The sequence below is a fragment of the Saimiri boliviensis genome, chromosome 1 (genome assembly GCF_048565385.1).
Source record: "Saimiri boliviensis isolate mSaiBol1 chromosome 1, mSaiBol1.pri, whole genome shotgun sequence".
In the NCBI taxonomy this organism is placed as follows: domain Eukaryota; kingdom Metazoa; phylum Chordata; class Mammalia; order Primates; family Cebidae; genus Saimiri; species Saimiri boliviensis.
The window spans coordinates 107,020,592-107,092,680 of NC_133449.1; the positions used below are offsets into that span (position 1 = coordinate 107,020,592).

The following is a 72,089-nucleotide window of genomic DNA, read 5'->3' on the forward strand; positions in this document are numbered from 1 at the left end:
AACAATTGCCCAATATTTCTGTTTTCCTTTTCAGCAGAACTTCTTGATGTCTTCACTTCTCCCTTTTCCATTCTCTCTTGCACCAATTCCAATTAGACTTTCAATCTGATCTCTACACTGAAACTACTCTCCCAGTTACCTCTGTGACCAAATACAATGGTCGCTTATTCTCATTGCAGATATTATTACATCCTCAGCAATTGCCATAAACTTCCTTCGTCTTTATATATTTGGCTTCGGGGACCACACTCAGTTTTCTTCCTACCTCACTGGTCATTGCTTTGCATTTTCCTTCTCTGGTTTCTCCTCATCCTCCCCAGGTAAAAATAGTGACATGCCCAGGACTAATGCTTGGACCTTCTATCAACTATGTTTAATCCTTAGGTTATCTCACTCAGCCCTCTGAATGTGGAACTCATATGCTTATCTACTTATTCGACTAAACATCTCACAGTTAATCCATCCCAAGCCGAACTCTGGATTTCTTCTCATCCCACCCCCATACAGGTTTCTTCTACATACTTCCCTTAGTAAATGGCACTTCATCATCAGTTTCTCAGCACACAATCTTGGGAATCATGATTGAGTTTTCTTTTCTTCTCATATGCTATATCTAATTCATAAGCAAATCCTTTCAGATTCATTTGTGATACATTAAATATCCAAACATCTCTCATTATTTTGCTGTTTTTTCTATCTAAGCTACTGATATTTCTTACTTGTTTCTGATTTGCCTACCTTGTTCCCAATCTCTTTCCCCCAGCATCCAGAATGGCATTTGTAAAACAGACCATGCCACACCTTGACTCAGAATCCTCTAATAGTTTGTATCTCTTTCAGTAAAAAAGCTAGAGTCCTGGAAATTGCCTTCAAGTCTCACATAATTGCCCCACCACCAACCACTACTTCTCTCACCCCTTCTCCCACGAACTTCTCCTTCCTCCCTTCGTTCAAGCCACACTTGCTTTTGTTGTTCCTTGAAGCGTCCAAGCACCCAGAGCCTTTGCATCTAGCTCCTCTCTGCCTGAATGCTTGTCCACACGTACCTGCCTGGCCAGCTTCCCCACTTTCTTCAGGCCTCTCTTCAAATATCCTCCTTTCAGAGAAGACTTCTTTGACCAACGTATACAAAATAACCCCTCCTCTGTGGCACTACATTCCCTTATCCTATTTAGTTTTCCCCAAAGGAGTTTAAACCAAGTAACATGTTTATTTGTTTCTCTACATCCTCTCTCATTATATTACAAGCAGCACAAGATAGTAGTTTGCTTGGTTTTATTCACTGCCACATTTAGAACTGCATCTACCATGTCATAGCCTCTCCATAAATATCTACGACATACATAAACAATGAATGTAATAATCATCTAATCATCTGTAGTTCTACAGACTATAACCACTAACGCCACATATGGTAGATTTCATATTCATGTCTATTTCCTTATCTTTTCCTACATAAACAGATATATTGTTTGATTTTCTGTTCATTTGTCCTACGGAGTGGAGACCTTATAATATATTCCATTTCATATTCTAATTGTTTAACTGAACATGAAAGCCAAACCATCTTCACACATTGTTTTGAACTATTCACAAATGAGTATTTTAACAGTGGGATAGCCTTTCTTCAAACAGATGAGTCAGACTTTCCTCGCCCATTTGCCCATTTTTTCAATAGTCTCTTTCCATTTTTAACTCACTCTTTTCATTAACAGCATGAAGAGCATGTGTGCCAAATAATGTCTTACTATTTCAAATAATATTTGGAAGATAGGGTAAAACAATGGGGCTGAGGGTGGCAGTGAGTTCTCTGAGTGGGAGTTTTAAAATTGTTTATATACCTTCTAGAAAAATTAAACCTACTTGTATTTCAACACTGGTTTCTTAGCCAGCCTTTGCCTTTGATATGTATGCCTTGCCTTGGTAAACTCTTTTCTTGTATTATTCATGAACTTATTTTTATTAATTCTTCACTTTTAGCCATTTCTAGAAATACATGCTTTCATCCTATTTGGGATGCTCCAGAAATAGTGAATTTAAAAAAAGTTTTTCTTGAAGGAGTTTTATAACCTATATTTGACAGTCAGTGAGACTCATGTGATTTTTTAATGTGGAAAATGCATGAGGCGGGGTCAACATCCTAGCCTTTCCAGCCCATTCTGTTTCAGAAGAATATAACGATTGCTATCGATCTTCAGTGCTGTGGTTGTTATCTAGCTAATCAATTAACATGGACATCCATATCGAGTTTCACCATTGAAAAAAATGGGTTGCATAATAGATGATTTAGGGCTCATTTTGTCCTCGGGTGATTGTAAGGGTCACCATGTTGTCCTGGGAAGAACATGAGCTCTGAGATAGCTGAGCATTAATTTAAACACCAGCTTTAACATAGTAAGTGATGGTTAATATTAAGTGTCAACTTGATTGGATTGAAGAACACAAAGTATTGTTCCTGGCATGTGTCTGTGAGGATCTTGCCAAAGGAGGTTAATATTTGAGTTAGTGGACTGGGAGAAGCGGACCCACCGTAAGTCTGGGTGGGCTCCATCTAATCAGCTGCCAGCATAAAAGCAGACATGGAAAGAGCAGACTGGCTGAGTCTTCTGGCTTCCATCTGTCTCCCATGCTGGACGCTTCCTGCCCTCAAACATCGTATTCCAAATTCTTCAGCTTTTGGAATCTCAGGCTTAAACCAATGATTTGCCAGGGGCTCTTGGGCCCTTGGCCACAAACTGAAGGCTGCACTATCAGCTTCCCTAGTTTTGAGGTTTTGAGATTTGGACTGGCTTCTTTGCTCCTCAGTTTGCAGACAGCATATTGTGGGATTTCACCTTATCATCATGTGAGTCAATTCTCCTAATAAACTCCCCGTCATATATTCATCTATCCTGTTAGTTCTGTCCCTCTAGGGAACCCTGACCAATACACTGCATCACCTTGAACTTACCTTTTTCATCCCTAAAAAAAAAAAAAATAGGAAGAAGAATAGTGAATTTTATAGGTTGTGATCAAGACTAAGGGACAACTGACTAAAAACAGTATATAATGTTTCTGAAAATTATGGCGATAGTAGCTCTCTTTTTCTTCTTCAACCACCAAGGAGTCCTCTTTGCTAATTATTCCAGCTCATTTTTATTATTGTTTCAGAGAACCTCCCTGAAAGAAGATTATACAGATACACCTTGCTGAATTCGAGGGGCCATTTCATTCACCAATGAAATGTGGGCCAAGTGGTGTGTCACTTCTGAGCAGAGGAAGCCTGGTTCATCACACATCCTTGTACTCTTGATCATGACAACCAGAGGACAGGAACTCTGTTCCAATGAGTCCCAGAGTGAAGATGTCAGAACACATTGCTATAGCTGTGCAGCAGGCATGCAACACGAGAGAGCAATCACACTCAATTTTTTCAGTCACTAGGATTTGCAGGATGTTTATTATCACTGCTTAATCCAGCCTAGCCTGACTAATATTCACCATCCGCTCCTCTCCCACCACCAGCAAAACAGTTTCCAGTGTCTCCCAGAGAAAGAAAACATTAAAAAAAAATTCTTACTTAGAACTAATTATGGCCAAGTATCTTTGTGGGTTGTTAAAATTATTTATGGGTGCTATCTGCCCTTAAAGGATTATCATACTTATTATTTCAGCATATGTTGAAATATATGATCTCTGTTCCACTCATACAAGATATTCTCTGACCCAGAAACATGAAGGAGATGTCACAAAATGTCCTTCTGCGAAACGGGTGTGGAGAGAAGAGAGAATTTTCTCATTGCAACCACATCATATTCTACATATGTCCCAAAGTGATGGGCTTGCTGCAGCATCTGTTATTGCAGAAGGACAAAAAGCAATTCCACAAGCTATTTTAGTTTTCCTAATGGAAAAACTAGATTCTACAGATGAAAGAGTTATTAGAAAAATAATCTTAGCTTTTCTATAAAAGCATCCAAAATGTGCTGCACGTCTTGGCCAGCCCGTCAGGACTGCGAAGCTGTACATTAACAGACAGGATTTTTAATCAAAATACATCTTATATTTAAAGATCTTTCCCCCTAGAAAGTCTCCAAAGGAGAAGCAGAAAAGCCAGAAAAAGACACCTGTAGTTGAGTGAACGTGTTTCAGCCTCCTTTTCAATGCAGCCTGTTCCAAGGACAGGTAGAAGCCCTGAGACCACACATCAGAGTTCTCCCAGGTTACTCCCCCAACCTGTGTTTTCCCTCCTCCCTTTCCTGGCCTTCTGCTTCCTTGGTATCTCTCTCCAATTCTGCTTTCGATGATTAGCATCTCTGTCCCTGACTCTTGCCATTTCTTCTTTTTCTCAAAATTTTAATTAAAAAAAAATCGTAATAAAATACACGTAACAGAACATTCACCACCTTAACCACTGTTAAGTGTATATATCAATAGTATTTAGTATATTTATATTGTTGTGAAATATCTCCAGGAAATTTTCATCTGGCCAAACTGAAACTCTACACCCTTTAAACAGTAAGTTGTCCCCTTCCCCCTTCCTCCAGTCCCTGGCAACTAGTATTCTTATTTGTCATTTCTATGAGTTTCATTATGCTTGATACTTCATGTAAGTGAAATCATACAGTATTTATCTTTTTAGTGACTGGCTCAATTCATTTTTCACAATGTCCTCAATGTTCATCCATGTTGTAGCACGTGCCACAATTGCCTTTCTTTTTAAGTCTGAATAGCATGTCTTTGTGTGTATACACCACGTTGTGCATATCCATTCATCTATGGATACATATTTGGGTTACTCCTGTCTTTTAACTATTGTGAATAGTGCTGCTACGATCATGGTTGTCCCATTTCCTCCCAATATTATGCTGACTTTGTGCAGAACTCAGCCCTAGATAAAATGAGTTTGCTCTTCCATCTTATTACGTTTGGGCAGGGATCAAGTAGAAAATCTGGAACTGGAGGGAGGTGATTAGGTGCTCACTCAGCCATAAAATTGAAGGGGCCCCCAAACACTCAGAAATCAAAGCAAGTAATATTTCAATGCACCATTTTAAATATCAAAACCTAATGCAAAAATTCTTGATGAGCAAAATATAAAGATATTAAAATAATGGAACAGTGACAATATTGTATAGAACCATAAAAAAGAATCAGCAATAGTCATACTGGCATTTTTATTTTTAAAATAGATTTATTTTGCTTATTTTTAAATATTGTATAAAGATATTATTTATCTTGTTTACTGAGCTTTTTGATGCCTCCTTAGTGCGACGCCTGCACGTGCTTCACTCTGCTCTCCTCAGTCCCAGTCCTGCCAAATTAGAGTTTTGTGCTTATGGTGGCCATTGGCTTTATAAAATCAGACCAGACCAAGATATCCCTCCTTTATTATTATCTTTCTAAACCTAGGATGCAGAGAGACTTCCATAGCTTAAGCTGTCTCATCAATTCTGCACATGATTCTGTCAAATGTATAATTCTTTGGAACATCTTTTCTTGTGAAAATAAGTTTTTCATGGCCAAATTAGTTTTGTAGGTAACCAGTAGAATGGAGTTAAACAGACATTACTTTAGCATGTCTGGAAACATATGCTGGATGTGCTAATGTATACTTATGTGCCAATGTATACTGTCAGTGTCTAAGATAGGTAGAATCTGAAGTATTTTCATATTTGAGAAAGACAGTATCTTTTCAAGGGCAATATGCCTTAAATGATTATGCCAGACTAGCATTCCATGCAAGACATCCAGAGAATCTCCTAGACAGTGTTGGAAAAGAGATCTCAATAAATGTTCTTGGAGAGGATGCACACAGCTTGTAAAGAGGTAAATTAATAATAGGCATGCTGACACAACCTTAAAAAATGGTGTCACAACAGAAAGTTGAAAATAGCTCACTTGCCACTCTGGGAGAAGAAAGTTTATGTTTCATGATTTAACATCCTCCTGTTGTTAGATAACACAAAGCTTCATGTAGCATAGAGTAGGAGAGATGTGAGTTACTGTTCACCAGTCTTTTAAAGCTTCTGTACTTACATTGACAGAAAGATGCATTTTGCTAATTTCACTTTGACTTCCATAAAATCATCATTTAGAGTTGAAAGATAGGGTCAAATCTGGCTTTGCAAAGAGGTGGGGAAATGAATTGAAACTGATTGATTTGAAGGTGTAGAAAAGCTCTTCTCTATCAGCATATAATGGTGAAATTCATTACTCTGGGCAAGATGAGGCAGAGCTTCTTTTTACTAGTTATTGGCCGATCAGCAGTCTTAAAGACATCCCTTTGTAAAAAGTAGACAAAGTTTATTGGTTGCTCTCCACATGCAAGACCCTGTGGTAAGCACTTAATGTAGGTTATCATTTTTAATACTTACGACAGTCCCATGAGGAAGAAGATATAATTACTCCCATTTTGCTCAAAAGGAGATTAGTTCAGAGAGGTCAAGTCACTTACTAAACTCACATACCTAGTAAATGACAAAGCTTGGATCTAAAGCCAAGCTGTCTGACTCCATAGTCTACTCATAACCACTAGAGACTAGAAGCTTAAAATATTTGCCTTCTCATGTACCAGCAAACATTACATTGGCACCCAATTGACAGCAAATTGGGGTGGAAATGGAAAGCATTCTGGCTAGGACTAACTTACAGTCTGCTAACTCAAGGGAATTAAGGAACAACCAAGGGAAGGGGTGACAGGACCATCAGATCCACATCGATAAAATAGCTTCGCAGTTTTCATGCAAATATTACATCATGCTAGTAAAAGAGAAAACAAAGGAAAGCATTTCATGGCGAGTTGGAGTTGTCACTGTGGTATTACTTCTTACAAAACCAGGAAGTGTGAATCTATCTGTGCCACGTGTGATCCACAAACATCCGGAGAAAGAAAGAAACTTAGAGGTAAACGATTCAAGGATTCTCAAAACCTGACTGTGGCACTCTTCTCCAAATGCCTGTGTTCTCCTCCATATTTCTCAGCCCCTTTGAAGAGGCAGGGCCACAGGATGAATTCTGACCAATGGATTTGGCTGAGATTTAAGAGCCAGTGCACAGTCCTTCAGCTAACTCTTCTCTCTGCCTGCTGCAAGGACATAAACATTTCAATGGCACAAAGATAGAGTATCTTGCATTGCTACTGCAAAGAATACATTTTTTACTGGAGAGTCACCCAAGCAGTGGATTTGTGAATAAATAAATTTTGTGTTAAGTTTCTGATATTTTGTGGTCAATTTGTGACCATAGCACTACATAGCCTATTCTGATAAATATGTGGTGACTATTAGAATCACTAGGGAGAAGCATATAAACATAATTCAGATTGTTAAGTCAAAACTTCAGTCTACTAGATTCATATTTTAAGCAAGGAGAGGAAATCTCTATTCTTAAAAAGCTAGGATAGTTTAGTAATTAGCAATTATGAAAAACACTGTTAGATGTCAGCTAGTTCCACTTCACTTTTCAATCTGTTTTCTTTCCAAACTCTACTTTTATACATATAAAAATCAAAAGAAAGTCAATAGATGTGGAAGTTAAGCCTTGGGAATCCTAATATAGTATGATGAGGATTGTGAGTTTGATGATCAGCTATGCTATTTATTACTGCTGTAATAAATTATTACATTTGGGCAAATTATTTAACCCTTCTGAGTCCATTGTTATTTATTAGAAAATTAGAGCTATAAATAGTGTTTACTTCTAGGTGATGGGACTGTTCTCTATCTTGATTAGGTATCTGATACAAAAATGTATACATTTGCAGAGATTTATGAAATTATATAGATACAATATGTGTATCTCACTGAATATAAGTTTAACTCAATAATGATTATAATAATAACTAATAATAAAATAGTACCTACTTTGCAGATGTCTTGTAATGGTTGAATTAGTAATGGAGAACATTTATAATGATGTCTGACACAAAGAAAATCTTTAGAAAATAGTAGCTATTATTATATTTATATTATGTGCTTAGCATTTTTTTATTACATATAGTTATCAGAATATCTTCCAAGGTTACACATAAGTAAATCCATAGCATATTTGGGAAGCTAGGAAGAGAACTCAGATTATTTTAGATTGTGAGTTGTGTCTTCAAGATGTGTTTCTTTATGTTTGGAGTGCATAAATTCTCTTTACTGAAAGTACTTCAAAGAACAAATTTCATAATCTGAGTTTCTTACAGGATGTTGTGGATTCATACCTCAGCTTGTCCATGATTCATAATTTTACAAAATGTTACATGCTCTAACACACAGTGTATATTTTGTTATGCTTTTGCTATAATTAATCAAGCAAAAAATGAGTATTATATTTTCTAATGACAACTTCGTGCCTGCAAAGAAAAATCTTGCCAAACTGTTAATATATCTATACGGTCGCCTGCATCCCAATGCACAATGCTTAATTCTAATTTCAAGCTTTAATTGCTATAAGCCATAGTAATAAAGAATTTTGGTTTTCTAAAAAAGACACTTTCAGTAAGTTTTCTCTGTAAGAAATGCAACATAGTGTAATGATATATGATACACAAAGCACAACTGAATAAAGAATACCAAGCATTACAAATGTGTTTAGAGAGAGACAGATTAAGTTGCTACAAATTTTAATTCACTGGAACCCAAGAAGAGGCACGTAACAATAATAGACTTTAAGAATCAGGCAAAAGCTTTTGTCATTAAAAAATAAAAAATGTGTGAAGTGTTCATATAGATTCTTTCATCAAAAGGACCCCAGGAAATAGTCAAGTGTTTATTGATCTTCTGTTTTGTGCCTTGTTTTGTGACTGAAATTCTGGAAATGCAAACAATGGAAAACCAAGATTTTTTTTTTTCTAGTAAATTTATACTTTCTGTTGGCTATGTTGTCTGTAACTGGGATTTTAATAAGTTGCTGGCCTCCTGACTCCAGAACTCAGAGTAACAACAATAACAAGAAGAAGCTCTGAGATTAAAAACCACAAAATAAAGTAATTGATAAATACGTAAAATCATCTAAAAGAGATAAATGACTTCTTGGCAACAGCAAGATTTAGCTAGAGCAATGTTGCTTGCATTAATATATTTGAGGATAAGTGTGGCTATCAAAAGAAAGAGGCAGGTGATGAGAGAAACAGATTTACAGGTGTCCTAGCAAGGTATGGGGGGAAAGAGAGGTGAGATGTGCTCATATGGCCCTCTGTCCTGTGACAGGCCTTGACCTATTGCAGGAATAATACAGTGGCCATCAGGCTTAGAGCCTTGACCACCTGAATTACTGCTGCACTCTCCTTCTTTGTGAGATTTCCCCAAATTTGCCATTGTAACTGCTCTTTTCACGCAATTCCCAAAACACACACACACACACACACACACACACACACACACACACCCCTCATTGTTACCAACCTCATGAACTTGTTTAGTTTCTTACGAGTAGCCCATATCACTTACTTCCTGTAAGAAGATACTAAACACATGGAGCTTCTACAATTTCCATATAATTTATAATTTCCTTTTGTTTAATTATCTTAAGAACCCCCCAAATTAGACATTAGTATCTCATAATCATATGCAACCCGAATGTTCTCTCTTCTTTCAGTTGGTAAGCTTCAGGAAAAGTACTTGGTTTCACCTATGGTAACTCAGATTCATAGCTCAACCCCGCCCCCCCCTTTTTTTTTTTAACATTCTACCCACCAAAATCAATCCAGTGTCACAAAAGGATTATCAAACATGATGAAATTACTGAAAGTGCATGCCAGAAAAATAGAGATCTTATATTGCATCATATGTGTAGATATAATTAGACATTCTCCTTTTCCATAATTGTTTCCTGGCTTTAAGGCCAGTGATGCCACCTGGAGTTGTGCACTGTAACCGCCTAATATAATTTTACTCTACCTTGACTCTGACTTCCAATTTTCCATCTTCTGGCTCAGCAAAGTACTCGGTCAAAGCAAAACATTCTCCTGGAGCTATGGTTTTCTTGAGAAGGAAATCTGGCAGCCATCTTTGTCCACTGAAGTTTTTTCTTGATGGTCACCATCCATTCTGCATAGTATTTATTTCTTCAAAACACTCTCAGGGTTCCTCTTAGGAGGAATTCTATCGAGCGATTGCCCTCATTGCCTGGTAAGTAGATGGAGCAGAAAGCTTCTGTTTTGTCCAGACTGTCTCCACTTAACAGTGAGGCAACTCAAACGTTAGGAAAACATAATCAATGCTCAAGTCAATCATCATTTCTAGGACTCAGACAGTGAATTATTGGTCTTGCAAAGATGAAGATTAGATATTGGAATTCACTATGCTCATAAAAGTTACCTTAGTCTGTAATAGCCTTGGGAATTTTCAGTTGGCATTTCCCTGGATACTGCAACCCATGTGCATTTCTGTCCACCTGCACAAGAAAGAAAAGCAGGCACAGAAAAACAAAAAATTCAATAGTACAAGATAGTACATGATTCAGGATCTAACTTTGTGGTGCAGAGGATAGCTTCTATAGAACCTTGAGAGGAAACCTCAGGAAGCAGAATTGAGTAAAGACTTCATAGCGGTGGTCTGGAAGAAAGAAAGATGGAGAACATATGTTGTGTAAAAAAAGCACCATATATGTGTGTGTGTGTGTATATATATATATATATATATATAAAACTAGGCGCATCCTATATAAAAAAAAAACTATGCTTTCCATACATTTTTATTTTCTACTGAGGCTGGCATGATTATCTAAATCATCTCATCCAACTTGGATTTTGAAATCTCTTGGGAGAAAAGAGACTATATCTATCAAAATTGCTTAGAATCATTTGCTTTCAGATATATGTTTAATTTCATTGTTCTTGATATCCTGATGATATCCCAAAATCACATCACCATTTTTGATTTTTTGATTTTCCAATTCCTTTTTATGTTCTTCAACTTACCATACCTAAGTCCCTCTTGATTTCTCCTGTTGAGAAGTTGTGTATGAGCCATACATATAAATTGATCTGTTTTCATGCAATTGTGAAGTAGTAGCTCTTCCTATGAAGGATGAAATGACCTCAGGATGAATGGGTTCATCAGGGAAAGAATCAAACTAATAAATCTATCATCAATAATTGCAACCTATATAATCAGTAATCTATAGCTTGTTATATAAAATGTTAGAATATTTCAGTAACCAAGCCTCATATTTTCCCAAAACAAATCTGGCTTAAGACTAAGATTATCTATTATATGTTGTGGTCTCCTCTCCTCCCCTCCCCTCCCTTCCCCTCCCCTCCCCTTCTCCTCTCCTCTCGTCTCCTCTCCTCTCCCCTCCCCTCCTCCTCTCTTCTCCTCTCCTCTCCTCTCCTTTCCTCTCCTCTCCTCTCCTCTCCTTTCCTCTCCTCTCCAATCCTTTCCTATCCTCTCCTGTCCTCTCCTCTCTCCTGGAACTCTAAAACAGAAAGAGAACTGATTTTGGATCTGAGTGTTACTATCTGGCTAACCATGAATAGATGATTTCACTTCCCAGAACCTTAGTTCTCTGAAACTGCAAAAACAGATTGATAATATCAATGTCTCAGGATTGCTGTGCAGGTTAAATGACATGGTATATGCAAAATGCAAAATATCTAGTAGAGGGATTATATACCTAGTATAGAGTAGCTGCCCTGCAAACATTATCTATCATATGGCCAATAATAGTAATTGTAGTAGCAGTGGCAGTGGTAGTCATAGTAGTTTTAACGTTAGTAGAAATAAACTTTTTTCCAATGCATATGTCACTTTAACTAGACTTGTTACAGTTTCCACTAAAATGTAAAAGAGATCATGGTGGTCCTGTAATACCCTCTCTTACCCACAGCAGAAGTATCTTGTGAAATATGACACTACCTGTTAAATGGACATATAGCCTGAGTTCTCATTCTGGAAGGGAATCAAAGCTCTCTATTCCCAGGAGCAGAAGATCTAGCAGCATAGACTTTTCTTGCAGAAATCCCTCCTTGGAGTGGGCCACATTCTTCCTCCCTAAAACTCCCATCTATTAGTCTGTTTTGCACCTCCTGGGCCAAGCAAAATAAATCTAATCACTCTTGTTCATGACAGCTGTTTAGATATTTGAACAAAGGTTATTCTCTTCTGCAAACTGTCCATCCTCAAATCGTTTCATCATGTGGCTCACATTCCAGGACCTTCAATGTCTTGAATGTCAATGTGACACCAGGACTAAAAACTCACGCAGACCATGACAGGGCACAGAGGGCATAAAGCCACCTATGATCTGCATTGTATGTTTATCAATGCAGCTAAATAAGTTTCCAATTTATTTGTGTTGAATGTTCTCAAGTATATGAGTCAATAAAGTACCTAGATCTATGATGTGTATTTTTGTTTGTACACATAAGTTGTACATGTGTTTGTGTAGATATTTCTCTATCCTTTCCTCTGCAAGAAATGATCCTTGTCAATAGTTTCATTTATTTATTTTTATTTATTTATTTTGAGATGAAGTCTCTCTCTGTCATCCAGGCTGGAGAACAATGGTGTGATCTTGGCTCACTGCAACCTCCCCCTCCAGGGTTCAAGTGATTCTTCTGCCTCAGCCACCTGAGTAGCTGAGATTACAAGCACCTGACATCATGCCCAGCTAATTTTTGTATTTTTGTGGAGACAGGGTTTCACTATGTTGGCCAGGCTGGTCTTGAACTGACCTCAGGCAATCCACCTGCCTTGGCCTCCCAAAGTGCTGGAATTACAGGCATGAGCCCCTGTGCCAGGCCAATAGTTCTGTCCAACATGTATGTTATGAGAATTAAATAAATCTACATGTAAACTGCTTAGAATGATGCCTGTCCCATGTAGGCACTAAATAAATGTTAGAAATCATTCTTATTTTATTCTCACATACACTGACAGTCTATTTGCCAAGGTATGTGATAATGTATTAGGGTTCTCTAATAGGTTGAAGTATATATGAAAGGGAGTTTATTAAGGAGTATTGACTCACACGATCACAAGATGAAGTCCTACGAAAGTCCATCTGCAACTGAAGAGTGAGGAAGTCCCAAAACTGCAAAAGTAGGGAAACTGATAGTACAGCCTTTAGTCTGTGGACAAAGGAAATCACTGGTGTTAAGTCCAAGGGTGTAAAAGCTGAAGAACTTGTAATCTGATGTTTAAGGGCAAGAAGCATCCAGCAATGGAGAAAGATGGAGGCCAGAAGACTTAGCCAGTCTAGTCTTTCCTCATTCTTCTCCCTGCTGTTATTCTGGCTGCACTGGCAGCTGATTAGACGGTGCCCACCCAGATTGAGGGTGGGTCTGCCTTTCCCAGTTCATTGACTCAGACTTGAATCTCCTTTGGCAACACCCTCATAGACACACCCCGGATGAAGATTTTGCATCTTTCAGTTCAGTCAATTTGATGCTCAATATTAACTATCACAGATAGGTTCTGGGGATTTCATGATGCATAACATATGGCCTCCACCCTTAAAGAAATAGGATCCTTTGAGAAAAAAAAAGAAAATGATGGATCAAGTATGCTATCAGAATTAGGCACAGAGTGCACAGAACACAGACCAAGAATATTAATTCCATATTGGTGATGAGGGGAGGGAGAAACAAGGAGTGCTAGGAAAATATGTCTGTAGGATAGGACACATTAGCATGGAGTTTTTGAAGCATAAACTGGAAATAGAACATGAAAGAGGAAGCTTGTTTTAAGCAGGGAGAAGAGTATATGTGAAAATAGTGGTGCTCCAGCACGTGGACATTTGGACACAGGTGGTTTGACAGATTTTCATACAACTGGCTTCAGAAAACACATAAATTGTAAGACAGTAAACATCTATTTTATAGGAAGTCCTCATTTCATCAGACTGGGTGCTTGTCAGTTTACATTTGGAAAACACCAGAGCACACTGGAATGAGAAAGCTCCATGGGGACATCTGAGCTCCGTGATGTCTAAGACGTGTGAATGTGGTCATACAGCTTCTCGGCTAGCATAGGAATTTCTCCACATGCAGAATGGGTGTAATGATACTCACCATCACATGTTGGGAGGCATCTCCCTTCTAGTAAATGTTCAACAAGCTGCTACTTCTACTGCTAAGGATGTTTCCTATTTATGGCATATTTAAAGCAGACATTGGCCAAAGACAATATTCAAGTGTTCTAGAGGCCACATTGTTAATAAAAGAAAAATTAAAGGTGTTTATCATGAAAAATCAGTTACTGGGTTCTGAGCATGAGGATGAGGAAGAAGGTTAGGAGTTAAGGAATGAAGAGAACTGGCTGCTATTTTCAGCTGCCTTTCTGCTTTGAAACTACACCTTCTTTTAAGCGATGTTTTGGCTAAATTTTTCTATTCTACCAGAATCTTTTGTAAATATGCAAACTTTTAGCTTAAAACATAGTCTCACTTTATTTTATACATCTGCTACATCCAAAACAGTTTTATCTGATGATTGATTATTTTGTAGCACATCTTCCAATGTTTGCTTCTGTGACTCATCTGACGTAAAGAAATTAGACTGTCTGGGTGCATTTTCCCCCTTTCATTGATGTAAGCAAAGCTAGAGGAGCCGAGCCGTTCAAACTGTAAATACACATGGTAAATTTTGCTTCTTTTGCTAAACACTTCTTAGTCAATCAAGAATTGCTTATACTAGAGACCGAATGATGGCTATGTATCCCATAGCAGAGAACTAGTAATGCAATTTAGGCCACTTAATGGTTTTTTCTTTGGCTCTATTTTTCCTTTTCATTCTAAAATAAAATCTCTTTTGAGGAGCTTGCATGACATATGTGATTTTTTTTTTCTTCTGTTGCCTCTGTCTTCCTTACCTCTTCCAGCATTCCTCCTTTCAACATGCCCTTTGGCAGTAAAGGTTAGCTGACACTTATTGAATACCTATTGTATGCCATTTGCTTGAGATACATCAATGAAGTGTTGATAATGATTGGCCTCTAAAGGTCTCTTGCAGAGACAGGGTGAGACCGACAGTATAGGGAACGATACTCTGAGGCAAGATAAAATTACAGACATGATTCTCTGTGGGAAGGGACAGGGGTAGGAGATATTTTTCTGACATGTACGATCCCTTAGCTCAGTTTTGAAAGATGAAGGATAACAAGGGGTGGCAGGGAGAACACGGAGAGGAGGAGAAAAGAATTCGTTGAGTATTTACTATCTTCTGGGCACTGTGAATTATCATCTTCCTGACCTACAACAATTATTTGAGGCAGGTACCGATACAGTGACCGTTCTGCAGATGTGGAAACTGGAAGCTCACAGAGAGAAATGAGTTGCTTACAGCAAGTAAAGAATATCAGCAGGACTCAACTTCACAAAGCTAAATTTTTAAGCCCATGGTCTCTGCCATGAAATTCTGCTCCCTTCTCTAATAGGACCAGAAAAGGAGAAGTTGGAGAAGAGTGATGGTAGACAGTTTAGATGGAAAGGAGAGTGGGTGATAATCCCGGGATGCGGGAACAGCAATCAATCACTGACACATGGCCCCGAGTGGCAACATTAGGGGACCGAGCTGACCTCTGCCCCGAGCTCTGGGTAACCTGAGGGACCCTGTTTGTCTGCTGGTCATTATCACTGGCCCACATCCTGCTTCACCTATGTCTCAGGACGAGACTCCAACGGACACAGAATCAATATAAATGTAACCTTTGGACATAGTTTTGAAAAACTGTCCCTGCTGTGGTCATAATCAGTAACCACAGGTTTTTAGAGGGAAATTGGCACATGAAAGTGTTTCGGACAAACTCCTCACTTTGGACAAGACGAAATGGCTCAGAGAAAAATAAAGAAAAGCCCAAAGTCTGAGTCCAGATCCCAAGTTTCCTGACTAAAACATGAGTGCTTTCTCTTTCTACCTAACTAAATATCAGGTGACACTGTGTCTCTGACCCTGGGACATGTCTATGAGTGTAGGGAAGCAGAGCACCCAAGGGTCCCAAATGGTTTGAAAAAGCTTCAGGTTTGGGAAGCTTACGCCCCTTACTCTCCCATACTCATGCATCTGGTCAACCTCCAGATTTCTCTGAGTCAATAACAAGCACCTGTATCTGCCAAATTGCTTGAGCAAGTCACATGAGGATTATCCTTGACATCCTTCTCTCTCTTAACTGCCACAACATAAAGTCCTGATTTAATTTCAAACCACATACAGGACTTGCCTCTTCTTTGTTGTCACTGCTTCTGCCCATCTGTGGACCCTCTCTCCTGGTAAAGTGCAACAGTTTCCAGGAATCCATTTCAGCTGCCAATCAGCTTCAACCATAGTGCTTTTGGTCAACCAATGCGATCTGATGATTCCTACTTAAAACAATAACAACAACAACAACAACAATAATAACAACAAGACAATAGCAATAACAGCAACAACAACAAAATCTCACTCAGTAACAACCCATTGCATTTGGGATGCAATCTGAGTTTTTCTGATGTGTGTGTTCCACGAAGGTCTGAATTGTCTGTCTCTGAATACTTTACCCAAACTGATTAAATACTAGCTCTGGCCAGGCACGGTGGCTCACGCCTGTAATCCCAGCACTTTGGGAGGCCAAGTCGGGTGGATCATGAGGTCAAGAGATCGAGACCATCCTGGCCAACATAGTGAAACCCCATCTCTACTAAAAAAATACAAAAATTAGCTGGGCATGGTGGCCCGTGCCCGTAGTCCCAGCTACTCAGGAGGCTGAGGCAGGAGAATTGCTTGAACCTGGCAGACAGAGTTTGCAGTGAGCAGAGACTGTGCCACTGCACTCCAGCCTGGCACCTGGCAACAGAGTGAGACTCTATCTCAAAAAAAATACACACACACACACACACACACACACACACACACACACAAAAACAAAAACAAACAAACAAACAAAAAAAAAACAAAACACTAGCTCTACAGATTCTGTTTCAGGTTCTCAAGCTCTCCAGAGCCAATCTTGCCTCAAAGCCCTTACACAGCCCTATTTCTCTTATGTGAAATGTTCTATCACTTAAGTTATCCTAACACCTCTGCATACTTCTCTTAACCATCTCCTCTACATATATTAGGATCCCAGTTATATTCCCTTATAAACTCTGGGCAATAAAATGACATGTATTTATTGGCAAACTGTTTGACTTTAAATATTATGCTCAATTCTCTGAGCTCTTCCATCCTCACCTATAAAATGGGCATAATAGTGCTCTGTAGAATAGTTGTAAGAATTTCAGTGAAAGACCTTAGTAGGTATTCAGTGAATAACTATTAAAAATATATTATTCTTTAATTCTATCCACAACCCAGAATAATATTCTGTACAATGGGGAAGCAATCACGAATAAGACCCAGAACTAAAATGACTGTTGATCAGAACACAATGGCTTTTCTGGACTACCATTTCCAAGAAGAAAGCTCTTTAGCCTCCTGTGTGTAGAATACACTGGGTTTGACTTATCTTGTGTTGTGGAGAAACTGACACAGTTCTTAGCCATGAAAGGGGCGAGTGAATAGAAATTCCATTTGACCCAGCAATCCCATTACTGGGTATATATCCAAAGGATTATAAATCATTCTACTATAAGGACACGTGCACACAAATGTTCATTGCAGCACTGTTTACAATAGCAAAGACCTGGAACCAACCCAAATGCCCATCGATGATGGACTGGACAGGAAATATGTGGCACATATACACCATGGAATACTATGCAGCCATCAAAAACGATGAGTTTGTGTCCTTTGTAGGGACATGGATGAACCTGGAAACCATCATTCTCAGCAAACTGACATAGGAGCAGAAAATCAAACACCGCATGTTCTCACTCATAGGCGGGTGTTGAACAATGAGAACACATGGACACAGGGAGGGGAGCACTACATACTGGGGTCTGTTGGGGGAAAATAGGGGAGGGACAGTGGGGGGTGGGGAGTTGGGGAGAGATAGCATGGGGAAAATGCCAGATATAGGTGATGAGGAAGAAGGCAGGAAATCACACTGCCACGTGTGTACCTATGCAACAATCTTGCATGTTCTTCACATGTACCCCCAAACTTAAAATGCAATATAAAAAAAGAAAAGGGCAAGTGAATAAGGAGAGGGAAACATATACAACAACTAGGTAAAGCACTGAAATACCAACAGCCTATGCTGGGCAAATCGACTATCATAAGCTGGGGACATTGAAGAAGGAAAAAAAATTTTTTAAATGGCTTCTCCATTGAGTAGAAATGATTTCTGCCTTCCCCTTCTCAGTACTGACAGTTAATGGACATGAAAACTGGAACACAGAGCTGGAGCTTTCTTAAATCCTGTTGTCCAAATTGTAGACTATCTGCAAAGTAAGCCAGTATGAATCATGAATACATTTCCAGTGGTTCTCCTGGAGAGCAAACACATTTAAGTGCACCTATCCACAAGTTTATAAAAGAATGTAAATGTCCACACATAAGAACATTGGAATAGCCTTCTGTGAGGGGTTTTAATAAGCAAGTCTCTTAGTTCATACAGCAAACAAACTGGAATCAGAAATCAGAAGCAGAATTGTCATTACGCATACCTGAATACTTTATTTTAGGAAATTCATATATTCTAGAAAAGTTGTCCATATACCATTATTTTGTAAACTGAATTGTATTTTTTTAGAGCATTAAAGGAACAAGTTATTTTAACTAGCTTCCTAGTGAAATCTTTGGTAAACTGAAGAATTATTTTTGTAATGCACATAACTGGCATCACTAAGTTCACTTTGTAAACAGGGACACTTGCATCGTGTTTAGATTCAAGCAGATGATCCATCTGCTGTTGGTTTCTGGAGTCATGTATTCATTTAGCATTATTAATGCATTTATTCTTCATGTACTCAATCTGCAAATATTTACTGAGTGCCCACTGTATGCCTGGCACTGTGTTAGATGCTCGAGATCCAGGAAGGAATGAGAGACATCATGTACTTTGCTCTCCTGAGACTTGCATCCTACTGGGGTGAGGCAACCAAAAATAAGTAAATAAAATACACAATACAGTTTCAAGTATGTGTGTTATTAACAAGAATAACATAGTTTACGTGGATAGACAGTGATGATCTGGAGGGGACTGGAGTATTCATGAGACACTCAGGAATAGCCTCATTAAATAGGGAAAGGGAAAGGGAAGAAGAAAGCCGTAGGAATGAACAGGGGAAGGGGGTTCCAGACATTAGAAACAGCAAGTACAAAGGTCTCGAATCTGGAAACTTGTCTGAACAGCAAGAAAGTGAGTGAAGTTTGAGGGATGGGGGGCAAAACTTGCCTACGTTTTATGATTTATTATAAAGGATATTACTAAAGATACAGATGAAGAGATGGATAAGGAGAGGTTATGGGTAATGTCACAGAGCTTCTATGCCCCTTCTGGGTGCCCCACCCTCCAGGGACCTCCACAAGTTCAGCCATCTGGAAGCTCCCCAAATTCTGTCCTCTTGGACCTCTTATTGGGACTTCATTGGATACACATGATTGACAACCATACAGAAATGTGACTGGATAGAAAGAATACGATCTGAACCCAGTAAGGCCTGTCCAGATTCTTCTTGGCCTTTCTAGGCAGTAATCTTTTATCCAGGGTGTGGGTCAGGACCCCCTCTGGTATGAGGGTCTTAGGACCCATCGTCAGATTCGAGTCCAGGCCTGGGCAAGTGAAAGGAGACAAGAGAAGGTGAGAAGGAGAGATGGTGTTTTCTGAGGCCTGCTTCTTAGGTCTAAAAACTCCCAACATTATAACAAGGGTTATGCAAGTTACGGGCCAGGAACTGTAGCTAAAACCTTATGCATACTATATTTAGGTTTTATGTAGTATATATAGGAGCATATATAGTTCATATAAGTTTTTAGCCATAGTTCCTTGGATATACATGATTGACAACCATATAGAAATGTGATTGGGCAGAAAGGACATGACCCACACCCGGTAAAGCCTGTCCAAATTCTTCTTGTCCTTTCTGTGCAGTATTCCTCTTTCCAGGGTGTGGGTCAGGGCCCCCTCTGGTACGAGGGTCTTATGACCCATCGTCAGATTAGAGTCCAGCCTTGGGCAGGTGAAAGGAGAAAGAAGAAGGTGAGAGGAAGAGATTGTGTTTTCTGAGGCCTGCTTCTTAGGTCTAAAAAGCCCCATCATTATGAAGACAACAATGTGAGTTATGGGACAGGAACTGTGGCTAAAAGCCTACATACTATATAGGTTTCTATATGTTATATAGAAACTATATGTATATGTTATATAGAAACTATATATATATATATATATGTTATGAAGTCACTATATATACAAAATAATATATAATTATTTTATATATCTTACAGATTCCTCTCTATATGACATATTTATATATTATATCTGTCTATATACAGAGAGTGCGTGTGTATGTGTGTATGTGTGTAGTCACAAGGACTATGGGATATAACCTAGGAGACATGAAGATCCAAGATGATCTAGAATGAATGATGATGAAAATCTGTTTCTGCCTGTGTGAGACTGCATTAGTGGCTCAACACTTCACTCTTTCCTGTATCCTCACTCTTTGTCAGGCAACTAGTTTCTCCACCTATAAAAGCTGATCTTATTTCCCCACCCCTTAACTTTCTATCTGACCATGCTGCTTTGGCCAACAGATAAATCTAGAAGAAATATCTTCCAGTCCTGAACCTAGGCCTCAAGGGGTCATGCATATTTCTGCTTCAACTCTTGTGCAGTTTTCATCACCATGAGGATATGTCCAAGAGAGTCCCAGGAGAAGGATGAGAAATGCAGAAAACCAAGATGAGTCGCCCCAGCCCAGCCTAGTTTAGACCAGGCAACCCCAGCTAACTCACAGATCTATGAGAGTAAATGAGTGCTCTTCTAAGCCAGGAGTACCAGAATCATTTGCAACATAGTATTATTATGATAATATTTGATCAATATTTTGGTTTTCATTCACTCAAATATATTAATTCATTAAATGCATATTGTATGTCTCTGATGTCCTGTTAGGCACCATGCTGGATGTTAGGGATGCATACATAACAAACAGAAAAGCATCACCCCCACCCTTGGGGAACTTTAAGTGAGGGAGAAAGACGTATGTTCTTGATAAAGTTGAAAAGGGTATGTTTGAGAGACAGGGTCTGCCTGGAGTCAGGCCTTAGCCTGAGATGATTGGCTGATTTCTCCTAGTGTTGGAAAGGGGAATGGCATCTGTGAAATGTTCTGACTTTTAAAAATCAATACACAGTAATCGTACATATTTATAGGGTACAATGTGATATCTCAGTACATGTAATGAAGAGTAGGACTTAAAATGTCCAGGATTTAAGCTCTGGAACAATCTTTTTCTTAGCTCATCTCGGGTAAACTCTCATTTGCAGTTGGGAAACTGAGGCTCAGAGAAAGGAAATGACTTTCCCAGGGTGAGTCAATGAATTTGTGGCAGATAAAGGACATGTACCCAGAGCCTCAGCCCCCAAGGGTGGCACATCTCATTCTACATGACCCAAAACAAGTCTTATTTAGACAATTTACAGTGTCAGAAATTTTGAACTGACATAATATTCTTGGCCAGTTGAAACCAGTTCCATTTAAGAAAAAATTAATCTCTATAATTATTATAATTCACAATTGCAACATGACTCTTCTTGCCCAGGTCATTTAAAATGTGATAATAATCAGACCTCATAATTAATAATAGTAATTGTTAACTTTCACTTATTGAGCCTATGATCCAAGCTTAGTGCTTTTTGCTGTAGGTGTATGCGGGCATGTTGAATCCCCACAACAATCTAGGCACAGATAGTAACACCCATTTTATAGATATGGAAAGCACATCTCAAGGAGATAAAGTCTTTAGCCAAAGTCCTGGTGCTAATGAGTGGTAGAGCCAGGAATGAGACACAGATCAAAGGCCTGTGGTCCTCCCATGTTGCTCTACAGATCCAACTGTGAGAGTATTCTCCTGAAGTGTCTGATTCAGAAATGGAATTCCCATTCCATCTTTCTCAGCTTCCTCCCTCCTCCTGGGGAAAGGGTGGTTGGAGCCCACTGCAATGTCATGAAACTCCACTGCAATGTGATGAAATTCACACCGTACTTGGATCTTGTATCACTCTTTACACCATTTACCAAAGGATGCCTCTAGAGCAGGAAGCTTTGAGAAGACCTGGGGAGCCTGGAACTTCTAAGTCCAAACAAGGAACTGACTCAGCAGGGTCTGGCTATCTTAGAGTCTGAGGAAAGGCGCATCAAAGGAACGACAACCTGGTACTTTTGATGAGGGAACAGACAGGAAATTAACAGCCTTATGCAGCAAGGACAAAGGAGAAAAGGCCCAATTGGGCCTCACATCTGTCTGGATGGGAACCTACAGGAAGCAGAAGGGGCTGTTTAATCCTGACTCCAGAGCAACCGTTGAAGAAGAACAAGGTGAAGGAAAGGTGAGGTAAGTTAATATAAACACCCAAACTTTTGGCTGGCTGGCTAAACTTAATGTTTCAATTTAAACTGTCAGTGGGTTCTTCTTTTTCTTTTCTTTTCTTTTTTAAAATCTAAACTGTAATCACACAATACTCCACCCAAGTGCTTGATAAGGATTTCTAAGACAAATCCTAACATAGTCATAAAAAAAAAAAAAAAATCCCTTCCAAAATGTGCACTTTGTACTGTGTCTATGAGTAGGTGTGTTTAAAATGTCACGAACTGGAATGCCTACCTCTAGTTCCCAGGAATTAATCATTTAGAAGAGTGAAAGGGGGGAATTAACTTTCTTTAAAACTTAGAAGTTTCTCCAAAGCAGCAGCCGAAATAGAACTTGCTGAATAGAAATATGGTTATCTTTCCGTAAGAATTAGGAATCTTTTTTTTTTTTTTTTCCCCTCTGAAACTGCTTTGCCAAGTTTCCCCTTGTGGATTAGCTGCAGGTCACAGATATTCTGGGAATAAAGGTATGAAAGAATTTTTTTTTTTTCCTTTCTTGGTTACAATTCAATGATTTTAGTAAATTTGTAGATTTGTGGACCATCCCAACTATGTAGTTTTAGAGCATTTTGATCATCCAACATAATTCCCTGGTGCCCTATTTGCAATCTTTACATCCTCAGCCCCAGACAACCACTGATCCTCTTTCCATTTCTATAAATTTGCCTTTTCTGGACATTTCACATAAATGAAAATCATACAATATGTTGTTTTGCGTTTGGCTTTTAGCATATGTTTTTGAAGTTCATTCATGATGTCACAAGCATCAGCATTTCTTCCCTTTTTCTTGCTAAACCATATTCCATGGTATGGATACACCCTGCTTTGTTTACTCACCAGTTGATGGGTATTTGAATTGTTTCCAGATTTTGACTATTTCGAATAACGCTGCTATGAACATTCTGGTATGTGTTTTTGTGTGGACGTATGCTTACCGTTCTCTTGAGTAGAATCCTAGGCATAGACTTGCTGGACTGCTGCTATACACCAGGTTCCATCTGAGTCAGGTGCACAGTGTCAGTGGAAACTTATCGAGCAATTTTTTAACTTACTTGTTAAAATCGGCTGATGCACCCATCACAAAAGGGATGGTCTATAAAAACAACTGCTGTGATTTGATAAATGCTGAAGGGAGAGGCGAGGTCAAAGTCCAGCTAATGTCAGCTGACACGTGGCCAGGCTTATCTTTGGCCACGCCTCCAAAAGGGAATTTATGAAACTTGCTTCGTGGATCAAGAGACGTCCTAATAATCACAGATCCTGGGCATTTTTGTGTAATATATGTACAATCAGACTGACCCTGTCTTCACACTCCCTCTAGGACCACGTGGAAGGGTTGAGAAAATCCAGAATAGTTTGTAGCCAAACAAGACCAAAACTCGAATATCTCTGAGGAAAAGTCGGACCCCTTTTCCCTCCTCTCCTGTGTAAGTAACTTCATTTATCAGCGGGAATGGCACCACCAGAGCACCCCATTACTATTAAAGTGAGGGCTTTCGGCGGTGGCTTGGAAAGTACCCACAGTTTTAGAGATTACAGCAGAGGCCAACAAAGCACAGAGAAAGCAGGGTAGAGCTCTGAAAACGTTCAGGGCCAGGTACCCACAGGAGGAAGTCGAATGGGTAGGCACTGCGATCTGCTCACTGACGCTCTGCAGGAAAGCCCTCGGCGTCAATGGCCTCGCGCGTCCCTTGGGCAGAGCGTGTGTTGCGAGGGTGGGGGGTTATTGGGGGCCCAAAGAGCTACCACCTTGGACACCCATGGTAGGGGGAAGGCTGAGGAGTGAGAAAACTGGGCAGCGAAACTTACAGCTCTTTCCCCGCAGAGGAGGAATGAGCAGTTTAAAGGCCACGTCCACACAGGGGCTGATAGAGGCATCCTCTCCGCGCAGGGCGCAGGACTAGGGGCAGGCACCCAGCGTCACCCGGATCCTGGTGTCTCCGAGAAGAACGCGGGCGGGCGGGCTGAGAAGGGTAGGTCCCGGGGCAGCCTGGCCAGCCGCCGCCCCCGCAGGAGTCTTCCGGAGCCGCGTGGACACTCGGGAGGCTGCGGGCGCTCGGGGACCCGCTGGCTGGTGGCCAGGACCTGGAGAGCGGGGTTCGGCCGCCCCTGTTTTCTCCACGCACTGGGGTTCCTTCCCCACGCGCTAACGGTCCCAGGCTTTCTCTTCCGTTTTCGGCCTCTTTTTTCCGTTAACTGCTGGGTTCGTCTCCTCCCCTCTGGCCCTTTCTGACTGCTTGGCTGTGGCGCTCAGCTTTCTCTCTGCAGCCTCCTTCCTCTTTTTCGCAGGTCCATCTCTCCTTTCCCAGCCTCCTCTCCGTCCCCACAGGCGGTTCCTTCGCCCACTGGCGTCTCCACCTTCCTCTGCCTCCTCTCCTGCCTCCACTTCCCACCCTGGAAACTTGTTCAAGCCAGGGGTCCCCACGCAGGCATGATTGTTCCCCGCTGGGTATGCGGGTCCCCACGCCGTTCGTTCCCGGTACCACGAGTGCCCCGCCCAGTCCCTGGCTTGATGCCTAAGCCCCGGCCCCGCCAGCCTGTTTTCCCGGCGACTCAGGGAGGGAGGGCAGGAAGCAGGCCCGGGGCTCCCTCCCGGTAGCGAGTCCTCGGTGAGGGAAACAGGGCAGGAAGGAGAGAGGACCCGGGCGCTGCGCCCCATTAGGCCCTCACTCCAGCAGAAGCGCACATTCCACTGGGTCCTGGCGGGTCTGCATCGAGGGGGTGGCAACAAGTGACAATACCGGCGGGGGCCACTGATACGCGGCTCGCGCAGGGGCCAAGGTACCCTCCCAAGGGGTGGTGCGAGGCCGACCCCAGCGAAGCGCTCCCCGCGCACCTCTCTCCGAGGCGTTGCGTGGGGGGCACTGTAGGAGAGGAGAGCTGAAAGACAACGGAGACTGGGCTCTTCCCAAGTCAGTGTCCCTCCCCGCCCGACTTCAACACCAGAGCCACCAGAAGAGTTTGCGAAGGATGAGAGATTGAGGGGGTGGGGGCTGGGCAGGAGCCGCCAACGTAGAGGGATTTTTGGAAGGTGGGGTGGTGGAGTGAGAAAGAATAGAACGCACTCCCGAATTCTCGATTGCTTCCCTCACTTGGGCGATACCTTCCCCCATCCACCATCCCGGCCCGCCAGGCAAGGGCCCAGCCTGGCCAGCTGGAGCGGATTTGGGGGAAGGAGGAAAATGGGGGCTCCCAAACCCTCTCCAGCTTCCCTCCGCCGTCCTCCCTGATTGGCTGTGCGTCCCTGGAGCCCAACTTCAGTCGCTCCAGACTCCATCTGAGCCCCGAGGGAGTCGGAGCGCAGCGCCTCCGGGCGGGAGGGGCGGCCACGAATCCCAGGGTTGGCAACGCTGAGCCCCTGGGGGGAGGGGCGCGGACCAGGTCTGCCCCCGCAGCCTTTGCGAGGCCCATCTCGCTGCGTCTCGCAGCCTCGGCTCCTCTCAGCCCCCTCCCTTTCCTCCCCTCCCAGCGGCGGCCTCCCTCCTCCCTCCCCCCCCAACCCGCCCGCCACCTCCCCCCGGTTTCTCATTCCTGCCACTAGCGCGCTCGGCGGCTCATTCCGCGGCCGCCGCCAGCCGAGGGGAACGTCGCGGGCCGAGGAGCAGATGCCGCGGGGGCCGCTAGCAGCCGCCGCTGACTTGTGAATGGGACCAGGACTGGGGCCGGGGCTAACACCGCAGCGCTCGCCCTGCGCCAGGGACAGGCGGCCCGGAGGTTGCGTCCACCCGCAAGGGCCCCAGGTGAGGCGCGCCGCCAGTCCCTTCCTCTCGCCTGGCTGGGGCTTCTTGGAGTAAGGGGCAGGATTTTCTCAGGAAGAGAATGTCTTGGCGGGGGTGGGGTGTGGTGGTGGTATCTGAGTCGAGAAGTCTTCACTAACGCGGAGCAAAAGGGAGGGAGAGATTTGTTTAAAAATCAGAAAGGGAGAAGGGGGCCAGCTGTGGGCGCGGGCAGCGCAGGGGACCGAGGCTCCAGATGTGCGCTCTTCGACTCTCCCCGGCTCCGGCCTCCTCTGGGGTCTGCGCCGAAGCCGCGGTAGACGGGAGTTTGCACCTGGCGTGGGCAAGAGGCTGCAGAGCAGAGCTCCGGACACGCCGACTGCTCCCGTCCTGTCTCTCTGGGGAAAGTCGCCCTCCGCGCGGTGCCCGCCCGCCCTGCGCCGCTTCCCAAAAGCCGCGACCTGCCCGCGCACTGCGGGGTTCTTACTCCATCCTCCCGAATCCCCGCTGAAAGCTCCCCAGGGCTCAGTCCCTCCAGTCAAGACTGCCGGGGAAGCCCGGGGAAACGGAAGGACCCCAGCTCCAGAAGGCGATTGCCCGCACTTTAATCGCGTGGGTTTGGGGCTGCTGGGCAGACGGCTGTTCCGGGGCAGCCGGCTGCGGTGCGCTCCAGCCCTCCAGCCCGAGTCTCCGCGGGAGCTCCCACCAGCGCAGGGGTAGGTCCACGAGCGGCCCAGACTCGGGCTCGCCTCTGCCTAGGGACTAGCGAAAGCTGCCAGGGTCAATGTTAACTTTGCGAAGCAAACCTTCCCGAAACCTGCGCCGCCTCTTGGAGCGCGCCAAGCGTCTCCAGCTCCCGGCACGCACGGCCTCCCTCCCTGCGCTCTGCCCCTGAACGCGAGCCGGGAGGTTGGAAGCGCGGAGGGGCCGGCCGGGTTGGGAGGGCGGCGAGGAGAGCTCCCCTTTCCACACACTCCAACCCGGACCGCGCTGTGAAGGCAGAGTCCCCAGAGAAAGTGGGGTCAGGGGAGGCCTGCGTATCCTGCTTCCGTGTCCCTTTTTTGCCAAGGCCCTGCTTTCGCCTGGGGCTCCACGCGCCTGCCTCTCCCGGGTGAAAGGTTTTCTAGGTGCTAGAAGAAGCCCTGTTGCTTTTGCTAATAATGCAGTAGGAATTTCATGGGCCATCACACTGCTATTAAGAAATTGCGTCTTTTAATTATTTAATAGCAGCCCTGCATGACGACGGGTCATCCCTAAGGAGTGGGAGTGGGGGATTGTTCTTGAAACCCTGCTGCATGAGGGTATGTATTTCACTAAAGTCTTCACCTTCGTCTCCCCCTAAAGAAATCTTGTTACGATCACTCTGAAATCTTTTCTTGTTTTCTTCTTTTAATCATGGCTATCGGTTTAATATGAGGCAGTAAGTTTTTGTTTTAATCACAGGGAAGCTACCATAATTAATCTGGCGAGAAGACGGATCAATTTCCTTATCACTTGGGCTTGCAGCAGACATCGATGGTTTTGCGGGGTGTCTGGATTTCCTGGGGATGGGGATGCAGATGTGTTCTCAGGAGCGAGGATCCTTTAGCATCGCATCAGCACATTTGCCAGTCTGGGCTCTGAGCGCTAGAGCCTAATACGTTTGGAAAGGAGAAGAGAAGGGACTGACCTTCTTTTCGTTAATCCTGGAATTGTTTTTCCTACAAATACGTAGGTGCAGACACCAGAACACAGAAATATTAAGTGCCCAACCCTAGCTGCAGGGAGCCTGGTCTTCTTCCAAAAGGACAAAGGAATAAAAGTTACAAAACAAAGGGACAAAGTAGTGGCCAATACTAGAGACACTCTGAGGCTCCTCCAGCCACTGAAGTTCTTTAAATGTAATCTCTGATTCCAAGTTTTAGAGTTGATCAGTGGGCTCTGGAATTCGAACCTCTGTGCAAAACTGAAATCCAGCCTAGTACAAAAGAAATGGGAGTGCTTTTCAATAGCGACCTGGGAAAGGCATCTGAGAGGCCAAGAAACTTTGCTGGAGTAAGAATTATCTTTACATCTTACTTTTGAGACATTGCAAATTAAGACATTAAAATGTCTTGCAGGCATGTACTGTTATTAATAATAATTATTACTATCATTTTAGTTGTTACTTCAGAGTCTGCATAAACTGGGCATTTTATGACATTGTTTGAAGAAAACCACCCTTCTCACCCTTGGGATTGAGACTGGATAATCTGGCGAGGCCCAGACATGTAGATTTATTCAAATTGATGCTTATTGCTTACTAGGAAAATAAGCTTTTAAAATAGTTCTCACTGAAGCAGTGGACCATCTTGATAGCACTTCAGAACTTTCATTATGTTCAGCATTCTTATCAGAACACCAGACAGTAAAATTACTAGAATCCTAAATTCTATTTTCAATTAAGATGCAATCTTTTGTTAATTTGAAATTTTTTTAAAAAATTAGTTATGGCTCAATTTTTTTTATGTCCCAGAACTCAAATTTCTTCTGTACAGTGGTGGCTGTGGATGTGCATGTTTGATTGTTTATTTGTGGGAGGAGGGGGCAGGGGACAGACTTGGAGAGCCACACCATGATTTGGAGGAATACAGATCGATTTCATGCTCTTTTAATGCACTTGTCTTCATAATTCATGGTTTTTCTTCCACGTTGAATAGAATTACATGGCTGCTTTGTAAAGATTCTGGTTTGGGAACCCTCATATGGGAAACGCCATGACATTGACCTCGTGGTCTGATTTACAATGCCAGTGCTGCACTCCCAGGAGCATAGCGTTTCTTGGAATCTTGCCTGTGAATGCATGTGACTTATGAAGTGGTAACTTACAAAGTTGGTAAACTTTGATCTGTTATATTTAAATCCGTTTTTCAGAACCATGTAAACAAGATCTGCAGATCTGATTTTAGTCTTTTTTCATTCTCAATACATTCTTGTAGGTAGATGTTCAAGAAACAACAATTTTGTTGGAGTTTATTTTCAATATTAGTGTTTTCACTTTGATCACAGGCATACTTAATTATTCAATAATAATAAAACTAGAATATATAGAGTTTGAATGTAGGTAGCAAACATTTTTCTTGAATTGTCAAATTTGAAGAATGACTATGAACTTCCAGGTTTTTTTCTTCCTAGAAAATTTGAGCACTGTAGAAATTCACTAGCCAATGGTTTAAGGGATTGAAATGTGTTTGGGATAACTTTCTCTCTTATGGAATTGGCTGCTGTTTCATAAAAAGTTACCTTATTTGTCAAGAATCCCTATTCTGCTTTTACCAAGAATATCAGTTGTCAGCCTTTTCAATTTAAAGTTACTACCTCTGAAATATACAAAAATCTTTGGTCTATATAAATTTGTGATTTAATTGATTAGGGGGAAAACATCAACAGGTCCGTTAAAGAAAAAGAAAGCTGGAGAAAATTGGACACATCCTAATGCACCAGTAGGAGTTAAGAATGAGGTGTTCCATCGGGATTCCTGTGATAGCCATCCGCGACCTCCCCTATGAGCAGGAAGAACTAAAGAAAACACACGAGGACCATAATTAGACATCTTTCCGCTATAATTTTATCCTGGCATTGAGAGCCTTGTACAACTCTGGAAATGGACTCCCTCGCGGAAGATTGCACTTCTGGCCACTAGAGGGCAATGACACTCTTCTCCAGCTTTCTGCATGGAGCCCATCTGCTTTTGAGGGCATCATGAAAAGGCGTTTTGTTACTTATCAGCCTTGTCTGGCCCTCTCAGGAGAGACCGAATTCAATCTAGCTGTGGTTCAAGCTACTGCCCGAGCAGTTTGTCAGGATTAGCATCTTTCTAGTGGCCGGATCCTGTTACCTTGAGCCTCTTCTTCCCACCTTGGAATTTACTAGAAAGTTGGGCAATCTTGTAACTTGACATTGAGCAGCAGCCGGGGTGGGGGCTGGGCTGCAGGATAAACAAGGTCAGCTCTCACTGAGACAGTGATCTGGGAGGATTTTCTGGATTTTTTTTCTGCAAAAAAGAGCATCATTCCTGACTCCAGGCGGAAGGGAATGGATAAAGAAGAAAAATATGAGTGAGACTACTGTGATATCATTTCCCGTTCTTTCATGAGGTTCTGAAGATGTCTGCAAGACATTTCTAATTTGCAAAAAAGAATAGCAGTTTGATCTTCGGTAAACACTTTGGGGCCTGGAGTTTTTATATAACAGTAATGTTTTACTATTTCCTTCAAACCATTCTTGATATTGCTGTGAAAAATCTAACTTTAGCAGAGAGTAAAATCTAATTCAAGATTGTTCCTCATGCACTGGAGTATAATCATTTGATTTTTTTTTCTCAGTGATATGAAAATTATGGCTTATGATTAAATTGCATACTTCAGGCTACACAAATTTATATTTGCTCCTGTTTGATAGTGTCATAAAAGTTCAGAAGGAGAATGCAAAAAGAAACTAATGCTATATTAAAATTAAGAGGCAAACTCTGTTAAAAAATAAGTGCTGTTTTAAGTGGATACTTATTTGTATTTTTTGTCTTAACTGAGTACAGTTGCCTCCCTGGTGATTCAGCATCGGAGTTCTTTGCACCTCTGTGCTGTGTTGGAATGTGTAGACAGTTGATGAAGAAGGAATCGATGCAAATGGATTATGGGAGGGAGTATTAAGTAACTCAGTGGAAAGTAAGACAGTGTTTTGTAAACTGATGCTCACTTATCACTGGACAGTTTATTTAACTTAAAACGGGGCAATTTAAAATTCTAAGCACTTGTGAATAATGCACATTGTTAGAACTGGAGGCAAAATTTCATTGTTATTTGGTTTAATTAGTTATGAGACAGTTGCTGAGTTCAGGGATTCTTATTGAGATAAAGCATTGCTCAAACAGTCTGTAGAGTCAAGGTTTCTGCTCAAGCAGAAAATCTGGTACGTCGGGGTGTTAGGTGAGACAGGAATGTGAGAGAGAAGAGAGGGAAACGAGGAAGAAGCTCAAGAGTGAGAGAGACTAATGATGCTATTTCTCATGGAGGCCAATTACTGGTCTTTCTCTCTCTCTCTCTATTCCCACCCCCATTTAAGCCACCTGAAAAGCTGAATCTAGGAAGTTGATATAAACAGCTTTAAAGACTACAGTAAACAGTAGCCAAGGTCTTATTCTATGTTTTCTGGCACCAAGTGCCCCTCAAACAGTATTTGTGAATGAGCAGGGGTTTATTCTCAAAATTTCCTGGTTGCTGCAGGTGAAAAAAAGCCTTTACTTCCTAAACTCCACACCACTTCTCTGCCAGAAATCCTTCTGACATGGTCCTCTGCACTGGAATGATTTTCACAAATTAAAGTTAGCTCTCCACGTTCAGCCTTCTTGAAGAAAATGGCCTGGAGCCCAGCTTTGTCCTCACTACAACGATCACCTCACATGGCAACCAGCATGGTAGGGGAGGCTCCTCCCTGGTCTTAGTTTAAGACACGTAGAGATCTCATTTCAGCCTTCATTAGTTTCCATCGTTGAGAGCAATCAGTGAGAATTTAGGGTAGAGTCCTTGCTATCAACGAATCTTTATCCTTCTCCATAAGAGCACGGGTGGAGGAAGTAAGGTTAGGCATAGCAGGTCAAATTGCTGCATACCCACCCTGCCTCAGATCTCTGGCAATATTTAACCCATAAACCGATTCTGGAAAGTTCAGTTTTCATCATCCTAGAAGCTTGGACCAGTTATTCAAACTTGGAAGCAATAGTGTTCAGTAGCAGGGCCAGGATGAGGGTGAAGAGAATAAGGCCAAGGCATGTATGTACATGGCCGGATTCTGTCTTGATTGAAAAGACTGATTTTTGTTCATCATAGTTTTTTTTTTCCCCCACTAATCTTTGTTATGTATTTTTTTTTTTTTTTTTTTAGAGACGGGGTCTCACTCTGGAGTGCAGGGCTGTGATCAAAGCTCATGGCTGGTATCAAAGTCCTGGCCCCAAGCAATCTTCCTGCCTTGGCCTCCCAAAGTGCTGGAATTACAGGTGTAAGCCACTGTACTCGGCCAACTAATCTTGATTTTTAAAATACCACATTAAAGTATTACTTATCTTAATTACTGAGTTTTTTTGGTGTAGCCCTATATTTTGTGAGTAAGGATTCTTGGCTCCATTACCTGCAAAGTATGTGACCAAGAAGAAACTATATAATCTCCAAAGACTCAGGTGTCTTCTTGGTAATGGATGCAGACCTCATAATAATATCTATAGACGAGGATTCTTGTAAAGATAAAATAAGAAATTAGTGCAAGCCCTAGCTCATGATGAGCCTTCAATATGTCCTGGGGTTGCTTGCCCTCTCTGAAATAGACTTGAGACTCAGTTTTATGGACTAATGAGAACAAGTAGCAGTTCTTTCTTATAATTATGAGGCCAGAAATCATGCATTGAACATATGTTTTAGATTGAGGCCTCTTCCAATTAGCTATGAATTGTTTATTAGTACCTGCCTTTTTTGAATGATTTCGTAAATTTAAGTGATCTAACCTTCTTCCACTTAAAATATTCAAGAGGCAGTTTGGGATTTGAGATTTTAGAGATAATTACTGCTTTTGAACACTGCCTGCCTCCTTCCTACCTTTGCGTTTTTTTTTTCTCTGTTCATTTTGCATCTGGGTTGCTGTGGTAAGTTACCCTGCAGTAATATCTTACCGGGAAAGTTTGCTAAGCATGCCATGTTGAGATATTCATCATAGGTTTGCTTTCGTTTAAAGGGGCTCATTACTATTCCAGACTAGCTCAAAAGATAATTAGTCTCTTGATAAATCATCTCTATTTCAAGACTATTTCTGTTTGTTTTTCAGGTAATTGTAGTTTGGGATTTTAAGGGGTTTGAGCAGTGACAGTTTTAACTCATCAATAGACTGTGGCAGAAGAAGTCCTGGTCGTGCCTTGTGGCTTCTGTCTTTTGCAGGCCCAGGCAAAAGCACAGTGATTTGGCATCACGCTAAAAATAACGGAGTCCTCACCCTCTTTCGGTCCTGAATGGTTTTCCAACTGTTTCTCACCCAGTGTCACAGCCAGACTGGCTGTCTAAGGCTCTGGGACCTTCCAGGTTGTCCTGCCGTTTCCCATCTGAGGCTCTCCGGTGTCATGTGTTCTCGGCCCAGGCTGCCATTCCCTCCTGCCTGCACCTTGCAATGAAAGGGGATATCTGCCTGTATTTGCCCAGGAAAAGGAGGGAGAGAGAGACAACTTTCGGAAACCTTACTGTGTGCCGGGTGCTCTCCCAGGTGCCTCATTTAGTCTATACAACCACCCCTAGAGGAAGGTACTCTCACCTCCATTTTACAAATAGGGAAGTGACTTGCAGAGGGAAATTAAGATGCTTGTCTAAGATTATGAGTCTGGGGAGAGGAAAGCTGGCTTTCCAAACCTGCTCTGACTCCAGATGTTCACTTTCCACTATGTTTGGTGTGTGTCTCAAGCCTGGGCCTTCTTTGCTTTCTTGACGAGGACACAGTCTGGGCCTCTTTTACTCTCTGGACAAGAACTGACTGCTGGACTCTGAGCTCCTACAATATCTCAAAGTTTATCCATAATGGGAGCGCCTGAGGTCCCCTGATCCAACTCCCTTCTCAGCAGGTTTTTTTGTTTTCCCAATAATCCTGCAGCTTCTTAAATGTCCTGATGACAGCCTGCTAACTCCCTCTCAGGGAACCCAGGAGGTGAACAGATGATTCATTGACTCTAGTCATTAAAAGCACTCCATTTTAATGAAGAAGGAGCCTAAATAACCTTTTTGGTAACTTTCTTCCAATAGTTACATTTTGATCCCCCTTCACTTTTTCCTTTTCCTGAAAGCTCTGTAAATATTTGGAAACTGGTATTGGTTAATAGTTAAAACCCTGCATTTATTGAACACTTGGTTAGTTTCAGGCACTGTACTAAGAACATTCTGTAAAATATGAGATTCACTCACAATGCCACATGAGCTAGTTTAAGATGGTCATCAGCATATTACAGTGGGTAGGGGATCATGTATTCCAGCATTCCACTGCTGGTAATCAACAAACCTGGGATTGTAACCCAAGCATCCGATGCTGAAGCTTAGTCACCATATCAGGCTGCTCCCACCATTCCGAATGTCAGCTAATCTGATGAGATACGCTTTCCAGACCTCTCACCGTCCTCATCACTCCGCTCTGCTTCCACTCCGTGTTGTCATTGCCCATTTTACCACGTGGCGTCTTACATCATGTTCCCTACTGCGAACAGTCTAACCACTTCGAACCATTGGATCCACTACTTTCTCCAAGGAGGGCTGAACTCCAGGAATAGAGTAGAACTCTCAGGAATCAAATGTGTGAAGTCACTGACTGAATCATCAGCTATTCCAGTCCACCTTCATTTAGGGATGAGGGTTCAGAACCCAGAGGGGAATTGGGACTTACCCAAGGTCCCACGGTAATTTAGGGCCAAATGGAAAGAACTGAGCTTTTGTGGCTCTTAACTCCATCTCTTTTCATTATCTACAAACAAAAGTCTTTTTTTTTTTTTTTTTTTTTTTTTTTTTGAGATGGAGTGTTTTCTCCGTTGCCCAAGCTGGAGTGCAATGGCACAGTCTTGGCTCACTGCAACCTCCAGCTCCTGGGTTCAAGTAATTCCCCTGCCTCAGTTTCCCAAGTAGCATGTGCCACGACACCCGGCTAATTTTTATATTTTTGGTAGAGATGGGGTTTCACTATGTTGGTCAGGTTGGTCTTGGACTCCTGACCTTGTGATTTACCTGACTTAGCCTCCCAAAATGCTGGGATTACAGGTGTAAGCCACTATGCCTGACCAAAAGTCATTTTTTAATTGATTTTTTAAAAATAGTTGTACTCGTGTTCTGATTTCTTTGTAAACATATCATTAGTTTATTTGTTTATGTAAAGCTTCACCCTCTAATGTCCCTGGGCAGTTAAGTCATGAGCCCTAAATACAAGGCTTTATGTGACTCTCTTCTTTGGAGGTTGATGGTCAGTCCAGGGTTAGTTCATATGCTGTTTGAAAATACTTTGCAAAATGCAACACTTGGCCCTTGCCTTCAGCTCTGTCCTACTTTATAGTCACCTCCTGTTGCTAACTACATTCCAAGATTCTGTAAAGAACAGAGTAAGAATGATGTCCTTACCTCGCCACTGCCAAGCCTATACAGGACACTTTGGCAGGGTTTGGTTTGAAATTCATTACAAACCCATTTCTTTGTCATTAAAATAATGAAAGGTCCTGGGTTGGGCACACAGAAGTGGTCAAATCACAAGGGCTTTCCTTCAGAGAGCTGACAATATTAACAGTACAGAAAATACTAGGCCTGGAGATTAAAACTCAAAACTTCACAGAGTAAGGGCCCCAAAGGAAGCATTAAATTGGGCCACAGGAAGGACAAGTCACATCCAGTTTGGTGATCAAGGGTGGTATGGGGAAAAAATAACAGAATTCTACTCCTACGTGGTAGGGAGAGACCACAGAGGCCACCTAGACCAACAAACTCTGCCATCAGGTCCTTGAATCATTACTACTATGTCCTGGTGGTGGTTGTAGCATTGCTAGTGATATGGACCTCGTTATCCACTTATGCAAACCACTGAGACATTGAGAACCTTCAGTGTTGGAAATGCTTCCTTCAGCTGAGCCAAACTGTCTCCCCAAAGTTATGTTCTTTGATATAGCCTATGATGCTATGCAGAATAGATGTAATTCTTCCTCCACACTGCAATTATTCATTTTTTACGTTGTCTTCCAGAAGGCCTTCTCCCTAGTCTTAAAATCTCCAGATTGAACTCCCCATTCTCCCTCTCTCTCTCTCTCTCTCTCTCTCTCTCTCTCTCTCTCTCTCTCTCTCTGTCTCTATACTTCCTCAAGAGGAAAGGACTGAAGTCAGAAATCTAGGCGGCTGGACTCTAGATTATCAACTCCCTTCTACACACTTCTTTTATTGCAGCCTGAGGCTACATTACATTAGCTTTTATTGCCAGCCACATCACCCAGAGGACTTATGCTCCACAGTTTATTTGTTTATTTGTTTTTCCTTACATGCTGCTGTTAAGCTGCATTTCCCCACCTATCCCTGTGCACATAAGACATGATAAGTCACCTTCAGTCGTGCTGGCACAGGTTCTCACAGGCTCTGGAGTCAGGCTGTCCTGCTTCCAAGCATGGCCCTGCTATTAACCAGCTCCACAAATCTCTTTATCTGCTTCTCAATTTCCTCATCACACTGGGGTTAATATCAGTATATGCCTTCTAGGGTAGCTCTGGTAATAAATGATATTAATCTATAAAATTGTTTAAAACAGCACATGGAATGGGGTTGCTGTTATTATTACTGCTGTTACTTTTCATACTGCTGGGTTTGGTCCATTGATCCAGTCTACTGAAACGTTTTAACATTTAAATCTTTAGTCTGTTATTCAGTATATCTGTCATCTCTCCTAATCTCATGCTATGGGTTGGTTTCCTAGGTCACCAACCTTGCTTTGTAAACATGGAACATAGCAATGTCAATGAAAATACCCCGAGGGGAGCAGGAACAGAGTCTTATTAAATGGTATGAGATATTTACACTTCTATTTGAGTGATTCAAAACCATGGAAGACAACATTCCATGTGTTACTTATTCCATTGAGCACATCCTTGTCATTGCGTTTGCTTGTTCTATTATCTGGGTACTTGGGCACAGAACCATCTTCCTGTGTTTAGGAAGTAATCCCAAGAAGCATCTTTATAGGAGGAAGAGAGTTCCTTCTACTCCAGAGGCCTAAATGGCCAGAGAGTTGATTTATCAACTTTCCTGGAAGCTAGAATGCCAGCTCAGCACCACCTACCCGGTATTTTAAATTTGGATTCAGTATCTTACACACCTACCCCCTCCACACACCTACCCCCTCCACACACACACACACACACACACACACACACACACACACACACACACACATCATTGGCCATGGAGAATTCATTCTGGTCACTGTAGCAGTGGCTGTAGAGCACTTGATTTCCAGGGGCCACAGAGGTGGTAAAATAACACATAGCCACCCGTGTCCAGCAGAGACAACCATGGTGGCTTCACTCTTTTTGTTCTATGGCAGAGTCTGGCCTGTGGTTCTAATTGCCCAGACTTCCTAGTTACCTGGGGTTTTTCTGAGCCTCTTTCTTCAGTTTTCCTGCAAAGACCGTGCTGCCTAAAGTCTATTTCTGTTGCTTTCAACTAAGAAACACAAAAGTTTTCATTTCCCCATATCCTTGCATTACTATTATGAGGACAATATCTGCTGCATTATTGAATGAGATATCTGGCTTTTGATTTCCTCTCAAAGGCTGAATGGTGCTGAAAATCAGACAGGTTGTAAGGCTAGAACAGAAGGAGCTTTGAGTGAACATTGAATAGGCTGGGTGCAGTGACTCATGCCTATAATTTAAACATTTTGGGAGGTCGAGACAGGTAGATTGCTTGAGCCCGGGAGTTTGAGACCAGCTTGGGCAACACGGTGAAACCTCATCTCTACAAAAAATACAAAAATTAGCTGAGCACTGCGGCATGTGCCTGTGGGAGGATTGTTTTAGCCAGAGGTGTCGAGGCTGCAGTGAGCTGGGATTGCAGCACTGCACTCCAGTTTGGGGGACAGATCCAGACCCTGTCTTAAAACAAACAAACATTGAATAGTCCAAATTTTGTTGTGCAAATATTGGGCAGGTGTCAGGACCCGGGTAGAAGCCCAGTAATGTAGCTCAGTGGATGAGGTGGTATTTCCAAGGGTGGCTATGGAAGGCAGCATAATAGCTTGGAATGTGGATGGCAAATGGTCTCTTGCAAAGGACATATCCAGTTCTGCGGGAAAGTTTTCCATGGACTCTAGCCATGGAGCCAAAGCAAAAATCTCAAAAGCTGGAATATGTAGGAACTCTCGGCATTGATGGGTTCATGAAAGAAGATCCCCCCATAAGAAGGGACAAGTGGCTCAAGTCACATCTTAGCTTCTGGAGGGGACAGTCTACACACCTTCTTAACTGTACAGCCTCTGTGTTGGCCCAAGTATTGGGTAAACAGTGAAAGTTGTCAGTGCATATAGTTGGCTGAGTTTGAGCAGCAAGGACATACAAGTAAAAATGTTCTCTGGAGTTAGTCTCATAGCATCCCAGAACAACTTTTCCGACACACCTTTGAAAGGAATCTGCTTTCCTCTTTCAGGGACAGAAGTCTGCAGGGGAAGCCCAAGGTCTCAGAGCATCTGAGACATGGTAGCCCGTCTAATGGGTCAGAGAGTAGAATCTTATAAAGGCTTTGATTTTGTAGCTGAGAAAACTTCTTGCCCAAACTTAACCCAGTTCTCTCTCTCTCTCTCTCTCTCTCTCTCTCTCTCTCTCTCTCTCTCTCTCCTCTCTCTCTCTTTCTCCTTCCTTCCTTCCCTCCCTCCCTCCTTCCTTTCTTTCCTTTCCTTTCCTTTCCTTTCCCTTTCTTTCTCTCTCTCTCTCTCTCTCTCTCTCTCTCTCTCTCTCTCTTTCTTTCTTTCATGGAGTCTGGCTCTCTCCCAGGCTGGAGTGTGGTGGCACCATCTCAGGACACTACAACCTCCACCTCCCAAATTCAAGCCATTCTCTTACCTCAGCCTCCCAAGTAGCTGGGATTACAGGTATGCACCACCACACCTGGCTAATTTTTGTATTTCTAGTAGAGACAGGGTTTCACCATGTTGGCTGGCTGATCTCAAAGTCCTGACCTCAAGTGATCTGCCTACCTTGGCCTCCCAAAGTGCTGGGATTATAGGCGTGAGCCACCATGCCCAGCTAATTTCAGTTTCTATGCGGTAATCCCTGTCTGGTCATCATGAACACAAATCTAGATCACTAACGAAAGATGACTAATGAAACATAGGTGAGGCTCTCTAGGCAGCTTAGTAAAATATCAGTAGTAATCAACTTTCCTTTGTTCACTTTTTAAAACCACATATCTAACATTTAAAAAAATATTTATTTGACAGCAGCAGCAAAACTACATTTAAATCGAAAACCAAATTGGAAATCAGGGTGAAGTGCTTCATTTATGCAAACGATTCTAAATCTCAATATGTTGCCAAAATATTTCAGTAGTAAAGGGAGATCTATCTTGAACAACTTCACTCCACTCTCTTCTTCATAGACACTGCTATAGTATAATATATAATTTTTATTTTTATTATTATTTGGGGGAGCTTAAAAAGCATTTTATAAATGGACTGTCACTATTACTATTATCTTGGAGTAAAAATTGCAATTTATCGGTTAGAGCTGGGGACACTTCCAAGTAACACATTGGTGATTCTTGTGTTTTATTCATCACCATTCTTGCTGCAAGCATTGCAGGGAATCTTCAACTTCAGCAAATCTCAGCAGTGTATTTGGGAGCATTATTCAGGAGACTAATGCAGTCTGAGAGGTCACATCTTTGAAGTGAGGAATGGATCACATCCTGAGGCATCATTTTAGCTGTTCCCTCCCTATCAGCCCCACTCCTCCTATGCCCTGTATTGCAAGCCAGAGAAGCAACATTTTTCACTTACAGAGAGACATGACTAGTGTCTTTTTCTTATTGGGTGCATAACTTCTGTCTCATTTCTCATGATTGGAGAAAGATGACCTGTCAGCAAGTTTGTGGCCAATTGCTGACAAATCTTCCCTAATAGGCTGCACTGTGATTCCCTTCCTCCAGGCAGATCAGCCTTTGCAGCACTGGCATTGCTGATAAATAGCTGAGTGGCTTTGAGAAAGCCAATTAGCCTCAGTTTCCTCATCTGTAAAGTGGCCTTTTGGGTCCTTTCCAGCTCGAAAATGGCCTGGCTCTCAAATCTTCCTCCACAAATCTCTTGGAATGGCACTTTCTAACCATCGTTCCTCAGCATTCTGGAGAAGACATCATGGAGACAAGCACACCTGGATATGAATGCACAGGTTTGCTCTGCCCAAGCAGAGTTTATAAGCAGAGAGTGATAGTGAGACGCCATGGTGAAACCCTTTGTGGGATACTTTCAATACCAAATGTAGAGCTTTGGACTTTATTCCCTAGGTCCCAAGGACGTTTTACTGGATTTGAAGCATGCTTTATTAAATGATTTCTGGATCACATTGAAAGGAACTGATAGAGAAAGTTTAAACAGAGAAACTCACAGGGAGAGTACTCCTGTGAGTATCCTCTGGCACTCTCTTCCGTGGTAGAGAGGATGAAGTCAGTAAGAGGGTGGAAGAATTGTTGTAATAGCTGATGTGGACTGAGCATTTACTCTGTGCACACATGTGTTCAGCATGTCCCGTGAATGTTCTCAGTCCATCTTCAGGACAATCTCAGTGAGGTAGAAGCTATAATTATCCATTTATAAAATATGCAAATCAAGGCCCAGGATAATTAGGCAACATTTCCCAGTGTTACCCAGCTAATAAATGGATGAGCAGTGCTTTGCATCAAGAGATCCTATGTTCTTCATTGCTCTGTTATAGGGAGACAGACTTAAGATGCTTTCAAGGGTAGCTCCATGAGACTTCCTGCTGACCACTGTGAAGTGCTTACTAAGGGCCCAGGACTGGGCCTTCCATGGGTTAGCTCATCTCATCTTTCCAATTCCATAAATGGGAGCCTGAGACCACATGGTGGACAGCTGCAAATGATTTAAATTCAGGACCTGAAAGATCCAGAAACCTTTTCCCATGACTTTTCTCAGGCATACAAGATTGATGGATTCTTGGCACTCTCCCCACCAAGAATTATTTAAGGATGACACAGAGTGTTATGTTTTCTGTGATGTGCTCATAAAACTTAAATATTTAAAAAGATGTGTTAGGCAGAAAGAAGTTGTGTTTCCAAGATCCATGTTCTCTCCTGAGAGTTTGGCTCCTGTCCAGCCCTGGCATAAATGAAGGGAAGATGCCACCAAGAGTGTCACGTCAGAATATTTATCTTGCACCCAGGATTTACAGTGTTTTTTTTTGAAGGGTTGTTGAAAGAAGATGTACACATTCAGTGTTTGTCCATCAATAGATACTATCCACTCTCTGTTATGCAGCCATAAGAGCTTGTATGTTGCATGTCAAAAAGGGATTTAAAGCTTCTGTAATGCATATTAATAAGAAGCAAGATTTCTAAGAGATAAAGAATAATGTACACTGAATTTTAGGATGACATTAAGAGACATGAAGTGTGGACTCAAGTTTCCTCTTTTACAGAGTAAGAGGATTAGAATGGAACGTTTCCTCCCTACAGTAGAGACCGGGAAAAACAGTTGAGTTCTGTTTTAAAAAGTCCAAGAAGTTTTGGTCCCACTGACTTGACCCAGAGAATACATGTTTGATTCTCCTAACACAGCTCCTGGAGTGCAAAATTTTATTTGGACAATGAAAATCAATTGATGGTAGGCTCGTGGGAACTCAGAACATAGTTCTCAGATCTGGCAAAGAGCCCCCCAAACCTGTCTTCCAACTCATTTAAATGAACAGTTGTGAAAACAAATTGAGTAAGAAAAGCATTGTGGGTAGGACTGTGAATTGATGAAATTCATGGAAATAGCGTCACTCTTCAAGAATTGCCTGTCTTTGCTTAATGTTGAAAAATATTGATACTATTTCTGGCATTATTCAACCTGTTTTTACATTTGCATGGGAAACAATTAGTTTAACATTTCTTTCTGAAGATGGTCTGCTTGTGAGAGAGTGACATTGATTGTATCAGCTTGGCCCACTGAGCATGCTTTCACTTTGCAGGGCTGATTTGGATGCAAAGCAGGGAGATCTTGAAAACATCAACTTTACCTGCATTATTGCACCTCCTTTCGAAGCTCAGTTGGGTTTACTATAAGGCAACACTGAAAATGCTATTCATGCACATGTTCTCAAATATGAGAAATTGTGCTAATCCAGCTTTCATTTTCACATCAAATTGAACAAGAAATGAGTTTGTCAGGAACAATCATGTCTGTTGCAGAGGTGTCAGGTTGGATAGTCAGAGGGATGTGGCTGCTGCCCTGGGAGATGCCTTGTGCTGTGGTAATGTGTTGATGGAGGTCATCCAGTAGGCTAGATCCAAGTGCACCCCATGGGGAACTCATAGGGACTATAGCTAGCAGCTGGCTTGTCCCAGCTGGGAATATTCCCTGGTCTCCCTCTATATTTAGTTCAGTGTCTTCCTAATTCTCGGTGCCTTTATGGACCCCTTACAAAAACAAGAACGCTAAAGCCTTTTCAAAAAAACAAATAACCAACACCAGCACCAAACCCAACATTTATGTAAATAGTTCGGTCTTTATGAAATGTATGCTTTATATTAAAAACAAATATTGTAACTTGATGCAAGTGCTGCCAATGTGGGCAGAGAGATTCGAAGTCAATTGGGGAAGAACTGGGAGGACCTCAGATATTATACTGGGGATGCAGGAGCTGATTTTAAAGCTTTTAAGTTATCTGTAAGGCCAGCATTCTTTTGGCTTTATATTAATAAGTTAACTCATGAATGTATTTTCCCCAAACACTTAATTCTTATGAGATCGAGACTACTACCAAGACAACAGAATTTGCAGTCAGCTTACATATTTCCTTGTCTTTTTGGGTCTTTCTTTTGAACGAACAAATGGGGTACAGAGTGATTTAAATCTTATATCCTCTCTATACTTCATTATGCCTTCACAACAGCAATATAAATGGGGACTATTCTTTGATGATCTTGGTATATGTTTCACATTCGTTGTCTCATTCCATTCCCAGGATAGCCATAAAAGACTGATCTGAATAGAGAGCAGAACACGCAGTGCCACAGAAGTTTAGACCCAAACAGACTCCACTGCCCCCAGTCTTTTGTCGTGGCCCTGTGTATATTACATGCTTCTGGTTTTTTTATTTTTGTTTTGTTTTGTTTTTTGCTTTAATTTTTCCTTACTTCTACCTTGGGGTGACAGTGGCCTCCACAAATAGCTAAGTGCATAGTGGGACTTAATAAGTGCTATCTATCACCTTGTAAGTTAGAAGTATATCAGTATTTCTCGTCTATAGAGAGAAAGAGATTAAATGAGTTTATGCATCTTACTCTGGGTTATCAGGCTAATGAGTGACAATGTGGAATTTGTATTCAAGTTCAGTGTTTCCAAACCCATTTGTTCCTTTCCATTCCCTTTACTTAAGTTGACTAAGCTATTGCTGCTCTTCTGAACTTGACTTTCATCTGGGTATAAGGAAGAGAATCTTTTCGCTGCTTATAAAGGTTTCGTGCTTCACTTTTAAAGAAAATTGGCATAAATAATACTTTCTTTCCCAGCATGAATCACATTTGCATACCTCTGAAAATAAGAACTCAATTTTCTCCACCAAATCCTTTGTTTTTGAGCTTGTATATGTTTATAATTGTAATTTTATGATAACCCTTTAACCCAGTGCTGTCCAATAAAAATATAATACAAATCACAAATGTGATTCACGTATTTAATTTAAAATATTCTAGCAGTCAAATTAAAAAAGTAAAAGGGAAATAAATAGGTGATACTTACTTTAATTATTTTATTTAAGCAAATATATCAAAAATATAACAATACAACAGATTATAACATACTATGTTATTAGTTTATAATCAATGTAATATTATTAATGTGACCTTTCATTTTATTTATTTATTTATTTATTTTAGCGATGGGGTTTCATCATGGCCAGGATGGTCTTGATCTCCTGACCTCATGATCTGCCTGCCTTGGCCTCCCAAAGAGCTGGGATTACGGGTGTGAGACACTGAGCCCAGCCTATTTTTTATACTGTCTTTAAAATATGGAGTGTTTTATACTAACTTACCTTGGTTAAGACTAGACACATTTTAAATATTCTGTAGCTGTATGTAACTAGTGGATACCTTACAGGTAGTGCAGGCCTCAACTTCTGAAGGATAAATTTATACAGATTTTTAAAAAAACTACTATTAGTGAAGGAGATACTGTTGGGCATATTGTCATGTTATCTATCTTCAAAATAACCCTATACTACCGTCCCTATTTTTCAGATTAAAAAAAAGTTACAGTCAGATTATGCAACATGCTTATCATCATATAAGCTAGTAAAATGCAGAACTTAAATTCAGATTTTACATATTTTATTTCCCTGTGCAGGCCTCTTTCCACAATACCGTAACACCTTAATAATGATGGTGATTATTGCAACGATGATGAAACAATAACACCATTAACATACCAATTCTGCTACCACCTGGCGTCAGTGAATTTATAATAGTTTCTCTTACATTGTCTCATGCTTATTCTCATTTCATACACAATTCTTTAAAACATGTATTTATATTCTAAATAAGCATCTAGCGGGCTGCAAGATCCAAAGCTAACCAAGAAAAATGTGATAACTCAATAAACCAAGCTGCTTCCAAGGCCCAGGTTATCCAGGACATCAGATTCCTGTGAACTTTAGAGAGAGTTTCAACGGAAGGCAAAATATATGGACACTGAGGAGGTGTGCCGTGGTGCTTGGGCCACGTGGTAGGCACCTGTGTGAACATGCAAGTGCAGGCGCTGGGTGGAGGGTGATCAGAGGAGGACACAGGGAGATGGGATGGCTCCAGGTTGCAGTTATTGTGGGCAAATTGATAGACAGCAGTAGAGAGCCAAAATAACTTGACAGATAATGCTCAGTTTGTATAATGCCTCCGTACTTTCAAACCACAGCTGTGTTGCAGCCATCTTCTTGCATTTTTTTCCTCCGTTGCTTCTGTCCTGAGTCTCCACCCCAAAGCTGGGTTTGACAGAAGGATCCATACTAAGGGGATGACCAAGACTAGGGTATTTCGTACCTGCAGCCAGGGATAATCATGGCTTTCAGAGGTGTGGGTGAGCTACATCATTGATGCAAGCTTCAGGGTCTCTAACACATGGCCCCTTCATGAGGCTGCCTGACTTATAGCATGGTGGTTGGCTTTGGAAAGGAGAAATCTCAAGAACCTACGTTTCAGAAAGACAAAAGTCTCAACGTGCAAAGGGGCTTATGGTTCTGTTTGTGTCATGCTTGTCTATATCGGTTTGGCTACAGGCCAAGGTCATGGGCAAGCCCAGAGTCAGTGTATTACAGGCATGAGTAAAGGAAGGTGTGATTTACTGGAGTTCACCAAAGTAAGAGTCTCCTCCACAGGCTTCCCAAGAGGGAGGTAAGTGATTTTTTTAGGAGAGTGGGTATATGAAGATGTTGCAAGAGATGTGATTCCATTAGAAATATTTCCTCATACTCTCTTCCTCTGTTGATTCACTGAGACAAATTGGGAGTAAGATTTTAAGTCTATAACTACACAGAAATCAGTGCAGAAATGGATTTTCAACATGAATTTTTTAAAACTTAGATTTTTAGAGTTGTTTCAATTCAAACAATATCTTCAGTTCTTAGAGTCAGAAGTTTCCTTAAAAGTCATATTAGCCATTGTCTGCAGGCATCTTTTGGAGGTGTGAACTTGCAGTCACTGTGCAAAACATATCATCTGGCACTTTTTAATTCTATTATGCAACCTGAGAATAATTTTACTTTTAAGAATACATGTCTACATTGTATGAATGCAATGTATCATCATAACTGTGAGTAAAGATGTCCCTGAAACAAACAAACAACAAAAAAACCCATCAGACTAAGAATATCTCATCTGCCCATCCACCGATTTATCAGAATAGCCATCCATTCATTCATTTAGCAAAAGTTGCATACACTGAAAACCAGGTGGTCTGGGGATGTAAGGGTGGACAAGGTAGACACAGTATCTACTCTTATGGATCTTATATTTAGTTTGAGGGAGTGAACCATAGAAAGCAAACAAGTGGACAAAATAATTTTTAGTAGTGATAAATGTTATCGATAGTAACATAGCAATGTGATGTATTGGGAAGTGGCTTTGACCTCATATTCTACTGATGCTGAAATATTTTTCCTAGGTGACAAAAACAAAGACATGATGACCACTGGAAGTCTCAGAACATAGCTTTTGTACCTAAGATCACTAAAAACAGGAGAGAATGAGCTTTCTGCCTATGAGAAAACTGCAAAGAACTGAGACTGCCTTCCTTGAGTTACCAGCCCATCTCTGAGGCCATTTGCTATGTTCTGTGAATACTCTGAAGGACAAAACTTGGGTCCTGTGTTTACCCTTGTAATTGACAGTAAACCTCAAAAAAATGAGGTTTACTGCACAGGTGCTCAAAATTGTTGGATGACATGAATAGATGAGTGGATTAATTAATTAATATTTGGCTTCCCTAGATCTTCCTTGTGTTTTAATTATTCCATGTCTTCAGTTGTATTGTCTTCTCTCCTTGGGAGATGATGGCACCCTGTAATATAAGACTTGTTATGGTACACCTGTCTATGTGCTGTTCCTAGGAGCAATGGATTCCATAAGGCTTAGGCTGGCATTCCATTTCACAAGTCACCACGCCCAGTTTTATTGGATGGGTGAATGAAAGGGTTAGTAAGTGACTGAAATTACAAATAAATGCATGACTAAGAATATAAGGCACATCTTTAATTTCAGGTTCTCTGCTCAATATATCAAATATAATATATCGGATATCTGAAAGTGACCTCGAAGGCCATTTTATTCTTACCTTTTTAAAACATATTTAGATGCTGATATTTAGAATAATTTAAATGGTGAACACCGCCCCCCCACCACGAAATCACATGGCATAGTAGTGACAGAGATAAGAACAGGACTTCAGCAATTTTAATTAATCCCTTGAGGTTCACTCTTCATTACACAGTTTCTTATCTTCAGTAGCTATGATATTCCAGAGCCAATAGGAGACATGATAGGCCATATTAAAAATAAAGACAGAGGCAGGGCACTATGATCCAGGCAACTTGGGAGGCCAAGATGGGAGGATTGCTCAAGCCCAGGAGTTTGAGATCAGCCTGGGCAACATAGTGAGACCCTGTCTCTAAAAAACAAACAAGCAAACAAATAAACGAACAAATACCTTGAAGACACAGCTACAATCTGCAATTCTTTAGCATCTCATAGACAAATGAGGGTAATTTCATAAATTCTCAACAGCACATGCATTAGATACTGGGAGAAGGAGAGTCACTCTGGCCAGCTGCTCCCATATTTCCTTGCTGCTAGAGTAGTATTTGAATATATCATGTAACTAGACTACTAGGTTTATCTTACAGTAGTATCTGAAGATGTTAACTCTAGCATGTTGTTCTGTCATCCCTTAGTATCCAAGGAACTTAAGGATTAACAGGGAGAGAAATGTGATAGCAACTGGTGACAGCTTATATACTACTGAATGTTTCATTACTCCTGTTATTTCCCTGAAGATACCCAATTGGCCACTTGGTTCTTCCAGCTGCTGCCCTACCCAATTTCATAGCCTTCTCTTTCATAGTTGATCATTTTGAGAATTCATTTTCTCCATTGAGTTGAGCAAGCTGAGTGTCTGGCAGAAAGGAAGAATCAATAAAGGTTGCCATCCTTGTGTGAATCCAATAATCCAAGCAATCCTATGCTGGGTTTGAGTGACTCATCTACCCTTTTTCATGGTTTCTGGTTAGATTGTCATTCTAGAAAAACTTTGTTATTGGGCAAAATCACAGGGAAAACCAATTTACAGACTCAATTTCTGAATTTCCTGTGATTTTTCAAAATATTTTATCTTAACGTTTCTGATCAAAAGTCCCCAGTAGTGGACTGGAAGTAGAGAATGTGAAAGAATTTCCATGTGGGGTGGGGAAGATTCTACTTTTCTGTTCTTTGTTATAGGACTCATTACATCATAGGTGTGTTTCCTAAGAATTTATAGAGCTGTGATTTTCTTTGTGTATGTTATACTTAACATTTTTAGAAAACTAAAAAAGCAACTACTACTGATAATAATAATATTTTCATGCCTATAACAGTGCCGATTTTGTCACCAGAGGACATTTGGCAAGATCTAGAGACATTTGTTTTGTCACAGCTTGGGAGGAAATGCTGCTGGCATCAAGTGGATAGGGGCCAGGGATGCCACTGTACCTCCTTCAGTGCACGGAACAGCCCTCTGCAATAAACAATGATCTGACCCAAAGTGCTAGTAGTGCTGAGGCTGATAAGCCCTACCCTAGAGAATGAGGGTCAGTCTGAAAGAGTCATTATTGAACAGTCATGACAATTACCATTTATAGAGACTTCTGAAGTAGATAGGTCATGTCTTCATTTTGCATTTGAGGAAACTGAGGCTAACAGAAGCTAATTTGTCCAGCATGACCCAGTTGGGAATTCAGGTCCCCATGAAGTCCAAGCCTTGCTCTTTACAACACATATATTATTTTGCTTATTATGATTTCTCCAGCACAAAGAATTTTGTAAACTTAAAAATATATTTTTCTCAATAGCTGAGTTTTTGTACGTGTATATGTCTGTGTGTGTGTTTGTGTGTGTGTGTGTGTGTGTGTACAACAACCAGATAAAAGATAATGACGAGAAGAAGTTTTAAAAGATATTATCCACATGGTCTTCTGCAATGATGCCCTTATCAAAACATAATAAAAGACTACTGTGAACTGTTTTTGCCAAGAACTTGTCAAAAAAAAATCAAACTGAAAGCATAATATTCTAGTTATTGAACGCATTGAAATTTGACCTTTGGATACAGGTAAGAAGACAACTGTCATTCAAGGGAGTTAAAATATGTGTCTGGCTGTTGTCAGGAGACTGGATAGCCTGCTCTAGCCCTTGAGTCAAAAACTTTCTGAAGTTTCCATTTGTAAATATTAGTATATACATAGGGTCTAGGTCAAAGTTCAACCAAGGGAACAGAACCAACAGGATACACACACACACACACACACCCCCCCAATATACATATATATTTGTATATACCAAATTGCATATATTTGGTATATATACATATAATACATATACCAAATCTATATATTTGGTATATATACATGTGCGTATAGAGATATATGTTATATATAATATGTATTATATATGTGTGTATATATGGTGTGTGTGTGTATATATACATATATACATATATTTATATATACACACATACATATATGTATATATACACACACCATATATGTACTGATATATGCATATCACACCATATATGTACCTATATATGCATATATATATATATATATATATACCAAAAGATTTGTTGTAAGGGATTGGCTTAAGCAATTGTAGCATACAGTAGTCTGTCTGGGCTGTTACAACAAAATACCTTAGGCTGGTTAGTTTCTAAAGAACAGAAATTTATTGCTTACAGTTCTGGAGGCTGGCAAGTCCAAGATCAAGGCACTAGCAGATACTGTATCTGGTGAGGATTCATTCCTCATAGATGCCACCATGTCAATGCATTCTCACATAGTGGAAGAGGCAGGGGAGTGCTTTTGATTCACTTTCATAAGGGCTCTAATCTCTTGGCCTAATCACCTTTAAAAAGCCCTACCTTTTATTACCATCACATTACAGATTATGTTTCAACATACGAAGTTGAGGGAGCTACATTAAGACCTTAGCACAGAGGTTGGCTGGAAAAATTCAAAATCCATAGAGCAGTAGGCAGGAAGGTTTGACTAGACCTCTGAGATGAGAGCTGACCTTGCAGTCCGCAGGTGGGATTTTATCTTTATCAGGGAAGTCTCCGTTATGATCTTAATGCCTTTCAACTGGTTGAATCAGGCCCATCCAGATATTCTAGGACAATTTTCCACACTTAAAGTAAACTGATTACAGACTTGAACTACATCTACTGAGTGCCTTCACAGTAACACCTAGATTGCTTAGATTATTGTTTGATCCTATAACTGTGGACAATAACCCAGCCAAATTAACACATAAAACTGATTATTATGCCTAGTAAACTCTTTTTCCTAATCTAGGAGTTAATTTAGATGGTGGAGTAGGGTTATCAAAAGGCACCAATGTTAAGTAACATAAAGCACATTGTTTCTGTCAACAGTGTGAGGACAGGTGGCCATACCCATCTCTCCAGCTGTTCTCCAAGATTAGAGATATCTTTGTATGTAACCAATACTTGTAATTCTGTCTTGAAACTCACAGTGATGTCATACAGAGAAGCAATGTTGCAGACTGGAAAGAGGGAGGAGTGAGGCAGACCTGGACCCAAACCCTGGCTCTGTTGTTTAGAAGCTATGTGAATACACCTAAGACCCACCTTCATTAGAGGTAGTAACACACAACTTCACAGGTTCTGGTAAGATTTACCTGAAACATGTTTGTGCAGTGTATGGCAATATAGATACATTCCTGTAAAGAGATATGTGTGTCTTAATTTCTTTGTGCTGCTATAATAAAACACCATATACTGGGTGGTATATAACCAAGAGAATGTTTTTTCTCACAGTTTTGCAGTCTGTGAAGTCTCTGGATCAAGATGTCACATGTTTGGTGTATAGCAAGGGTAGGTTCCTCACAGATGATGCCTTTTAGGTGTCCTCAGGTGACAGAAAAGATGGAAGGGGTGAAAAGAGGTGTATTTCCTCCTTTCAGTCATTTGATAAAGGGATTCATCCTTTCTTTATAGTCCTCTGTTTGTAGTCAGTATCACTGTGTCTCCTTCTGGGAGGCTATGAAACCGTGTTAAAGAAACGCAGAGAGGAATATAAAGGAGAGGCTGGGACTAAGACAGGCTGTTATAAATTCCATGGAAAAGTCACTGGCTGAGGTTGCAGTTATTGAACTGGACTGCTATGCTTGGGTTCCCATTTGAATTAAGCAACCCTAGAGATGTGTCTATATATACACCTGCATATTTATATGTAAGTACATATATACTGCGTGTGTGTGTGTGTGTGTGTATGGCGTGTGTGGTTTTCTGTTTATTTTTGGGTTATTGTTTAAGGTACTGATTTCTTTATTAGACTTTTTGGGAGAAATTCTACTGGCATCAATGTTTTGTTTCACCTAGAAAGAATGCATTTTTATTTTCTGGTGGTTTTATAACTATTGGTGTTTCTCCATTCGCTCTGGCTTGCTAGGAAAGAACACTATGTGCCATAAATTATGGTGTGCTTTTGGGTGAAGTACTTTGCTCCATCTTACAACCTTACTTTTACTTTCCCTTCATTTTACTTTCTTTAAAACTTCCCTTTGTTTAAATCTTAGTGCATTGCTGGTATTTATGAAGGCCACTTCAACTTCTCTTAAGAACAGGAGAGGCCTTAAATAAATGGGCAGGTAAATAGGACTTGGTATTTGAGCTCTTCAGATGGCCAATCATTGGGAGTCCAATCACCTTTCTTCTGGAGGCTTGCTCAGAGCTTTAGTTACACCCCATCAAAGAGTAATTTCTTATTAAGGCAGAGATGGTCCTAATATTTATCCACAGAGCATATATTCAAACGATAGACTTCTTGCTAGTTAATTTTGCTTTCATATTTTGACATTCATTGAGGCCTTTCTATTTGTTGTTGTTAATGTGTGCATTATAGCATGTATAAGAACATACTGGAATTATCAGGGTAATCATATCCTGATTTGCGCTGAGTTGCAGAAGACACAGGAGACATCCAGGGACTAGGTGAATGAACACCTGATACATGGTCTGGGTTTGGCCACTTGGCTGTGGGCATGTTCCTCAGCTCCTTTGTGTCTTGGGTGTCCCCACCAATAAGCAGAAGATAGTAATAGCCACCCCATCTTTATTAAACTCGGTGTGCAAGTGGTACTAAGAAATGGGTTATATAGGAGCCAACAACAGCCAAGAATAGAGGTTTCTCTCAGTTTGGCCCAAAGCACTTCTGTCTCCCTGGGCTGGATGGGATTGAGGTCATCTTTCTGACGTCTGCTCTGGGCTGCGTGGTGGCATCCCTGGAAAGCTATGGAAGGAACATTGGCCTGGAAGTCCAGCATTTTTAATTCTCATCTAAATTCTGTCACTTTTAGTTAAAACTTGGGCAACTAGTTTTTCCACTTGGGACATCTGTTTATGTACTTTTTAAATAATGGAGCTAAATTTGGTGACCTCTAAGAGACTTTTTAGTTTTGAGGGGCTCCAGTGTGGCAATCGCTGCGCTGTGGGATGGAGATAAGTAAGTGATGAGGACAGACCCTGCCATCTATGACTATGACATTCTATGGGAAGAGGCACAACGTCTATGACAGGACAATCTCAGATTGTGGTATTTGTCCAAAGGGAAATGAACAGAGTTGTGGAATAAAATGAGAAGTGAAATGAGTTAAGATAGACCTAGGAGACTTCGCTGGGGAGGTGGTGTTATTTATATCCCTGAGACAAAGAGGAAACTTGATAAATAATTTTCAAGATACATTAGCCAATTGAGTGAGTGTTTATTGAGCACATACTCTGTTCCTGGCTTTAAATAGGAAACTGAGGCTAGGATATTTAAGAAATCTCCTTTAAGAAAGGCCTATTCTAGAGAGAGAAGTGGCACACAGAAATAAATATCATTTTTCTATTGTAACAATGGTAGTTAAGGGATATGGGGCTTTCAGGAACATTGACGTGCTAAGATATCAAAAGCGTTTACAGAAAATGAGTGTTCAAATGGAAAATGAACCACCAACATTATTTTTAAGTAATGATATTACTTCTGAGATTTTACAATAATCATCTCACTTTTTTGGAATTAATGCTAAAGAAATAGCTGAAAATATTTAAAAATTAAATGCACAAAAATATCTATCATGGCAAAAAAAGAGAAACTTAAATATCTAACAAGAGGAGATTTCTTAAATAAATTATATATTTTATGGTGGACTATAATTCAGTCACTGGAAGTTATAGCTACATGGATGTATGCTTAGGATAAGATGTTAAGAGGTACAAGGTAGGCCTTTAAACTATGTATTCAGTCTGACTTCAACTTACTACACACATACCTGTTATGCATACATCAGTGTATATAGAGAAATTATGGTAAAATGCCAGCAGCAATTGCATAGGGCTGGAATTTAAGTTTAAATTTTAAATTTTATGCATTTTCAATTTTTAATTACTGTATATTAGTACTCGAGTAGGAAACACACTTAAATACCTCAAAACCTGGAGTTCTTGGAAAGAATGGAATAGCGGTTTTCTCTAGTTTCAGTCTATTTCTGATGAATTAGTCATCATACCTTTGGAACACAAGAAGAACCTTGGATTTAAAAATAAACTTTTCATTTTGTTTTTAATTTGAAGCCTTTGGAAAATTGTAATTCATTTCTACTGTTCACGTTTTTCCCTACAAATTTAAGTGAATCAAGAATAGAAAGCATACATGAGTTTAAAAAAAAATTATTTTACTGTGTATTTCTGTTGGCACCCCAGGAATGGCTGAGGGGAAGGAAGAACTGTTGGAAGTAAAAAGGAGCTCAGTGTAATCATTTCATAACTGAGGATTCTAAGGCTTAGAGATGGGGAGTTGTTTGCCCATAGTCACATGGCTGGTTTATAGGGACATTAAGGATCATCAAGATGCAGATGGGGAGAATAAGGCTTAACTTAAAAAGGGGTTGGCCCAAGATTTGTTGTTTTCTTGCTGTTGGTGGTGGTGACAGTGGTATCTGTGGTAATGATGATTAGAGGCAGAATGAATAATCCAGCACATAATCAACTGGGTGACACAGTATGTTAGTTGTAAGATGACATTTTTCTGTATACATTATTTTCAAAGCAGGAACGCAGTATCAGAAAGGAAGTTGTAAACCCAAAGCTAGATCAGGTGAAACTTAAGGTCTAGATTTCAGCTTTGCTATTAAGCAAAAACTTAGAACATGTCAGTTTTCAGAATAGAAATGTTTATCTCCATATCTGAATTTTAAAATGCATTGTGCATATGTTCTGTGATTTAAAAGTAGCAGCCTTTTCCATTTTTCTCATTTTATTGCAAATTGCAATCACACTATGTCATCAAAAATTTATTTAGTGACAACTTACGGGGAGCCAAAAAGTTTACTGTAATTTGCATATATTTTCCACATTTGGAATGTTAGTGATTAAATTTTTTGTATGTTCACTTAAATAATATATTATTATTGAAAATAAATATAATAATAAATGCAAAATGTTGGCTCTAACAGCATATGCTAAACATTTTCACAGTGCAACACAGCATATGCTTAGTTCTTCATTAAGAGATTTTAAAATAACTCATATTTAGCAAGAATACATTATCTTTTATTCAGAATTAATTATATGCTGTTTTGTGTACCATAATTTAAAGTGCTACCCACTTCTAATATGTAACACGCAAAAGAAACTATGGTTACAATTCATTAGAATTGGCTTCTTTCCTTTGCAATTTAGTGGCATAATGAATACATATAACTGGAATACTATTTGTTACTTGAACCAAAAGTTGCATAAAGTGCTGATAACTAACAGTTATACATCCTTTATTTATTACTTTTTTAAGCACAGCAAGCCTTAGTAGAATAGCATAGGTCACGAGAGTAAGTCATGCATAATTGTTTTTTTTACTATTCTTTGATTGTTTTAAGAGCAAGTTCTTTAAAGGGTGATTTGAATTGGAGGGTAAAAGAATATTTTTAAAATCCTTTTGTATTATTCAAATATAGAATGTTATTAAATTTTTTGGTATGGCTGGTTAAATGCCTAAAACTTGATCTTCTATTTCTTTCCTCTCTTTATTTTTTCTTATTCTTCTTATTACTGTTATTATTTTGCTCTGAGAAATATAATGCTCAGAGGAATTTAAATCCTTGCCTAGGGTAATATAGTTTGTGACTAGGAGCCCAGAGTTGAAGGTTTCTTAGTTTAGGTGAGGCTGCTGTTTGAGTTACATGAAAGTTACTCATACTGTCACTTTCTACCTTAATTATTACTCACAGTTTCAATAAGGGCAATACATTTGAACAGCTTGTTACTCCAACTAAACAATAAGATGACAAGAAGTTGACCCCAGCTAAACAAGAAGGAAAAAAAGGACAAAAAGCAATCAAAGTGCATCAAAAGTGAAAACCAAATTGCTAAATGCAGCTTCCACTTTTTTGAACACATATGTTGATATCTTGACTTTTTCCCTAAAAGTGACAGAATCTTGAATAATAATGCTATTCATTCTGACCTGGGTGGAATGAGATGGGCACTTTAAAACTTTGCTGATGAAAGTATAAATCAGCAGTAGAAGGCATTTGGCAAAGTTGATCTTGAACCTTGGGAAACACTCTGAAACACACAAAGATAGAAGCTCATAAAATGTATTCATCCAAGTGATTTCTACAGCATGTAAATTTTACCTTAATAGAGCTGTTAAAAATTGCTCATCATATTTTTATTTATAGGAAGCAAAAGTGAGAACATGCTAAATCAATACTCCTTAGAGGAACTTGGATTAGTAACAGTTCATTCCTACAACTTAAAAGTTTAAAATATTTTTAATAATGAATATATTTTTAATAATGTAGAGAATTACTTGTGGTATAGTATTTATCACAAGGTGCATGATGAAAATTGTATGTAAATCACAATCTGTGTTTTAAAAACCATAAACATGGTTAAAATTATTACAAGGTATTGAACATTTTAGCCTGACAAGTAAGATTAGTTATCATTGGGTGACAGGATTCAGTTGTCTTATTTCCTTTGGACTGCTACTTAAAAATACCTTAGACTGGGTAATTTATAAACAATGGAAATGTATTACAGTTCTGGAGAACAGGAACTTTGAGATCAAAGTGGCAGCTGATTCGATGACTGGTGAGGGCCTATTCCTGATAGATAGCACCTTCTGTCTCAAGGGGCAAGGGAGCTCCCTCGAGCCTCTCTTGTAAGGACACTGATGCCATTCACGAGCTTGGAGCCCTCCTGACTTAACTACTTCCCTAAGACCCCATCTCTTAATATCATCATATTGGGTATTAGGTTCCAACATAATGAATTTTGAGGGACATCAACATTCAGATCATATCACCAGTCATTTGTATATTTATGTAGTTATCTTTATTTATTTTGTACCTCTACATTTTCAAAATATTCTTCCATGATGATTAATTACTGTTAAAAATAAGGAAAAAAGACAGTAGTAAAGGTTATAGTGAGGAGTCCTGTTGCACAGTCATGCTGTATTAAATGTGCTGTGTCACAGGATGACCACATGTAGCCCATTTTTTTTTTTTTTTATAGATTCAACCACAGTTTGATGACAGCCCTTACTGGTCAGGAGGACCCAAGTTAATGGCATTGATAAAATTTGTTAACATTTCATTTTCTCAATCATAGTAGTTGTCGATCAGCCCTGAGAACATCATTCAGAGCAGGTTGTGTTGCAAACAATTCACCTAACACAATTGATTTACATAAGTCTTCTTCTCCACATGTAGCCAACAGTAGGGTTTTTAATTTCCATTATTTGTATCAACTCTGATAAAAGATTATGAGCAAGGAATTTGCTCCCTGCAGCCACATGTGATTAATGATTTGCGTTAGAATCTACCTAGTACTTAACTGCTTGATATATTCTCATGGTCAGACTCTCAGTTCTAGTCCAGGATGTAAACATGTTTCCTACAAATTAACTCAATTACGTAGTCCCCTGAATTGCAGCAAACATTTCTTATACAGAGCCACTTGCATATTCTCCATGGTAGCTGACACTTCACAATTCCTAAGGGAAAGCATGAAGAATTAGACTAAATTCCCTGGATTCAGAAATAGAGGGAAAGTGATTAAGATGTTGAAATTGCTCAAGCTCTGCTGCTGTCATTGTTGAAGGAAGCAATACCTGTGTCAGGTGCAAAATGTAATAGTTCTGATTACCTACTACCTATCATCTGGGACATTTCCAATTCACACTTAACTCCGAAGTCTGTTCTATATCGAAAGATCCCAGGGTGTGCTGGTCTAGGACTTTCTTTCATCTCAAATGATACCACTTTTTTTCTCATTTAAAATTCACTCTGAAGGTCCTAAAGTCGAATATTTAACTTAGATGTTTTTATGAAAGCAATTTTTAAATACACTTTCTTTTACTGTCTGTTCTGGAATATCTAAGAGTCTATAATTTTGTATAATATCCAATTTCTAGACCATACCCTGGCCTTCAGAGGGAGGATTTTGGGACCTATTGTCTTTCATGCTCTGGGACTTGTGTTTGTTTTACAGGAGTGTTTATAAGAGGTAGTCTGCAGACCACCTGCTACAACATTACAAACTCATTCCAAAGGAAGCTTCTAGAGTCCTAACCCTGGACTTCTGTAGTTCGGGGTGAACTCTGAGAAGCCACATTTTAAACAGCTTCCAGGTGACTGTGAGGTTACCTAAAGCTTGAGAAGTGCCAGATTAGCTCTTTTCTGTTTTTAGAGAGCATTCACCCACGCTATCTCATTCTGTACATCATAACAGGTTTCTTTACAGGAAGGCGCCTTCAGACTTCCAAAGGGTGAATAAACGTTCTAACATCACAGAGCCAACAGAGGCGTATCTAGATGTAGCTCTCCCACTTCCTGGACCAGCAGTTTCAGTATCGTCTGAGGATATGTTAAAACTGCATTTTCTTGGGCTCACCCTCACACTTTCTGAATCAGGAACACTTGGGGCGGCTTTAAAGAGACATGCAGGTGAGTCTGATGATCTATAAAGTTTGAGAACCACTGGTATACCTAGTGTATAGTTTACAGCCTCCTGGTACTAGCTGCGTGGCACAATTTATTTAAGTTATCACGTTACCAATTTCTGTAAAGGGCTTGACAGTTCTTAGCTTCAGATCACAATTTCTATTAGAGAATATCAAGGACTGAAGCTCCAGAAGAGATTTTAGAATCAATGCGTTGGCAAATGATGCCTTTGAACAGGGAATGGTCCTACCAGGAAGATAATAGTCTGGACTCTGAAAAGCAGTATCAAAATAGCACCACAAGACCCATCGGGTTTTAAATTAAATAACAGATTTCTAAGTTACAGCTAGTTCAGTTGAATCTTGGTTTTGACATTTACTGGCTGTGTAGCTTTCTGAAAAGCTAAAGAAAATCTGGGAGGATTACTTTTCACACCTGAAAAAGAGTATAATGATAGTACCTTCCTTTCACATGGCGATTTTGAGCATTACATGAGGTCATGAATGAAAGTGCTTTGCTGAGGATCTGTTAATAAGAAAATGCCCAAAGAATGTTATAAGGCACATAACCGTGGATATGCGTTGCAGTTCCCTTGCTCTTAGTTCCCTCATGTTAAATTTTGAGTAATTACAGTGTCTAAAATTAGTGAGTTTCAGTAAAAGACAGAACTGAGTGGATCTCTGTAGCAATAGAATCTACGGTCTTCCTTTGAAAGATGAAATAATTTAGACCAATCAATTGGTATCTTCAGCCTGTAGGACTATTTTTGGCACATGTTAAATACTTGATGAATAGATGTGTGAGTAATTAATCAATAGCTGCGTTTTACAAAAGGGGTGGTTTTCAGAGTTCAGTTATATACATTCTTTGGCTAATATGCCCATAATTCCACGAGGTAGGTATAATTACTGATTTCATTTTACAGAAGAAGAACCTCAAACTGGTGGTGATGGAATGAGTTGATTAAGGTGGAATGGGGCAGCAACACAGGTTATCTGACTCAGGGATCCTGTGTTAAATTAGTCTGCTATCCCACTTTAACCACTATGCAGCTTTGTCTGGTAATCTCTAGCAATAAGCAGCAGGGGCTAGAAAGGTTAGAAATAATTTTCTAAGGCTGGGCATGGTGGCCTATGCCTGTAATCCCAGCACTTTGGGAGGTTGAGGTGGGTGGATCACCTGAGGTCAGGAGTTCGAGACCAGCGTGGCCAACATGATGAAACCCTGTCTCCACTAAAAATACAAAAAATTAGCCTGGCATGGTGGTGGGTATCTGTAATCCCAGCTACTCAGGAAGCTGAGGCAGGAGAATTGCTTGAAACTGGGAAGTAGACAGAGGTTGCAGTGAGCCAAGATTGCGCCACTGCACTCCAGCCTGGGTAACAAGAGCAAAACTCCATCTCAAAATAAAATAAAATAAAATAAAAATAAAAAAGAAAGAATTTTTTAAGCACCTGTGGATAAGACAGAAAAAAAAATTATGCATTAGGTTGAATCAGCAATACGTTTTTGTTAATTCAGTAGCTAGAAGCAAATTAACTCCTAGCCAAAATGGGAAGAAAAGGCTTTTTATTTTGTTGTTAATATTATTTTAAACTACATTCTTGTAAGATATACTAAAAAAAAAAAAAGTAAAGCAATTGTGTAGCTGAATACATTATTGCAACATAAATACTTTTAAACTACCACCTCTGTGAGGATCTAATACCTTGTCAGACACTCAGGACGCCTCCCCAAGGCGATCACTCTGCACAAAGGTGACTGCTATCCTCATTTATATGATTCCCTCCTTGTTGTTAATATGTGTGTCCATCCCCAAACACAGTAGCTTAATTTTACCATTTTTAATTTTTTTTTAATCTTTAGATACACTTTTTTTTTTTTTTTTTCTTTGAGACAGAATCTTGCTCTGTCATTCGGGATGAAGTGCAGTGGTACAATTCTGGCTCACTGCAATCTCCACCTCCTCAAGAAGTCCTCCCACCTCAGCCTCCCAAGCAGCTAGGACTACAGGCGTGCACCCCCATGCGCAATTAATGTTTACTCAGGCAGGTCTCCAACTCCTGGTCTCAAGCGATCCTCCCACCTCGGCCTCCCAAAGTGCTGGGATTAGAGACATAAACCATCATACCTGGCCTTAGATAGACCTTTTAAGTTTACTTTCATCTGTAAATCATCCTGTCATCCTATGCCATTGAAGAAATGAAATAATTTATTTCATAATGCAAGGTTTCTCAACTTCAGCACTATTGGCATTTGGAGCCAATAGGACAGTTCCTGACTGTGGGGGACTGTCGTCTACATTGTAGGATGTTTAGGAGCATCCCTGGTATCTACTTGTCAGATGCCTGTAGCACCTCCTCTTCAGTCGTGACAAGGGAAATCCTCTCCAGAACTTACCACATGTCTCCTGTAAAATAAAATTGCTCTGACTGGAAAGCTCTGCTCTGTTTTCCCTCTGTCCTGTTAATTTTCTGAAAATTGGATCTTGGAGGAGTCTTCATCTGATTGAGATTCAATTTTTAAATTTATTGCTAAGACTGCTTCCTAGGTGGCATGGGGGCTTCCCTCTGGAGGCAAGTAATGTTGGTATTCTCTTGTGATGTCAGCTACCCCTGATGTCTGATGCTTACATCCTTTATAAGGGGGTTGCAAAATGCTGATATTCCAATTCTGTCATCCCTTGGTCATTGACTTGTCAGAATAATTATATCAAGAAATGGCTCGCCTAAGCAATGATTTGTTTGCCAGGATGGCTTGATTGGGAAAAGTCCCATGCAAGTTAGCCCATTTATTTTTTCTAGGTTATCTTTTACTTAGTAGCTAGTCTTCCCCATTTTTGCTATTTGGACACACTCTTCTCAGCTTTGAAGAAGGAACTTATCAAATGAGACAGGATCAGTGTGGCCCTCCTGGCCCATCTCTGCCTGGAGTCAATCACTCCTATGCTGTCCAGGCTCAATGCCACTTACCATGTCAGGCATAAGAATGTGCTCTCATGTAAATGAACGAAGCAAGGCTGTCTCACTCCTCTGCATCCCACTGCCTAGATTGGAACCAGGCAGCCTGATACCTGGGGAAGAGTGCAGGCTTTTCAGGAAGACAAACCTGGATCAAAACTTCTGGGTTCTAAATCTGAAAAGGAGCTGCTGGCTAATTCAAGTGAGGCACTCAAACTTTCTGGGCTTCAGTTTCTTCATTGTCAAAATAGGAAAAAGTCATTTATCAGAGTTACTTTTAAGGGTCAAGTCATTTGGAAACAGTGTTTATGGGATTCCTACTCAATATATACTTATGGTATTCTTTCCTATTGTAAAGTAACATCTATTTAACCACTCAACACATGCCGAGGCCTACTGCATGAAACCCTTGTGTGCCTTCTCTTGTGATCCCTCTGCGGTGCCCACAGCCTATTACAGGTAAAGCATCAGTGTCATAGGCAAGTGATGCTTTTGAAACAGGTAATGGTCCTACCGGGAAAGTGATGATTTGGGCTGTTAAAAGCAACATCAAAATAGATAAAGAAAATGAGGCTTACAGAAGCTAAATATCTTTTCCTAAATTTCCAAACTTATGTGGGTTGACTCTGCATTTAAACTCGGACCTTCCTGATGGCAAAATTCACTGTATATCCTGCCTTTAATTGGGTGTTACAGCTTGAATAAATAAATGAATAACTAAATGAATAGATAAAAGAAGATGATACTCGGAGTTTATTAGCAAATAATCCTTCCCTTCCAGACTGTCCCGTTTTCCAGGAAGTCAGTTGAATCTGGAGCTCACATTTTATACGTGAGTTGAGGCTACAGAGACCAGCCAGAGAGAACCCTGACTTCAGTGTGGACTTCTGAAGGAAGAGGAATACCAGGTGTCCAGTCTGGCTTCTGCTACTGGTTGGCAGTGTAGGTTGAAGAAGCCTCACTTACGCTCAGACACTGCTTGGCACTCGTTTCTAACCAGTTGCTTATCCTCCTATGATGAGGGGCTCAGTGGGCCACCCAGTCCTGTGGTCAGCACGGTGCCCTGGCAAAAGCTGGATCCCAGCCTTTTCCTCTGTCCTCTGCTATTACCTGTTAAAGTGTGGGCTTTCTATCTGACACCTGGGCAGACCAAACTCAGCTGAGCCCTGACGTGACTGGATGTCAGGGTGCTACTGGCAGGAATTTAAACTGCTTCAGCCCAGGGAGCCAGACTTTCCTGGAAAAGAATGTAGATGGGCAAGCAGTTTTGGTTTACTTCAAGGCCTCTGGGAAGGAACGCATTCAGGTGGGAAGATGAGAGCCTCTGGAAAGGGAAGCCACAGTGCTGGAGAAGCAGTGCTCCTGTGCAGGGACTGGAGGAGTCCGTCCTCAGCACTCCCTCTCCTCTTTGTTTCCCCTCCCCCAAGGACATGTGATGTGACTTCACTTAACATTTCCTTGAAACCGGTTATTCTGTGTTCACATTACAAATCACACCTAGGTTTGTAACAAAAATTGATTTCAGGACACATTAAAATACAATATAGCTATTTGAAATAGATAAATTTTATTTTAGAATGTATTCAGTATGAAAGTTTTTGAGTGAAGTGATCACTTTATGGTTTGGAAGATAAAACAAAGCAAAAACACAAACAAGAAACTCGAGTTCTCCTTAGAGTGTTCAAGCCTTTGATCATGGCAGATAACATTATACTTTGATAGACAACCAAAGTAGACCCCCATTTTGATAGGGCCATATTACATGGCAGATGCTTTTCACCTTCCCTGTGTTTGTCATTATTTGATTGCCATTGCACTGAATGGCTCATCTGTGGAATATGTTTATATACCAATATTTCATACCAATGTTCAGAACATGTAATTTAATTGATAAGTTTAGGTATTTAAGAGAAATACTGAAGTACAGAATATAGAAATGTAGTATTATCCATTATTAAATATATTTAACATATGTAAATTATTAATTAGTGAATTTTGATATATGAAAGCAAGGGATTTGAGAGATAGCTTTTACTAATAAAATGCAATAAAATACAACACAATTTGGCAAGGATTTATTGAATGATGATTATATTCCGGGCACTGCCATTGCGTAATATGCTAGAGATACAAAGACGAATAAAGAAAGAAACCGTTCTTAGCAAAGGTTTCTTTGTTAAGAACATGAGAATGTTCATGGAGATCATGGAGCATCAAGAATCTAAGCATGTGAAGAAACAACCATAAAGGGAAAAAAATAGCAGAGAAAAGAATGGACAAATTAAACTACCAACTCAAAAATATCATGAGCAAAATGATGACTAAAGAACAAATCTGCGAAAAACTCAAAACAAATGAAAGGATATTTTAATATTTGAATACCGAGTTCTTGCAAATGGATAAGAAACACCATTGCTCCCATGGAAAAGAGGGGAAGCAGTTAACTATACAATTAACCAAAATTGTATGCGTGACTATACATACATACACATCCATGTGCTCTGCTCACATGAATAACTATGTTATTAATCAAAGGAAGATATTCAAGCAATGTGTTTATCCTTTTAAAAATGTTATTGTTATTGTGATGGATTGAAGGATTATAATGGGCATTTAAAAAATAATACTGGTGTGTTCGTTAATTAAAACATCTCTTCTGGAAAGTAATCTGAAATATGTATATAGGGGTTTACAAATCTTACCTCTTTTGACCCAGAGATTTTACTTCCAAGCATCCATTCTAAAGGAATAAGCAAGAATGAAAACAGAAATTAATGCACAATTAATGTTTTTGCATTTATATTTATAATAGGAAAAATTTAAAACTACTGAGTAGCCCAGTAGTAGGGGTTGAATGGTTATATAGTTTATTGTATATCGGACAATAAATTATGCAACTGTTAGAAGCAGAGCTCCTGGAGACTTCTCAGTAGCAGTGTATGAAAATGCTCAGGTTTTGTATTAAGTGAGGTAAGACAGAAGAAGAAAAATCTCAATTGCATGTAAGAATAGAAAATAAAGTGTAAGGAAATGTTTATTTTCTCATTTGCACATTTTATTTTCTAAAATTTTGACACTAAGTCTGCATTATCTGATAATTAGAAAAAATATCAAGAAGCAAAACTTGAACATTATATGGATAATCATAATGCAATGTGAGGCGAGAACTGTGCAAATAAAAGAGATATTTCCAGGAGACTGATCTGTTAATTCCACTTGATGAAACAGGCAAGAAAGCTAGATAAGAGATGAATTTTTAAGGACCAAGGCATCATTTGCCCGGTTAGACAGGAAAGCAAGTTGTTTTCAGGAGTTTCAAGAGCATAGGTTATGCAAATGACAGAAGCATAAACTTGTTCAAGGAGTGGAATTGATCTGGTGTGACTGGAGCACACACTCTGCAGGCAATGCAGAAGGTCAATTGAATCAAGAAAGGTAGATAGGAACAAGGCTGTGGGAGGGTTTTCATTCTCTGGCCAGGCTAAAGAGTTTAAGCATTAAAACCTAATCCTAGAGAATGGGCTACTCACAACAGAATGCTGATTGCAACACACACACACACATACACACACACACACCCCTGCACATGCATACACAATAGTGTAAGGTAAATTATTACAAGAATCAAAGAAAAGCATACACTTAAATGTGTATGCAAATACTTTTTAGAAAACATCTTGAGAAAAAAACATTAATTTTTTCCATAATACATGCAAAGCAAACCATGATAGAAAAAAATTAACACATTAAAAATAATATTTCCTCTCCACTCTTTTTTATTCTTCAAGGTTTTCTGCCCTTAAATAGATCTGTCATAGAAGTTTTCTTGGCCAGCCACCCTGTAGCAAGGGTTCCATCCCATCTGTCTACTAGTAGTCACTACTTAGATTGCAAACTCTGTGCAGAGAGGAGCTCCATTGTATATGCCATTGTGTCCATCACACCTGGTTTATTGAACATGCTCATTAATAATTTCTTCCTGAGTGGGTTTTGCAATGCCTTGCCTGTGAAAGGCTTTGTCAAAATTCATGAGGTGGACTTTGCTAATGACACAGGCTACTCTTAGTCCAGGAATCAACACAGACATATTAGGCTGGAGTAATTTCGCTTTTCACCTCCAAGTTGATGTTTATTTTTAAATTATTCTTAAACTTGGAGACATAAACAGCTAGATTATACATTGCTTACAGTCAGGCAGGCAGACTGGATTCTGGTTGAGTTTCTACCAGATCCCCCAAATGGCCCTAACAGCACATAGTTCCCTCAGTTTTGCCCCCTGTGAAATGAGGATCTGGAGTCAGTCTGAGTTCTGATTCCAGGAGGCTGCCACAGGAACCTCTATTGCTTACCTACTTTGTGATTTCTAGTGCATAGTTCAGCAGAAAACAGCAGCTGATGAATGCTTGATGACCTATTGATTTTAAAAAAAAGTCTATTAGACTAGAATTCCTTATATTTTGAGATGGACTACATCATCCTATAAAGTTTCTGGAAAGTCCTGGAAAAAAAAATTCAGCTTCTTGAAGTGTGATGGGGATTTTATTCAAGACATTTTTTAATGGGGCAGGCCATGGTTTTCTTTGGGGGTCTCTATACTGCTATGAGGGGAATGATATAATGTGAAGCAGTGCCTGCCATGGTTTTCTTTGGGGGATCTCTATCCTGCTATGAGGAGAATGATATAATATTAAGTAGTGCCTTTGCTGATACTAATTCTATAGCTGTCCTGTCACTATGGGGATATTACATATGCCTGATGCCACTAGAAGCACAAATGTATCACGTGTCTCAAGCAAATGGCAGAAAGTTTGAGCTCGGTAAACACAGGCACATTTATTCACTAACAGGGATTTGTAAACTGTTTTTCTACACATGGAAATTGCAGCTTGAGGGCAAAAAACTGTAAAGTCTTATAGCCAGACACCATCACAGATTGAGCTCTTGAAATTTCATTCTCAGTGTCATGGAGATTTCTTTGACTTTTCTATATTGTCAAAATATATAAAAGAAATTTCCTACAGAATTAACAGAGGATGCCATTATTTGCTTTCAGTGGTAATGCACCCTGGTATAGTGGGGGAGGGTAAGAATTGCTAGACCAAGTGATTGTAGTTCACAAATCAGAGGATCAACCTAATTGCCACCCTCTGCTTCAGAAATACATAACTGTCTCTGTGTTTCCACATCTGTGAATGAAGTCAGTGCCGATGATAAGGCACAGAGAGCCTACAAATGCATTTCTGGCTAACATTAATTGAAGGGAAAATACTCGAGAAGAGTTTTCTTTATCTTTGATATGAAAAAGTAAGATGCTGCAAAGTCTTAGAGATGAACAGAATAGCGAAATATACGATGTTAAATCTGTTTTGCATGTTCCACCAAATATTTGTGAAACTTGATACTGCTGAGTTCTATAGCTGCCTAATGACGTAATATTTAATTTAAAAGGATTTTCTTTGTTACGTATATTATGTTAATTGGAAAACATGTACAGTTCCTTGTAAAGTACATAGTTCACCTTTCCATTGTCTTGACTACAGGGAACATGTTAAGATATTGTGTGGGTGAGATGTGATGCAGCATTTGTTAACTTCTCCTTTCTCTTGTCTCAGTTGCCATTGCATTTGAGTACACATTTATAGTTAGGATAGGCAATACACTCATTTCCATGGTTATTACATATTCTCTTTACATTAAAATTTCACTCTTCTGCCACATGTGCCTCACAATAAGTTTTTTTTTTTTTTTTTCTGCAGCTATGAAAGGAAGGTACACACAGGTGATGAGCTTCTACGTTATGCCAGGCTCTTTGCACTGTTACCTCATTTTATCCACGTGTAATCATCAATAAAGATGCTTATACTCATTTTCTCGAATAAGAAAACTTAGAGAGATCATAGAGAGATCAAGTGATTTTCAGGTGCCCATGTTAACTAATGGCAGAGACAGAAGTTAAACATGCAGGTGTCTTTACTATTTTATGACCTTTAAAGGCCAATAGGATTTTTCTTTTTCTCTCTTGGAAATAACAAGATGCAGTGGAGAGTGTATGAGATGTGCAGTCAGGCCAGTCTGGGTATCTTTCATACTCCTGCTACTCCCTCAATGGATTTTAGGAAGTTCCCTAAACCCTCCTGAGTCTCAGTTGCCCATGAGAAGAAGGAGGTTGACCAAAGCTCCCTGCTTCAATGTCTCAGATCAGAAATACCATGTGCTAAGAAAATGTGGCACATATACCGTGTGGAATACTAGACAGCTATAAAAAAGGATGAGTTCATGCCCTTTGCAGGGACATGGATGAAACTGGAAACCATCATTCTCAGCAACTAACACAGGAACAGAAAACCAAACACCACATGTTCTCACTTATATGTGGGAGTTGAACAATGAAAACACATGGATACAGGGAGGGGAACATCACACACCAGGGCCTTTCAGGGAGTGGGGTAATAGGGAAGGGATAGCATTTGGAGAAATACCTAATGTAGATGATGGGTTGATGGGTGCAGCAAACCACCATGACACATGTATACCTATGTAACAAACCTGCATGTTCTACACATGTGTACCAGAACTTAAAGTATTTAAAAACAAAAAGAAAGAAATACCATGTGTTTCTAGGATGGGCTGAATCAAAGGGAGCCACTCTTGTTTCTACCTTTTTCTCCATCCAGTCTCCTCTTCTTCAGGCCATGAGCCATCTATGAGGTTATTGATGGTTTCTGCTGGTAGAGGAGCAGCTCAGTGAGCCTGAGGGAGGGAGGGTTTTTGTTTTGTTTTGTTTTCTTATTTGGTTTGTTAGCATCACCCTGTAGAAGAAAAGAACAAGCAAAGAATCAAAGGCAGTTATGCCTTTCAAGCTGAGATGCGGGAATTGGAAGAGGGGTTTGTAGGAGATAAATCAAAGAAAATCGACTAGAATATATACAAATGAGATTTCAGTTTAACAAGTGCCGGAGTGGTGAGGCAGGATTTGTGCTCCTCTTGCTGAAACACAATTACTGCACCTCAAGGGGGCTGGCTTGTTGGCAAACTTTCAAAGCACAGGTGCATTCATTTCATTCTACTGGGACCACAGCTCACAGCCCCTCCCAGAGGCAGAGTTCTAGGTAGTCAGTGAATGCCGCCTCCTTCTTACTACACATGCTCACATCTTTATCAAAAAGAATAGGTACTGTATATTAGACTCTGCCTATAAATCAGGTGTCATGTATATCGGCATTTGATTCCACTTAACATCTTAATCTCGACGACAGCCCTAAGAAGAAAACACAATCATTTATATGTTATGGATGAGACAACTTGGTCAGAGAGGTTCAGTATCTTACCTGGGGTCACACAGCCATTTGGGAGAGGGTTGATGTATCCAACACAAGGTTGTCTACAGTGGCTGTGCAATAGCCCATTGTCTAGGGGTGGCATCCTGGGAGCATCAGGATTTGCCTGCTTCATCAGAGGAGATAAATCTTCAGGGCTGTATTGCTTGTTTGCTATAGAGTCTCCTGAAATACGCTTTGGCTGTCCTGTGAATGCCAGCGATTCAAAGATTCTTGCCAAAGAATCATCATAAATCCTGCTTAGACAGAGAAATCCCTAACGGAAGAAGGGTTCTTTGCAGCGTCCCACAGCTTGAGCATTAGTGTGGAGAAGAGGACAGTTTGCAACAATGCTTGAGTGAGAGCCAAGAGGCCTATTTACATGGACAGGGACACAGATGGTCCCGTAAGTAGGATTTGATGAAGAGAGCTCCCTCATCCCACATGGAGACAGGGAAACGGGATTTAGGACAGTGTTGTCTGAAAGGCCACTGCCACATGCGGAGTCCTCTAATCCTCTGCCTGAGTGGCTCTGTTTCTTTCAGAGGCAAGGAAGCTTGCCTGACATTCTGTCCCCCAGCATGGTGACAATTAAAGGCACGACCAAGAGCCATTCCTTTCAGGCCTACTTTCCCTCCATTTTTCTCTACCCAAGTCTAGCTGGCAGACCAGGCTGGCAGTGCACACCCCCACATGGTGGAATGATGAGGAGACTACCAGCCACGCAAGCCTCTCCTTCCACGGATTCAGCCCGCTTCTGCTTGCCGGGGTGTACTATGTGTAGGATATAGTGCCACGTTCTACAGAGCATAAGATTTGAGAAAGGAGGGGGAACTCTGCTTGTGTGTGTGTGTGTGTGTGTGTGTGTGTGTGTGTGTGTGTGCGCGGACGCGCACCTGTGTGTTTGGTAATGATTCTTCCCTTTCTAAAGAATATTTCCAAGTACATACGCTTTAATAGACAATATTAACCATTTATTCCGCACAAGTATGTAAGATGATATAATATTTCTTTTATAATGTTTGCATTGTTCTGTATAATAATTAGGAAGAAGTTAAAGAGAAAAATGCTGTTTTGAATACGGGTCTTTATTACTACTCAAACTCTTTCTTTTTCTTGTAGTTAAGTTGTTCTCATTTCTTCTTCTTCTCTCTCCCCTCCTCTTCTCTATCTCTGTCTGTCAGTCTGTCTGTCTCTGTGCACATACACATATTCTGGGGAAGATGTGGACTTGGAAATAGGGAAAATTACACACAAGGGTACATGCATAGAAACTTGCTACCAGTGTTCCTCTTCTCGGGTGTTTTCCTGGGACTTTGGAAGAAGGCATGCCATTGTTCACATAGAGTATATACATATATGAATTATCTTACAGCAACAATCCTAAAAGGCAGGCAGTATTAGGATCACATTCTATGCAGAAAAACTAAGGTTTGGAGAAGTTAAGCCACTTGCCAGGGGGATTGCACAGCTACCAAGTGATGGAGCCTGCATGTGAACCCTGAGTTTTTAAATCAAAAACTCTGAACTCTTGCTCTTCCCTGCAGTTTTGCTGAGGGGCAGTGGCAGTTAATTCGGGTATATCGAGCTGGCACTGTTTTATTAGCCCTAGCAGCAACTTGTCCCCTTTGGAGCCTGGGTGTTTTGCACAGCTCTGTCCTCTGTGGCATCCCTGGCCCTGCTTCCATAGCCAGGCAAAAGAACAAGGGAATGAACATTAAATGAACTCCCCAAAGGGCAGTCACCAGGAGTCAATAGGTATTTGCTTTATTCTATTTGTTTGATTTAGAACAAAACAAAACAACAAATGTTCCCCGCCTCTGAGTCCAAGGACTTAGCCTCAGCTTTAACAACAGTGGTTCCTATGAATAATGAAAGAGTTTCCAAGTTGTCTGAAAACAACCACGACATCAAAGACAACCAAATGAAACTCAGGTGTTTGCTTCCCCTCCCCATTCTCCAAGCATCTTCTTTCTCCAAGGCCTTGCTTCTCCCAGTGCTGTCTGTGGACCAGCGGTGGCCTCGCCATCACCTGGGCACTTGTTAGGCAGAACCTGGACCTCATCCCTGTTCCTAGACCTGCTGGAGCAGAGTCTGCATTTTAATAATGTCCCCAAGTGACTTGTACATTACAGTGACAGAAGCATACTCTGAAGAAAGAGGAAGACTTACCTCCCACCCAGGGCCAGCTCTAGGATGGGATGAGTGAGTCACTGGCTGAGAGGTTGTCAAGAAAAGTAGTAATCAACAAAAGTAATATTTTTAAAATGAAGGTCAAGTGCCATGTCTCACGCCTGTAACATCCCAGCCCTTTGGGAGGCCAAGGCAGGTGGATCACTTGAGGCCAGGAGTTTGAAACCAGCCTGGCCAACATGGCAAAACCCCATCTCTACTAGAATAGCTGGGTGTGTTGGCTCATGCCTATAATCCCAGATACTCGGGAGGCTGAGGCACAAGAATCACTTGAGGAAGCAGAAGTTGTAGTGAACCAAGATCGTGCCATTGTACTCCAGCCTGGGTGACAGAGGGAGACACTGTCTCAAATAAATAAGTAAATAAACTAATTAATTAATTAATTAATATGTAACTAGACAATTTCAGTTTTTTACCTTCTGGATTTTTGGGGGAAAGGAGGGCAGAGAAAGCTGATGGGGTCTAGGTTTCTTGTTTTCTCTCAATATTCTGAATTTTCAGCAAGTGAAATTACATTGAGTTGTTTCCACTTTGGTCCACATGCTTATATATGATGGAATTTTCAATAACTGTGGTTATACACACACACACAAAATGTAGCATTATAACCCAAGCATTTATTCTGCAAGGTCAGTTCACCTGGCCAACACAGATCACACTAATGACGATGGCAATGATCAAGGTAGCCCTTATTAAGAGCTTGCTATGTGCTAAGTACATTGCATGAATTAACTTATTTAATTTCTATAGGAAACCCTACCTGGAAGGCACACTCTAATCTCCGTCTTAGCAGTGAAGTGATGGAAGTATACGGAGGGTGGGTAACTGGTTTAAGATTATCCAGCTAGTGACTAGAACAGGTAGGATCGGGCAACTTGCCCAGAGCCTCCTCTGTTTGCCACTTTACAATATACAATATAATAGTGTAAAATAAGTTTACATTGTGCTTGAAGTTCTAAAGCAATTGAATGCATCCTTTTCTTCAATATATGTGTATTCCATTGCCAAGTGTCTTTCTATTCTGAAAAATCTATCCCTTTAAATATTTTAAGTTAAAAATGCTTCCTAAAATAATAAGAGTAATACATAGATGATGGCAGTTGCTTTTAAAAAATGTCCATACAATTTTGGCTGCCAATTTTAAAATTTGGACAAGGAGATGCTGGTAGTTCAAGGGAAGACAAATAGTACCAGCTCCTCCCTTTTGGATTGGGACCCTGCCGTGGGCTGGGGGTACTGTGAGCCCAGTGGGCACGATGTGATCTTGCCCCTGCCCGACTTGGCTTCTTCTCTGCCTGTTTTGCAGCAGCCTCTGCACTTGCCTCTCTTGCTTGTGTCTGTGTGGATCTCATTAGCAGGGGGTGTGTGTCTCACTACAGTGGCTCATTCATAGGGCTGTTGGCAGTGCCAGGGATCAGGAGCCGCCTCTCTGGCTGTCCAGAACAAAGCTGGGCCGAGCCCTCTCACGGTCCTGTGGCCCTTGGTGTCCCCACATGAGATGCCCCGAGATTGAAGAGAGAAGGTGCCTCTGGGCGATGGCATCGCCAAGGCTGGAATCTGCCTCTCAAGGAAGTCCCTCGGCGGCCAGCTGCTGCACCGTGACCTTCGTGATGGTGGAGTGAGTAGGCACTGGAATTAATAAGCCTGGCCTCTCCGTCTGCCAGCCTGAACGCAGGTGCCAGTTACTACTGCCCAGCACAGATGAGGGACGGGAACGGTGGCGCATAGACCCCGGCAAAGGGGACCGGCTTTTGTGGACACAAGCTTGAGGTTGGCAATGCCGTTTTATTTATGTCCTGTCCCTGCTGCAACAGCTGCCGCCTCTGTACGCCTTCACGCTTTCTGTACTTTCGGCTCGGGTCGTGATCTTCCTTTGATTCGGGGTTTGTTTTTATTCCAGCCTGGTTGCTGCTGCCAGAGCCATGGCTCAACGGCTTGGCCTGAACTGTTGATCCGAATGTCAGGA

The 72,089-nt window shown here is 40.7% G+C and overlaps 2 long non-coding RNA genes across 2 annotated transcripts; one reads left to right on the forward strand and one right to left on the reverse strand.

Moving 5' to 3' along the window:
* Nucleotides 1-8,527: 8,527 nt before the first annotated feature.
* LOC141585050 (uncharacterized) lies at nucleotides 8,528-24,899 on the reverse strand. The gene is made up of 3 exons (XR_012518319.1): nucleotides 24,228-24,899; nucleotides 12,940-13,039; nucleotides 8,528-10,523 (listed from the first exon to the last, which is right to left on the reverse strand). It is a non-coding gene; the product is annotated as an uncharacterized LOC141585050 (long non-coding RNA).
* Nucleotides 24,900-26,170: 1,271 nt separating this feature from the next.
* LOC141585051 (uncharacterized) lies at nucleotides 26,171-55,288 on the forward strand. Its single transcript, XR_012518320.1, has 2 exons — nucleotides 26,171-27,435; nucleotides 29,526-55,288. It is a non-coding gene; the product is annotated as an uncharacterized LOC141585051 (long non-coding RNA).
* The last annotated feature ends 16,801 nt before the right edge of the window (nucleotides 55,289-72,089 follow it).